At 38.9% G+C, this 72089-nt stretch overlaps 2 protein-coding genes across 10 annotated transcripts in view; one reads left to right on the forward strand and one right to left on the reverse strand.

Moving 5' to 3' along the window:
* Positions 1 to 8685, forward strand: part of FN1 (fibronectin 1) — a 68925-nt gene extending 60240 nt beyond the window's left edge. For all 7 annotated transcript variants that reach the window (XM_060016151.2, XM_060016153.2, XM_060016156.2 and 4 more), the window contains 5 exons: positions 2116 to 2280; positions 4156 to 4281; positions 4805 to 4911; positions 7495 to 7605; positions 7926 to 8685. In XM_060016151.2, the coding sequence (XP_059872134.1) occupies positions 2116 to 2280; positions 4156 to 4281; positions 4805 to 4911; positions 7495 to 7605; positions 7926 to 7997 (581 nt within the window). In that variant the 3' untranslated portion in view covers positions 7998 to 8685. The remainder of the gene's footprint in view (positions 1 to 2115; positions 2281 to 4155; positions 4282 to 4804; positions 4912 to 7494; positions 7606 to 7925) is intronic.
* Positions 8686 to 18366: 9681 nt separating this feature from the next.
* ATIC (5-aminoimidazole-4-carboxamide ribonucleotide formyltransferase/IMP cyclohydrolase) lies at positions 18367 to 49247 on the reverse strand. Of its 3 annotated transcripts, none has more exons than XM_060016157.1 (16): positions 49152 to 49247; positions 48728 to 48854; positions 47494 to 47570; positions 46566 to 46632; positions 42877 to 42965; positions 42422 to 42573; positions 41933 to 42089; positions 33526 to 33651; positions 32578 to 32685; positions 31665 to 31750; positions 30567 to 30656; positions 27903 to 28031; positions 22349 to 22441; positions 20995 to 21177; positions 18924 to 19079; positions 18367 to 18598 (listed from the first exon to the last, which is right to left on the reverse strand). In XM_060016157.1, the coding sequence occupies exons 1-16, from the start codon at positions 49168 to 49170 to the stop codon at positions 18479 to 18481; spliced, it is 1779 nt and encodes a 592-aa protein (XP_059872140.1). In that variant the 5' UTR covers positions 49171 to 49247; the 3' UTR covers positions 18367 to 18478. The 3 variants fall into 3 exon arrangements, with proteins under 3 accessions (XP_059872140.1, XP_059872142.1, XP_059872141.1); XM_060016159.1 differs by lacking the exon at positions 49152 to 49247 and adding an exon at positions 48962 to 49069; XM_060016158.1 differs by lacking the exon at positions 49152 to 49247 and having other exon boundaries at positions 47494 to 47667; positions 48728 to 48833.
* Positions 49248 to 72089: the final 22842 nt, after the last annotated feature.

Below are 72089 nucleotides of genomic sequence, written 5' to 3' on the forward strand. Positions count from 1 at the left end.
TTGTCTTTTGACTTTAGGAAATAATTCCATGAAGTAACTGAGCAACTTTAAATTCAATTATTTTCCCCTCAGAGTATCGTAGTATCTTGTAAAACACATACATAAATAGAGTCTCAAACAGTGATATGATGATAGACCTGGAAAGGACTTCAAATATTGTTTGGTCCAACACTGTGAGTCCCGGCTAGGGAGTATCTGGGTTGATATAGGACACAAGTCTCCTGATCTCTGTTCCCAGACCCTCTTCATCTTACCAGGTTGCTGTCCTCCTAAGTTTTAAGTACTGAAAGTGATTACCTGTAAAGGAAATTCCTTATCTGCCGACATCAATGCCTGCTGGGTTTTGATCCTGATGTAAAATGCTACCAACATAGCCCATTTCTGTCCAAAGAGCTCCCTTATTCCCATGTTATTTCATGATTATATAGGCCTAAAACCACAATGAGGTTAAATGGTCATTGACGCTTTGTAGCACCTGGAAAGTTCTGTTAAACCGGTAGTGTATCACCCAGCTTTTCAAACTCCAGGAAGCTGCAGAGTCACCAAGAAACATGAGATAGGGAATAATCAAAATCATGAATCTCAAATTTTCCAACTGGAGGGTTCTCCATTCCCCATCAGCAGAGAGCGCTGAGTTCTGTCTGCTTTATTGCTCGGGCCAGTTACTTAACCTCAGGCTTCTTCCTCATTCGATAGGTGACTGTGTTCTTTCACATGTATAAAAGCCCGTGAATTAAGCAGTTTATTTTTGGGGGGGGGGTGGTATTATCTTGTGCTTATTGTGTTATATATCCATGGTAATGCACACTTTTTGCTTCGTGTGGTTTTGCTAGTAGAATGCCATGTGAAAGGAATTTTCAAGAGCACAAAAGTCTTTGTGCTTTTTCCACATCATTTTTTAAAAAAAGATTCCATCTCCAGATGGAATTTGGTCAGGTGGAATTTTAACTCCTGGCTATCTTTAGGAAGGTTATTGAAACCCCTCATAGCAGTTTAAGTTCCTTCCATTTTTCTTTCCGACTCCTTATTCCCAGCAGCAATATTCTGCATTCTAGCCAGGTTCTCCCAGCTTTGAGACATTTCAGACATCTTAGTTTCAACAAAACTCTATTTTCTTCCACTGTGATGCCTTTCAAAATATTAGACACTTCAAATATCTATTGCTTTTGAGCTTTTGATTTTTGCACTGTGAAAAAAAATATACACAGTGGGATTCAAAGTCACAGAAGTTAACTTGATTTTTAGAGAATAATTTGAAGCATGCTTTGTTTGCATAGATTATTTTAAAATAAGCTTTCCCAAAACATAAAGACCAGATCTAAGCAACATGAAGAGATTCCATTACTTAATTTCTAAGCCATCGATATCCCATTGCTTTCTCTTATTTGGAACAGTTGGTTTTATTGATAGAGTAAAGCAGTCTGACCCTTATGAAAAGACTGTACAAAATCTAGGCTTTTTGCACTATTATACAAAAAAAATGCAATAAAATAAATGCGATCACATTTTAATGGTATATAAAACTGTGACACCTTTTGCATTAAAAGCAAAAGATGCCCTCTAATAATTATTCTTTATTTGGCGAGCACTTTCTAAGTGTTGGTAATAGGCCAGTGCTTTGAATTCATGATCTCATGTAATCTTCACAAGATCCTGAGTAGGTAGAGATATTTTTATTTTTATCCCCACATTACAGAGGAGGGAAATAAGGCAGAGAAATGTTAAATAACTAGCTTAGGGTCACTCAGGTACTGATGGAGAGGAATTTCCAGCCTTCGCATACCACTGAAATTCTTAATTGCCTCATGATCTGTTCCATGTTATATAGACTAGATTTACTAGAAATGATTTTTTTTTAGAACTGAGGGCAAAAGTGAAAGATGGGCTCCTTTTAAGAGGCTTGTGGCAAGTGTTCACTAGCAAAATCTAAGCATTGTTTATTAGAGCAGTTGATGCACTGATAGAACAGATGAGTGCTTTTTAGTGCTACCGGGATTTTTGTTTTCGAATAAGTCATTATATACAATAATTCAGTTCTCTTCTTATGGTCCAAAACCATAATAAGATGTCTTTTTCTTTTTTTTTTTTTGCCTTTTTCTCCTTTTCTTCATGTAGTTGACCAAGGCCTAAACCAACCCACGGATGACTCGTGCTTCGACCCCTACACGGTTTCCCATTATGCCATTGGAGAGGAGTGGGAGCGATTGTCTGAATCTGGCTTTAAACTCTCATGCCAGTGCTTAGGCTTTGGCAGTGGTCATTTCAGATGTGATTCATCTAGTGAGTAGCTTGCTTTGTCCACCTCTTGCAGTTCCATGCACTCTCACAATGCGCCAAAGGAGGAAGCATGTTTGGCAGATGCGACCTCTTCCAAACATGAAGCAAACGAGTAGAGACTGCTTGACTCAAAGTAACATTTTGCATCATATAAAAATGATGGGAAATTTTACTTGTTGAGTATTGCTTCATCTCAAGGGTTGTATTTCAATATGACTATTAATTAAAAATAAATTTGCGACGGTGATACGATTTAAAAAATTTTTTTGTGAAATGAATAAAGTCAAACTCTTTGGAGCCAGGTCTGATGAAGGGTATCAGAGACACAACGGAACCTCAAGTCTCTTTTAATCTGTAGTGTTGAGTGAGCTCAGAGGTGAACATTTATACTTACAAATATTCTACCTCTTTCAACACAAACCAAATATACATATATCATAGTATATATACACACTCACACCCCCACACACATACTCTTTCATATCTCACATACACACTCATATCACACATACACACATTGGGTAGCTTGAATCTTGCCAAGTAATGTGGAGAGTACAGATAATCCATTTGTAGATAATTAAGAATCAACTTCAATTGAAAAATATTTGATTTTCGAAGTATAAAAGGATTTTATTATTTAAAATTATTTTTTAGTTAAAATAACCCTAGGAATGACTTATCATGCTTTGAGGTTTAGTATTAGAATTTTTAAATCCTTTGGTTCTGCTTTGTTTTTAGAGGATGTGATTATTATTGAAAATTGGTTCATTTTCATAGGTGTTAATCATTATGCCTTCTAACAAGCCTCCTATAGACATATCCAGGAATTGTACTGGGTGAAATATGACATAATGATTTTTAAACGATCTTAAGAGTACTTTACTTAACTTGTATACACGAATTGGTTTAATTCAGACTGAAATATAAACACATCTAATTTTTTCAATGCAGACTACTGTGCTTGACCATCTGAAAATAGGAAGAAGTGTCCTATGCTGTTTAGGAGTTGGAAGTTTTAACATTTGGCATCAATTAGGGGTTTTAAATTTCTGAAACTGAGCTATTTTTAAGTCTGTATATTTATTACCTATGTATGTACTTAGGCGCAACTGTGGGAGCAGAGCTGTAAGTTGATTTATGTGATTCTTCCGCTCAACTTACATATTCTTCACTTAGATGTCATAATGATTGACTAACTTTTTCAAAGTTTTAGGAATGACTGACTTGTTGACAAAACAGAAGTTGTGTGTATTATATAAACTTCCAAAGTTTGTTTTGTTTTAGTATAAACTTTGAAGATTAAAAAGTCATCTTTTATGTATGGTAGTTAAAGATATATAACTGTGAATCTTAGATATTCCTTAGAACCAGTCTTATTTGTAGGAATGATAACCATTGATTTATCATTTTGTTTTTGTTTTGATACATAGGTTTATTCTTTCACTTTCCGCATTTACAAGAAACAGGTCGTAGTGTGTAGAAACCAGCTGATCTTTGCTTTTTGGTTAATTGAACTTTGTATCCAGGATCTCTGCAAATCCAAAAGTGACTTTTCATCTATTAACTATTTTTAGCCTTCCCAATTTTAAACCTTAATAGGGAGAATTCAAATGAAGGTCATTGACTATTCTTGTGAAACGATTATGATGGAATAGACTGGATCTTAAAATATCTGAGAAAATGTTAAGTGGTAAAGATAATATTTTCAAATCCAACCAAAAAAGTGGTTTGTCAGAGGGATCATGACCTTCATCTTTCCTTGCCACTCCTTCCAGATACCTGGCTTTGAAAATCTGGTGACATGTCCCAGTACGCTCACCATCTTGTGAGTCAGAACACGCCAATAACTCCTTGCCTCTGATCTTCCCCACCCCCCAGAATGGTGCCATGATAATGGTGTGAACTACAAGATTGGAGAGAAGTGGGATCGTCAGGGAGAAAGTGGCCAGATGATGAGCTGCACGTGTCTTGGAAATGGAAAAGGAGAATTCAAGTGCGATCCCCGTACGTTGCCACAAATCACTTTTAGTGCCTTTTTGAGCGCTCCCACCTTCATTACTGAGCTGTAACTCTCATCCCCAGAAGTGATTGGAGACTTTAGGTCTTCTTGAGGAGTGAACGGTGGGTTTGTTAATCTTTTGATTTGGGACAGCAGAGACAAGCTTCAAAAACGAGCCATAATTTAATGTTGTTATAGGGCACTTTAGCACTTTTCCGACCTGAGTATTTTGACCATAATCTGCAGTGAAATGTAACAAGAAAGCCTTATGGGTCTTTAGATTCAACTTTTAAAATATGATCTCTATCTTTGCACTGAACCGTTTCCAGTTTATTAGATCTAGTCTTTGGAAATGCTGCCCTAAGACCTATACAGCAGTACCTCTCTTACGGATGATTCCCATTAACACGTGGCACGTGGGCTGTGATGACAAATTTAGGAGAGAAACAAACCCACCCCCGTAGAGGGGTCAAGTCTGTATTATTGTTCTCAGTCTTACACGCGCTTATGATTTGTGTGTCCACGTAGATGAGGCAACGTGTTACGACGATGGGAAGACGTACCACGTGGGAGAACAGTGGCAGAAAGAATATCTTGGTGCCATTTGCTCCTGCACGTGCTTTGGAGGCCAGCGGGTAAGACCAGATAGGCCAGGCTCTGTGCAATTTAGACAACGGGGGGAGGTTCCTGTACGGACGATTAAGAGTTATGCTTCCTGTGGGCTGTGCACACAGGTGTGGTAGTGCACCTTATGAAATGGGGAAATACTTCAGCTCCTGTTGGAACATAACGCTACTGACTACCCCTTTCCAGTTCTCCCCCTTTGTGGCAGCCTTAGCCCCCTCCCCCATACCTACTATTCTCAGACTGCCTCCGTTCTTCAGCAACTGAAGTGTTAAACGCTGGGTAGCACTGGGCTTCTTGCTCCATTCTGTTGGGCAGGTGCCCCTGTGATACTGCTGTTAAATATTTTGAATACCCAGATCTAAGAAAATACCACTTCTTTGTACCCTCTCTCAATCCCCAAATAGATTCCTGCCATAGGTCTAGTGCTATGCTCAGGAATATGGGACACACAGAGGGAGTGAGAAATGGTCCTGGCTCTTAATGATATAGCTGGAGACATTAAATTAGCATACACTGAAAGTCCAGCTAATTAAGTCAGGTTCTGAGTGGATCTGACAAACCCAGTTCCCATGTAGGCTGATGTCAGCAGGAAAGGTTTGGTGGAAAAGAGAAGAATGAACTGGCTGGGTTTTGGGGTTTCTTTTTTGTAAAAATTATTTATTTATTTATTTTTGGCTGCGTTGGGTCTTCGTTGCTGCGTGTGGACTTTCTCTAGTTGTGGCGAGCGGGGGCTACTCTTCATTGCGGTGCGGCTTCTCACTGCAGTGGCTTCTCTTGTTGCAGAGCACGGGCTCTAGGTGCACGAGCTTCAGTAGTTGTGGCACTTGGGCTCAGTAGTTGTGGCTTGTGGGCTCTAGAGTGCAGGCTCAGTAGTTGTGGCACAGGGGCTTAGTTGCTCCGTGGCATGTGGGACTTCCCAGACCAGGGCTCGAACCCATGTCCCCTGCATTGGCAGGTGGATTCTTAACCACTGCGCCACCAGCATAGTCCGCTGGCTGGGGTTTAGGATGGTTACAATCTGGTTGAGGGATGGGGGAAGCAGAGAGAGCAGGGCGAGCACAGCCCCTTGGAATGGGAAGGAGCTGGCACATGTGGGCTCCAGTGAAACAACCTTCTGCCTGCTGTCTAGTGGGAAGACATTAAATGGGAAGAAGTGGGGGCCACTTATGGAGGGCCTCGGAAGTCCATTATTCATGCCAGTACTTCTCAACCATTTCTAATCTGTGTCCTACTTCAATATAACAGAAAAGTGCTGTGCTTTCCTCTAATCTTTGAAATTACAAAATAAAATGCCTTATAACTCAGATGAAAGCAATGAAACATAACATTCCTTTGTTTTCAATGAAAACATACCCTCCCCAACAGCTTTTCAAATTCTGGTCCTTGAAGAGCATGCTCCCTACTCCCGGGTAAGGCTCACTGGTTGATGCCTTTGGCATTAGCCAGTTGCAGGTGCCCAAGAGAAAGGGAACATGATGGAAGACGGTTTTTAGGAAGATTAAACTGGCAGCAGAGAAGGGTCTTCAGGGGTCTGGCTGAGGGCAGCCCCTGGAAGCTACTCTGAGCTTATTCCACCACTTGTGGTTGGGTGGGGAAAGTCTCTCTCTCTCTGTCTCTCTTTAACACATATAAAGACCGTGATCACAGAACTCAGTCATCTCTGGTCATGTGCTCAGTGTAGAAAAGTGTGATGGAAAGTGAATTTGTTGAGAAGTCGGTTTTGGTCTCACTTCAGCCTCTCTGCCTCATGATTTACGTACATGAAACCTTTAACGTGTGACACCTGTTCTGTTCTAAAGCGAAGTGCGAAATGAAACACTTTAGACAGGAGTGGGAACTGTTACGTGTTTATATGAAAGCAAGATTTACTGATTCTTATAAATAAAAGTAGGTATTTACCCGTACTGTCTTAGGTATTATGGGGAATATGCTTTTAAATGGACAAAATGTCTGAAATATTTCACTGACAATATAAGAAAGAAAGTGATTGTATTACTTTGGGTTCTTCTGGCTATAAGAGAAAAGCCCAACTCAGGTTAATTTAGGCAAAAGAAGGCTCACATGACTGGAAAGTCCCAGGATCTCTCAGTAGAAAGGACATGACCAGGAGTCACCCAGCTGGGTGGCAGTCCCACTCCACTCACAGGTCACTGTGTGACTTCCCCGCCCCCCCAGTCAGTCATTCCTCTGGGTCTCCTTTCCCTTACCTATAAAATGAGGGTGTCTGTCTATGTGATCTCACGTTCCTTTTAAAAGCTCTAGGATTCCAGGAAAACCTCCTCCATCATGTAGTGTGGAAATCTTATTAAGGAAGTCAGGACTGGAATCAGCCTTAGCAGATGGGTGGGGTTTGTAAGACATTTCAGGAAAAAGGAAAAGCATCAATAGAGGCAGCTATAAAACATGCGTTATCAGCCAACATGTATTCTGCAAGCTATAAGTGCATGAAATCATCCTCAAAGCTTCCTCTGTGACTAACTGCGTATATTTTGCCGACTCGTAAGAGGTGAAATTCTTCGACACAAGCTCTAAGTTGCGATGTTCTTGTGTTGTCATAAACCCCATCCGACTTCATGCCTCTGCTCTCTCAGGGCTGGCGCTGTGACAACTGCCGCAGACCAGGGGCTGAACCTGGTCACGAAGGCTCAACTGGCCACTCCTACAACCAGTATTCGCAGAGATACCATCAGAGAACAAATACTGTAAGTGCATTTGCACCCTGCGTGTTTCTCCCCTAAATGCAATTAGGCACATAGCAGGGAGCCTCTTTCTGTAGGTACCTTTCTTCTGAATGAACCAATTTTACAAAACTTTTAAAAGACTTAAGAGTAGAAAGAATATTGTATCCTGTAACATAATTTGGGTTCTCTTGAGCATCTCCCACTGCCCAATATATAGCTAAGCTCTTAAAGCTAGACATATTTTCCTATGCATAAGTAATTATCAGAGTAGCCACCCTCCCCTTTTTTCCTCTGTAGCCTTTACAGCATTGCTGTTAATTTTTCTTCTTCTTTTTTAACAGAATGTCAACTGCCCAATTGAGTGCTTCATGCCTTTAGATGTACAGGCTGACAGAGAAGATTCCCGAGAGTAATATTTCCAACCCAGAGAAACAAGCACGGATCTCTGTCAAGGTCCATCCAAACTGGAGTGATGCTAGCAGACCCCAGCTTAGCTTGTTTCTTTCTTAAGCCCTCTGCTCTGGAGTAACTTCTCCAGCTTCAGCTCAATTCACAGCTTCTCCAACCATCACCCTGGGAGTGTTTTTAGACTTTTCTCATAAATGGGGCAGTATGTTGCCAGCTCTCCAAAGTATTCAATACTGCTCAGTATTTTAAATGAAATGTTTCTAACTTGTGATTTGGATTGGGATCAATAGGGAAGCACATGCACCAACCAAGATACAAAATGTCTTGAAATGATATTACCAAAATTTTCAATAGGGAAGTTACCCAAACACTTCTGCTTCCACTTAACTATCTGGCCCACAATACTGTAGGAAGAGCATGTCCCTGTTGCTGTGATATTTGAAATATCCACAGTACTCACTATTTCCAAATGATTCTAGTATTGCCTAGAAATCTTTCTCTTACCTGTTATTTATCAACTTTTCCCTGTATTTTTATATGGAAAAAATTGTATTGAAGACACTTAGTATGCAGTTAATAAGAGGAATTTGGTCTAATTATGGTTGGTGATTATTTTTTATACTGTACATGCCAAAGCTTTACTACTGTGGAAAGACAACTGTTTAATAAAAGATCTACATTCCACAACTTGAACATCATGGCTTCTTTTTTACATACAGAAATTTGGGGGGAAATAAGAATCTTCCTGAATGTTTTTTCTTTGCTATTCAGCAAACATTTGAAAAACCATGATGGGCACAGCTCTCTAAATTTTGGTGACTTATGTACAAGCTTTTCTAAGTCTGTCACTCCCCAAACCCAGATTCAGTCTTGTCATTTTATCTCTTCAGTAATGGAGATAACTTTATATTTTCCGCTTTACCAGATTTAGGTGGATTCAGATACTTAACTTGCTAGCTAGCTCTTCAGAAGTATAATCGAAACAACCTTTTCATTGTTCTTTTCTAACCATTATAATTCTTTCCTCCCTCCCACTTCCTTTCCGTCCTTCATTAAATAAACATCTATTCGAAGCGATTACCTGCAAGGAAAATAAAAAGATGACTGAGATGTTAAAACTACTTAAATCGGGAATCCCCTGGCGGTCCAGTGGTTAGGACTCCTCGCTTCCACTTCACGGAGAGCAGGTTTGATCCCTGGTCGGGGAACTAAGATCCTGCATGCTGCACAGTAAAGCCAAACAAAACAAAACAAAACAAAAAACCACCAAAAAACTACTTAAATCGCATGGCATAGAGGGGTTCTGTCTTAAGGAAACGCTGCGGTATAACGTCAATCCAACTTGTTTAAATGCCAGCTGACCCTGGAGTGCCCCAGATGAACAAACTGTGTGCAGTCCCGGTCTACAAAGGCCCTTTTATTTTTCAATTTAACTTCGGGGAACCAACAAATCTAAAACTTTGAGATTAAATCTGGCATATCCAAAATAGTAGAATAGCAGCACTGGAAACAGTCAATTATTAATTAGTAAAAGATTAGTCATTCATAATATACAAGGCATGGAAAACACTTTTTTATACCCCACTGTAACAGAATATAAATAAATACCTGGCAATAAATATTAAGACTAAATACAGAAAGAGATTTCCTCAGGGTTCATTGGTTTTTTTAAAAAAAAACAAAAAACAAAACTCATGTTGGAATGGATTTAGTTTATAAAATTCCTTGCCATTTAGCATCTCATTAGGGAGAGGTGTTTTTTTTTTAACATTTTTATTGGAGTATAATTGCTTTACAATGGTGTATTAGTTTCTGCTGTATAACAAAGTGAATCAGCCATACATATACATATATCCCCATATCCCCTTGCTCTTGCGTCTCCCTCCCACCGTCCCTATCCCACCCCGGGAGAGGTTCCACAGTCTAATTTGACGGGACTCCAGCTCAGAGGAGTTTTCCTTAGCGGGACACAGACTCACAGCCCGGACTTCTGTTAACATCACTAAACTTTCAGCTTTGTCAAGCCAGTAGTTACCAAGAGAGCTGCTCTGTACATGTGGAAAATAGGATCACAGGAAGAATATTAAATGACTGTTCCACATACATGGGTCATCATTGTTCATGGAGAGAGAATATGACCCAATACAAATTCACACACGGTGTAAGGGGAAGCCCCACTGCAGACACACACCAAAGAGAAAGCGGGCTCCTGCCTCCATCTTTAATGTGAAGAGGAAGCCCAGGTACTGAACTTGTGAAAGTCTGCACCTCAGCTCCATCCTATTGAAAGGTCTTTACATTTAAAAACATAATGAAAGAACACCTTTGGGTTGAGACTGACTTTGCTTCAAACCACTTATCTAGAGACAAACCTAAAACGATTTTCCCCAACGTGAGTTTAAGTAAATCCAGTTGGACTATATTAATTAAATGGACAGTGAGCCCATCAAAAACTTGCACACTGAAATGTAAAATCTGCAAGTTCCACATTTAAGACTTTAAAAAGCACCACTTTTTCCAGAATGTCTGCTAGATTCTCAAAAGCAATATATTAAATTTACAAATGAAACTCTTTCAATAGTGAGTCAGTAACTACATGTAGATAATCAGAACAAATTAAATTTCAATGGTCTTTTATGTTTTGGCATCACAAGGCAAAACGGTAAAACTTTCTTTTTTACTATTTCTCAGCAAAATCATTCAAACACAAGGATTTCCAAAGATCTTTTACAGTTTTTACTGACTCATGTTACTGTTGTTCCTGAGAATTGTCTTAAGCAGGCCAGACTGAAAAGGCATAATTAAAAGACCAATCTGGATTCAGGCAAGAAACTGGCAATTCAAGCAAAGTCAGATAAAAGTAGTAAATATATGAGTTTAAAAAGAAAAATCATAATTTTGAAGCTATACCTTGTCTTGCTGGACGTGATTTGTAATAAAATTTATTGTTGAGTATTTTTGTTGTTTTCAGCTCTAATGACCAGAGTGAATTATGCAAGTTAGTCAGTATACTATCACTATAAGCCTGTAAGGCACACGTTCTGAATTATGCAAGTTAGTCAGTATACTCTCACTATAAGCCTGTAAGGCACACGTTCTGCGGAGGTGAATAAAGAAATGCTCAGGTGGAAATTACAAGTATAGGAAATGACTTTTCCATTTAATTATATTTCCATTGAAAATTCTATTCCATTTCTAGTTGTATGAAACTCATTAAAGTGATTAAGAAACACACATCAGCACATTTAAGTGCTGAAATTGCTTCCTATTCAGTAAGTTCCCATTACTGCGACAGGGAAAGTGGCAGGCTCCAATTAAAAAATCCCATTTTCAGGAGATACATTTCAACCATTAAAAAGAAGATCACTCTTGGGACTTCTCACGTTTGGGGACATTTAAAGATCACCACAAAGGCAGATGCAGCACAAAGCAGGGCAGCACCTTGCCCTGCCCTGGATTTTTCAGACTAAGAAAGTTTTAGAGTATATATGGCAGTCATATTTGAGATGCAAGTTATTTATCATTGCCACATCATCCCATTTCATAGTCTCGTTAAAATAAGAGATTCAATTTGAATTGCAAACAAAAATCTATATAAATTACAACGGAAGAGAAGAAAATACTGTAAGTAATAAAAGAGCAAGAGAAATGATGCTTCAGCTGAAAGCCCCAAACGGGAAATTCCTTTCTTAACATTCCTCAGCAGAGTTAGGTATGAAGGTATGAGATATTAAAGCATGTTTTACATTTCCTTAAATTCCTCTTTAGAGACGTAAAAGTTCTAACGATCTGAGGAGCCAGATTTATCCTATTAATGGCTCCTGTGTGGAGCCTCCAAAGGCTTGAAGTTATTAGCTTTGCTTGGAGGTGGCCAGCATGGGGTGATTGTCAGCACCCAGTGCTGGCTAGGGCTGGATCACCCATCCTGCAGGCAGCCCATCCCCCAGCAGACTGCCCTTAAGGAAAATACACTGCAGGCCCAGGATGCTCCCAGGGAGCTCTTTGCATCACGGTACCTCAGAAACCACCATTTCATTCCAGAAGGAAACCTTGCCTCTGCCAGGAGGTTGCCGGTCAGGACCGTACAGTGAAACCTGCTGATCCGTAAAATTCAGCATTAGTTGTAAGATGCCGAGTCAAGCACTGAACATGCCACTTTGGTGGAGAAACTGGAACCCTTTCATACACCGCTGGTGGAAAAGTAAAATAGTGCAGCTGCTGTGGAAAACAGTTTGGTGGTTCCACAAAAAGTTAACCATTGAGTTACCATATGACCCAACAATTCCACTCCTAGGTATATACCCAAGAGAACTGGAAACATATGCTCACATAAAAACTTGTACACAAATGTTCACAGCACCATTTTTCGTTAACAGCCAAAAAGTGGAAACAACCCAAATGTCCATCAGCTGATGAATGAATAAACAACATGTGGTCTGTTCATACAATGGAATATTATTTGATCATAAAAAGGAATCAAGTATTCATACATGCTACACCATGAACCTTGAAAACACACTAAGTGAAAGAAGTCAGGTACAAAAGGTCACATAATGTATGGTTCCATTTATACACAATGTCCAGAATAGGCAAACTAATAGAGACAGAAAGTAGATTAATGGTTACCAGAGGGAGAGAAGAATAGAGAATAACTGCTAATCAGAATGTGGCTTCTTTTTGGGGTGATGGAAATGTTCTGGAACTAAACAGTGGTGACGGCTCTACAACTTTGTGAATATACTAAAAAATCACTGACTTGCCTTTTATATGTGTATTTTATTTCAACTGAAAAAAATGGCACTTTAGTTACAAAAGACCTCAATATCCTTTTGCTTCCTGGTAATGTTACCAAGGCTGTTGCCCCAGCATCACACCCCTGCCCCTCCCTCGAATGGAAACCAGTTACTCTTATCTAAGTTTCAGGAGGAAACTGCAGAGAAAAAAACAAGAACTGGTTAGAATCAACTAGACCCAAGATGGTGGAAGATCTGATTTCCAGTACACTTTGAGCCTCATTCTATGCTCCTTGTAATACATTAGCATGCTAAGTGACACACCCACCAGCGCGTGACAGCAACTGTAAAAGCCCATACAAAGACTGAAAAGGAGTGTTGCATCAGTCTGCAGGTCCAAACCACACCCCTATTCTCAGATAACTGTGGATATTCCTTCCCCTCTTTCCAATTCCCTCCCTTTTACCCTGACCCTCCTATATATTTGGTGTCTCTGCTCTAACTGGGTTAGGAAGTTGATTTGTGAACTAGGTTCCTGCTTTTCCATTCTTTGACCATTAAATAAAGTTTGTGCTGTTCCAGTCGCAACATCGGTTTTGCTATTGGCAAAAATGGAAAAAATAGGAAAAAGAACCTCCCTGGCCGAGACAAGGGGTCCCGGCCTGGGCTAGGACCCTGGGACGGGTCTAGTCGACCAATTCGGTAGCAGTAAGAAGCGGTTTGGGAAAACAGAGTAGATGAAAGATTGAAGAGAGACTTCCCTGGTGGTCCAGTGGGTAAGACCGCGAGCTCTCAATGCAGGGGGCCTGGGGGCCTGGGTTTGATCTCTCATCAGGGAACCAGATCCCACATGCAGCCTCAACTAAGACCCGGCACAGCCCACAAAAAAAAAAAAAAAAAAAGATTGAAGGAACTCAAACTTTCTGGCTACCTATTCAAAAACTAAGGCAAAATCCAACTTCCACACATTAGTATCATCTTCCACTACCTTCCATGCCCCATATACACAAAAGCATTATGAAAATAATAAGTAGCATTTTTTTTTTTATGAGCAGTATTTATCATGTCTGAGGTGGTGTTAAATATTTTGTTTCATTTACTCCTCAGAGCAAAGTGAAGAGGTAGGTACTGCAACATCGGTTTATAAGTAGAAAGTGAGGAAAGGCTAAGTGAATCACCTACCATCACACAGTTTGTTAGTAGCAGACCTGGAACTTGAACCTGACAAACTGGCCCTGGGTTGTGTGCTTTTAACCAGGAGCTATTCAGCCTCCTTGGGAGCAAATGCATCTCCATCTTATAGATGAGAAAACAAATTCCAAGAGGTTAAGGCATGTGCCCAAGATCAACAAACTGGTGAGTGGCAAAACAAGGGAGAGATGATCATGAACAGCCCAAACGTGGTTTCCTAGAAGGAAAGAGGGGGCCATAATCAAGAACAGGTATGGGGGGACATGGCAGGGGAGCTGCTGGCAAAATCCTTTTTCTTTACCCGGTGGGTGGTGATATATGTTTATTTAAAAATTATTCGTGGGAATTCCCTGGTTGTCCAGTGGTTAGGATTCGGTGCTTTCACTATCGAGAGCTGGGTTCAGTCCCTGCTCGGGGAACTAATATCTGGCAAGCTGCGTGGCATGGACCAAAAAAAAAAGATTCTTCAAGCTGTAGATGCTTTAAGCACTTTCCATAGGCATGGTTTATTACAATTTATTTTTTAAAATAAATCTGTGCCTGTCACAGTGTTTAGCAAAAGTGAGCTTTAAGAGTGTCCAAGAATGGAAGGCACTGGGAGCTTGAAGACCTGCAGGGACTTGTGCTCTCAGGAAGGGACGAGGGACTGGGCTTCAGAAAGAAGGTGCCTCTGGAGGCAACAGGATGGGTTCAGGGTGCCCTTGGTGGACTATTTACAAATGAGTGAGGGCTCATGCTTTTCTTCCTGGGCCCCAGATGCTCCCCCAATTCAAATCACTCTTTACGGATCCAGATGTTTTGTTACGGGTTTTCTGCTCAGTCTAGAGTAACCCATTTCTCCAAGGAGTCCTGGATCCTTTTATTAGATAATGGTATTAGAAACCAAGATCTTAGCATTAGGTACGCTCATTGCCACTGGGGTGTCACACTTCTTGGCCCTTTCAGTTGATAGACATAGTCATGCATTTTAAAGTGTAAGAATATTCATTAAAAAATTTTTTTAAGTTACTTTTAGATTAACTGATTGAAATATTTACAGATGAAATATCTATAGACTTTGCTTCAAAATAATCTGTGTTGAGGCATGAGAAGTGGAGAAACAGATAAAACTAAAGTAGTCATAAGCTATTATAGTTGGATGATAGATACATAGAATTTTACTTTTCTTGTGTTTATCCCAAAATATCCATAATAAAGACCTTTTAAGAAATGAGAAAACTACTTGTAACTACATACTAACAATTTTGAAAACTTAGAAAAAATGGTCAAATTCCTAGGGGGAAAAATATACCTTGCTAGAACTGACTTAGAAATGAAAAAATTATTTAAGAAGCTAAAGCAATTATTAGAAAACATCCTATGATATTTATTGGTGTTTTTTTATTTTCTTAATGGCAGAGTAGATTATATTGGACTACTCCTCCTGCAGATAATTAGGAACACTTGACGAAAATATTAAAAAATCTATTTAAAGCCCCTGAAGGCAACCAAAAACTGGTGGAAACCAGAGGGGCTCAACCTTCAAAGGGGATCAACATCAATTCTCCACAAACTGATCTACAGATTCAATGCAATTCCAATTAAAATCTCAGGAGGCTTTTTTGCAAAAATGGACTAGTTGATTCTAAAATTTACATAGAAATGCCAAGGAGCTGGAATAGCCAAGAAATCTTTAAAAAGACTATTATGAAGGACTCACACTACCCAATTTCAAAATTTACTCTTAAGCTACAATAATCAAGACAGTGTGGTGTTGGTATTAGGACAAACATAACGGTAGAACAGAAGAGAGTCCAGAAATGACACACAAATATGGTTGAGGCAACAAGGCAATCCAACAGGAAGAGTTGTCTCAACAAACGATGTTAGAACAACTGGATAAATGTATGGAAAGAAATGAAACTTGACCCATGCATCACTTTAACACTGGAATAGATAAAAGACCTAACTGTAAGAGTGAAAACTACAATTGCCTAAAGGAAAACATATGAGAAAAATCTTCACAGTCTTTGGATACGTAAGTGAAGGTCTCTAGTTTTTAGATGCATAAAGATGCAAAGATGAAGATGGGATACAGGATGAGATTTTCCTGGAGGAGACCCTGAGATGGGATGGGGTAGGGAAGTTGAGGGCACCAAATGTTTAGAATAAGTTACTGCTCAGATTCTAGCTTCTGTTTTGGGAGAATGAGGTCACATTACTATTACATTACTAAAAATATACACATAGACCAGTCTGTCATGAACTATGGACTATGATTATTCCAATTCTTTATGTCTGAGGTCCAAAATTTAAAAATTACCTCAGGAAGTATTAAAAGGAAATACTCTAAAGAGCATTTTGAGGGAATTCCCTGGTGACACAGTGGTTAAGGATCCACCTGCCAATGCAGGGGACACGGGTTCGAGCCCTGGTCTAGGAGGATCCCACATGCTGTGGGGCAACTAAGCCCGTGCACCACAACTACTGAGCCTGTGTTCTAGAGCCCGTGAGCCACAACTACTGAGCCCATACACCACAACTATTGTGCCTGCGCTCTAGAGCCTGCGAGTCATAACTACTGAGCCCATGCACCACAACTACTGAGCCCACGCTCTAGAGCCTGTGAGTCACAACTACCGAGCCCATGCACCACAACCACTGAGCCTGTGCTCTAGAGCCTGCGAGCCACAACTACTGATCCCATGCACCACAACCACTGAGCCTGCGCTCTAGAGCCTGCGAGTCACAACTACTGAGCCCACGAGCCACAACTACTGAAGTCCACGCACGTAGAGCTCATACTCCACAAGACAAGTCACTGCAATGAGAAGCCCGTACACCGCAAGAAAGAGTAGCCCCCGCTCACCGCAACTAGAGAAAGCCCGCATGCAGCAACTAGGACCCAATGCAGCCAAAAATAAATAAATAAAATAAATAAAATTTAAAAATATTTTTAGAAAAAAGCATTTTGAGTCTTTAAAAATTAATATTGTGCCTGCATATCTGGGCAGTAATGGTGGGTGGAATTTCAGCTCTCACACGGTCCTCTTTTCTGCACATGTAAAACAGTGATTAGAGAATGAATTATTTTGATAAATCTGGACATAAGTATTTATATCTAATTGAGATAGTTTGTAGTGCCATTCTTTAAAATATTTATGTAAACGTATTCAAACCATACAGTGTTAAATGGAGAAACAATTCTTCCAATGATTATACCCTCAGTGTTAACCTTTGGTCAAGGGGAGATAGAATGCACACTTAACAAGTTATAAGCCAAAATATGTATCAGCTGTTTATTGCTACCTAACAAAGCACCCCAAAACTTCATGGCTTAAAGCAATACATAATCTGTTTCTGTGTACCAGGAATTCATGAGAAGCTCCTTTGAGCAGTTCTGGCTCAGGTCTCTCAAGAGGTGGCAGCAAGATGTCGCCTTGAGACTGGAGCTCCACTTCCAAGGCAGGTCACGCACATGGTGGGCGGGTAGTGTTGGCAAGACAGTTTCTCCTTCAGCAGGGCTGCTTAAAGGTACCTACAGCATGGCACTAGCTAACTCCAAGAAACTAAGGCTGAAGTTGTAATGCCTTTTACAGCCTAGCCTCAGCAGTCACACATCTTTCCTAAAGTATTTTGTTGGTCACACAAGTCAGCCTTGTCTTCAGTGTGGGAGGGTACTAACTATACAAGGGCCGGAAGATTAGTCAATATATTAATGACTAGAAGGATAACCTTAAAAAAACCCGTCAGAAATCTTTTAATTTAGGGAAAGTGGGTTAAGGACATGGGAAGAGGGCAGGACTCAACTTTTAAGGTGAAAGATGACAAAAGGTTTCAGTTGGCCTTCGGTGTAATATGTGAACAATCAGGACCACATGGGCAGGGCACATAAACGCACAATTATGTCCTGATGTAGGAAGGCACTGCCATCCACTGTGCCCTACTTCTGGTAGTAAACCTGGGAGAATACCAGGTCCATTTCTGAGCACCAAACATTGAATACATTTTTTAGGTAGCTCCAGAGGGGACATCAAGGACTGGTTTAAATTATGGGAAACATTTCACTTAACACAGGAAAAAGGAAGTACTGGCAGTATCCTAATGTCGGGCCAATAGAAGCTTTAATCCCCCCTAAGTTTCTAGCCCACGGGTTACAATCTGCTGTTTGTTTAGAAGGTAGTCAACCACACTCTTTAGAACTATGATTAGAGGTAACTCACGAGCAGAATCCCCCATGAGTAAACTAGTGGGACTTTAAGATGCCTGTGCCACCTGCTATGGCGGCTGCTCAGTTTCTTTGGTTTACCTAATGATTTACAGATATTCACACAGGTAACATTTTGGGATGAGCTGAGCCCCAGGAGGCAGGGATGCTCCTGTATTTCTTACAAATAACCATGTGTAATGTTTGTCAAACTAAAGAGCCTATAACTAAGACAAATTAAATACAACTACCAGACACTATGGCTCCAAGATTATTAAAATTTAACACTTTATTTTTTAAAAAAGGTTATTTTCAAAATTCCATATGTGATTTTTCACCTACACATAGGCAGGGTATAAAATAATGCGTGAAGAAGTCAGTGATGGAAGAGCCGGAGATTCGTGTGAGCGAGGATTATTCCCAGCTCATCGCAAGCCTCGATCACAACTTTGTCAGCAGTGGAACCGGAAGGGGCAGCGATGTAGGCCACGCCACTCTGAGGGGGAGACAGAGACAGACTCTCAAAACACAGCCTCATGCCAAAACACGTCCAGAACCAACCCCTCACACCCAATAACAAGTGCAAGCTAACGACGATTCATGCTGCAGACTTATTCGGTCAAGAGGCAAAATAACGGGATTTGGGTTGTCCATACAACAAAAGGAGAAGTCAAACTAATACTCTAGATGTTACTGATATATCACATCATCATAGCCTGGATATATAATCTAACTCACAGAACTGAAAAATCAGAAGCAGCATCTCTGAAATGGTTGCTGCATAATGACCAAATCCATCCACACACCAATTCCATACTTACCCTTTTAGCTCTGTCTACATTGTCCCGGAAAGGAAAGAAGGCATCAGAGCTGATGGAAACTTCACTAAGTTTGTCAACCCATTCCCTCTTCTCTGCCTCGGTTAATAACTCGGGGACCTGCTCAAACAGTGCCTTCCACTTGATCAAATCTTCACCCTATGAGTGGGGGCAGAGGGGAAAGACAGGTTTTACACCATCTTCAGTACTATCTGATACAAATCAGAATGCCAGAAAAACACTTGGGCATTTTTCCTAGGACTTAATTATAAATAATGACTCATTTATATCCAAGTCCATATTTCTAGAACCTTTTTTTGGATGTTGTATAACATTTCATTAAGGAAGAAAATTAATCTTAAGTGTACCAAATAAAGACTGAACCATTTACAAGCCAGTTTATTCCAAATATATTTTGTTCTTTAATCTCTAAGTTAAATCTACTGCTTTATATCCCTGTATCAAAGCAAGCAAGGAAACAGATAATTTCTAGAAGTACATTTCTACAATAATTAGTCTTAAGTACAGAGTCAGTCTAATAGACCAACCAGAACATGACGCAACAGTGTTCATTTTTAAAAAGTACTTCTATTTAGGGTTTAAACCAAAAGGCTTAAACAACATACTTTTATTCTTATTCACATATATAAGTTCTCTTCCAGGACTTACAGCACAATTTGTTGTGTAATAATCAAGCAGAAAAAGGAAATATTAAAGTAATTTTTAAAAAAAGCTATTTGAAGCGTTTCCTGGTTACAAAGCACACTCTGCAACGACACCTGTTGATCATGTCATGGATTCCTATCCCTGAATGGACAGCCCAGTGGAGTTGACTCGCCCCCTCAGAAGACCACTGAGTTTTTGATTACCAAGCTTCTCTTTGTGTTTTGCATCCAGTACCTGTTAAGCATTTCTATTTCCAGAAACTGGGCTAAATCCTATTCTTTTAGCAGGCTACCTAATACTTGCAATTTTAATGCTCCCATATACCTGCTTCAAAGTAGAAAACATTAAAGAACATGAAATATAACACAAGTACACTGAGTTGTTAATGGAGCTTGTAGAAAATGTAGAGGGACATTTGTTACCTGCTATCAAGTAATTTGTGTGCAATGTTAAGTACACACCTATCACATAGTAAGCATCATGACTGGCACTGTGACAGACACCCAAGATGGGTGAAAAACAGCCCCTGTCATCAAAACTTATAATCAGGGACTTCCCTCGTGGTCCAGTAGTTAAGAATCCGCCTTCCAATGCAGGGGACGCGGCTTCGATCCCTGGTCAGGGAACTAAGAACCCACATGCCACGGGGCAACTAAGCTCGCATGCCACAAGTACTGAGCCTGCGCACTCTAGAGCCCGCACACCACACCTAGAGAGTCCACGCGCCACAGCTAGAGAGAAGCCTGCATGCTGCAACTAAGACCCGACACAGCCAAATAAATAAACAAACAAACAAATAAATCTTTAAAAAAAAAAAAAGCTTATAGGGACTTCCCTGGTGGCGCAGTGGTTACAAATCCGCCTGCCAATGCAGGGGACACGGGTTCGAGCCCTGGTCCAGGAAGATCCCACATGCCACGGAGCAACTAAGCCCATGCACCAACAACTAGTGAGCCTGCGTGCTACAACTACTGAAGCCTGTGCACCTAGAGCCCACACACTGCAACAAGAGAAGCCACTGCAATGAGAAGCCTGCACACCTCAATGAAGAGCAGCCCCTGCCTGTCACAACTAGAAAAAGCCCACGCGCAGCAATGAAGACCCAATGCAGCCAAAAATGAATAAATTTATAGGAAAATAAAAAGCTTACAATCAACAGGGGAGGTACAAACATACAAAACTAAACCAGTGGTTATAATCTAAAAAGACATACTATCTGTAGCGTCAGAAAGGGATAAAGAACGCCAAAGAAAGGTAAACGAGACAGAAGAAGTTTAGATTAGCAAATTTAGATAATACAGAACTTCAAGAAAAATATCTTTTATCTTTGTAGTGATGAAGATAGTCTGCTACACAGAAAGGGTAAACATACTAATACACTCCACCCACACTCAACGACAGCCCTTACCTCTCCGATGGTTCCAGTAACATACTGATCGATGGCGTTGGAGATTTCTGCTCTCTTCACTCCAGTTTTAAACTTCATGGAAAGCACTTGTGGGTGATGTCTAAGCCACCAATAGTTTGCCTTATCCCCGGCAAGGCGTGTGCAGTGTATCCGAGACTGCTGTCCAGCTCCAATGCCAATAACCTGAAGAATGAAGAACACAGACGTTAAAATGAATAACAACACGCTTCTCAATGGATCTTTTGTGCATATTCCCCCAAATCCATCAATTTTGTGGGGGGAAAAGAAAATCAGGCTGAAATAAGAGAAATACCAATAATTTTAAAGTCATTAAAAAGGTTAAGTGTAACATGTTTTAACTATTATTTATATGTTTTACCTCTTCAGTGAAATTTGAGGTATGGCTATTAATTAATATCTGGAAGTTTCTAGAGCTCCTGGACATCAGTAGTGAAGCGTGGTCTTGCTGGAACTTATCAGACAAGTAGCCACAGTCTCCCAGGTTTTTGGTATTACAGATTAGCAATCTTGCAACAGTAGGCAATCACCTAAATTCCGAATTTGAAAGGGTCTTCCAGGTCACATGCCAATTAACATCCATCCTCCCCTCCTACTTATGGGCCAAATAATTTAACAAAGGGCTAGAGAGGAGCTCAAGACACTATGAGAAGAAACAGTGCTGAAGCCACAGCAAAACCAGGTTTATCCTAGAGCTAGGAGAGGCCCAGTGATGAGCCAGCTCAGTCCTGCATCCTATGGCTTTTAACTAGGAAAAGTTAAATACCTAGCTTAACATCAGATAGTAAAAGATGTTCAATATTTTGACTGTGGTAGTGGTCACGGTCAAACAACTACATAAACTGTGCAAACTGGTCAAACTCTACACTTAAAAAGGGTGAATTTTACTGTATATAAATTATGCCTCAGTAAACCAGATTTTTCATGTTAACTCTTAGTCTACAGATTCTTGGTAAAATAACATTAAAAGTATAAATAAAAATACCCTTTATGCTGCAAAACGATGGGCTAGTGGGTGGCAGTATGTTCTACTCCCTCTTCAATGGAAATGCTACCGATAGGGACGAGGGGAGCAAAAAAACTAGTTCCCTAGCAACCATTGTCCCCTAACCCAAAACGTGCCAACTCGTTCCAGGCAAGAAGCAATAAGAACAATTTTAACACTTAGTTCCAAAGATACTTTGTATTCATTACTGAGTAAATACTGACAAACCGAGAAGAGAAAAACTTGGCAAATTTTCCTTTTCAAGCAGTCTAGTTCCCAAGACGGATGGATTTTTGAACATCATCTTGCAAAACAACAGTCCTCCCAAGGTGAGTCTGACAGCTTGGTTACCTGCCCATCCCTGGCATAGCACACGGAGTTAGACTGAGTATACTTGACAGCAATGGTGGCCACAGTGAGGTCTCTGAGCGCAGATTCCGGCAACTAAAAAAACACAGAATGGTAAATGGGGCTTTTTTTTTTTTTTAAACCTTCATTTAACTTTTAGCATCTTATGTGTCCCTTATAACAGACCTATAATATATAGTTCTATCCCTCAAATGAGGGAGTGAAATTAACTGTTCATAGGAGACACTATCATGTTTTACTGAAAGAATCATATTTAACGTATTTGTCATGGAACTCTGTGCGACGCCTAATGCGTCACAAACTCAGACTGATGCCATTTTGCAAAAAACTTTGGCTTAAGCCTCTTTACGTATCACACTAGATATGAAATACTATAACCACTCCAAAACTGACAAACAGTATTTTCTCTATCACAGTAGCACCGAATAACTGGGGATGTGATAAAATTTATGTTAAAAAAAACACATTCCCTGGTGGCGCAGTGGTTGAGAGTCTGCCTGCCGATGCGGGGGACACGGGTTTGTGCCCCCGTCCGGGGAGAACCCACATGCCGCAGAGCGGCTGGGACTGTGAGCCATGGCCGCTGAGCCTGCGCATCCGGAGCCTGTGCTCCGCGATGGGAGAGGCCACAACAGTGAGAGGCCCGCGTACCGCAAAACGAAACAAAACAAAAAAACACTGAGAGTAATTTTCACAGACTCTACAAATAACTGTGATGCACATACAGCCAAGACTGCTCAGGAAAAACCAAATTAGGATCATTTTTTGGTTTGCCTAGAATATTCTACATAGAAAGTATTCAAAAATGTATTATGTACTACCGGTTCAAACAGAATGAAACAACTACTATAACTAAAAATGTCACTATCTTTAATATAAAGAGCAAATACAAATTGAAAAGAATAATAATGATCTATGTTGGTATGCTAAGCGGACAAAAAATATAAGCACAGCTAATTGATAAATTATCTAACTGAAAAACTGTTAAGTCAGACTTCATCAAAACTAAAGCTTCTGCTCTTAGAAAAGATCCTATATTAAGAGGATAAAAAGACAAGTTACAGACCATGAGAAAATATTTTGCAAACCACATATCCAACAAAGAACTAGTATTCACAATATATAAAGACCTCTCAAAATTCAGCTACAAGAATAAAAATATAATTAGAAAATGGGCAAAAGACATGAAGAGACATTTGAAGAAAAAGGATATACAGATGGCAAATAAACACATGAAAAAATGTCCATCACTAGGCATTAGGGAAGGCAAATTAAAATTATGAGGTATTGCTACACACCTATCTAATAAGAAAGCGACAACACCGAAACCTGGTAAGGATGCAGAGAAACTGGGATCGTGCGTATGTTGCTGGTGTAACATATAAAATGATGCAGCCTCTTTGGAAAACAGTTTGGCAGTTTCTTAAACTAAATATGCAACTATGATGCCAGCCAGCAAATACACTCCTGTGTCTTTAGAACAGAGAAATGAAAACTATGTTCATACAAAAACCTGTTCATGAATGTACAATGAATGAAAGTTACAGAAAGGGGAACAGATTAGTAGTTGCCCGAGGTTACAGAGGAGGCAGAGGCAGGAGAGAAGTGAGTGTGGCTATAAAAGGCAACAGAAGCCTCCTTGCAGTGAGGGGCATGTTCTGTGTCTTGACTGCATCAATGTCAATTATCAAGGTTGTGATGCTGTATTAACAGTTTTGCAAGACACTGTCCATTAGGGGAAATGGAGTAAAAGATACATGGGAACTCTTAAAACTGCATGTGTATCTATAATTTTTACTTTTTAAACTCAAAATTAAAAGCTTAAAAACCACTGTTAGAATTTTTTAAGAATTTATTATACTAAGGTACTACTGATGCATTGATAGTATATCCTTTTCTATCTGTATTTGCTCTTTGCCAACTATACATTTTATTCCTTTGGTTCTAAGAAAGATTAAAAACAAAAGCCAGCCTTCTTAGCTGCCTACCTTCAAATATAACCCTAGTATCCCGAGTTAGGATCAAGGACTATGAGACATGTCAAGGGGTGGGAGTGAGAGAATCCAGTGTAATAAACATGGCACATATAGTTAAAACAAATTGAAGCATTATTCAAGAAAAATGGGAGAAGACAGAAAAATTCAAGCATGTTTGTTAATATTTAACACACACTCATTACACTTCTCCGGCTTCCTCAGGACTGAAACCAGTCTAGACCTGATAGTATAATCTGATGATTTTGAGGCTGGAATATTAATAAAACCCTGTTTTAAAAGAAGGGAGAGGAATATAAAGGAGGATAATACCATCATTCTCATTCTTCGTTAGGTTTCCAAATTTCCATTAAAAATACATAGGAACAAATACAAAAGAATGTAGATAAAAGATTTAAAATCAAACCCTTGTAAAAATATCCAAGCTAGCACAGCCAGAGGCACAAAACCTATCAAGTGCTACTAAATTAATCAGTCCAATACCTATAAAACTACAAGGAAAACTTACAAAAGTAAGAGTCTCAATAGGTAGACACAGTTGTCAGCATGGGTACCATGGAATCTAGCTCAATACCCTTTTGGTATTTTAAAAAATACATTAACCAGCCAGATTAATAAAGTTTAAAAAAAAAAAAAAGTCTCATTTTACTGTGAGCTGCTTAAAAACATTGCTACCCCAGTACCTCAGGGCCTTGACCAAAGGAGTGGATTCCAAAGGACTGAAAGATCTTTCTGTATATGATTCCTACATGTTCCTTCACTTCAGGGCACCATTAAGTTTCAAAGATAAAAATGAAAGAATAACCAGTAAACCAACAAAGATCATGTCTTAATCACTATATGTTTATTAACAGAACTATCCTGATAAAGATTTTAAAGCCTATTTTCAGCATTCTACTTAAAGTCGCAGGATTCAGACCGGGAAACAATAGCCAACTCGTCCACTTGTTACAAAATGACTTCTTAAGAGACTAATCCTTTTCTAAGAACAAATAGAAAACCTGAATACAGAGCTCATAAAATATCAAGTACTGAGAGGCAAGAGGCAAAGACCCCAGAGATAAAGGAAGCTGGAAGAAATGAATGTGATGATGCTTTTCCCCTCAAGGCATTTTCCAAGTTGCAAGGCAGTAACTAAGAGGTAAATGAGCTAAGCCCCGCATTAAGTCAACTCTATGAAGGGAAAAAAACACCATCCAGACCCTCAAAATATCTATATGGTTCTTTCATATTGCAGACCAAAAAACTGATCCAATAGTCAACCTACAAAAGATATGGAAAATTTTATTTGAGGCAACCTGAGGAACCCAGGAGACAGTCTCTCAGAAAGATCTGAGAACTGTTCCAAATAGGTAAGGGGGGTGGCCAGTATATACGTGATTTCGATGAAGGGGCACGTGCAATCAACCACACTTCTCGGCAGAAGGTTACTGCTATTCTCGAGGAACAGACATCCTAATTAATGGTTGTAAGTGCTTTCCTAAGTACGGGAAGATACAAGAAACTGGGTTCACAAAATCTCCTGAAAATATATAACTATCTGAGGGCCGGTTTTGTCAGTTTTCCCAGAGCACAGTAAGCACCTCACCCTGAATGCCTTTCAGTGACTGCAGTGGCTAAAGACTTGATTCTTGCAAAACTGGATGGTGGGCGACATTCTTTATTTTACGATCCCCTCCCTTTTGGTCTTAATTTCAACCAAAGTTTGGGAGGCATTTTGTGACTAATTTGTCCCATGGTGCTAGGAATGCTCATTCAGTTCAGGCAAGGATTTCGCTGATAAGCCACTCGATGGGCCATTACTGGACTCGATGGGCCATTACAGGACTAGGCCCTCTTGGCAGTAACCGAAAGCCTCTGGACCACCTGATTTACTAGTCTATTATGGTCCAGGAAATGGTTCCCTCTTGTTGCTTCTTCCCATATCTATAGTTACACTATTATAATCACTGATCTTATAGAAAGATGTATTTGGTCAATCATTTCAACTCCCCTAGTCATCGTTATTTTTATCAAACGCTCAGTCACATATTTGGAAGAAACAATAATCTTGTAAAATAGGCAGAATAGAAATAAAATAGCTAGTAATATTAATAAGGTCATAAGTATTTAAGCTAAGAACTTCCACTAGGTGCAGCCCAGAATCTCCCCACGTTGTCTGACCAGTGTGCTCTGTACCAATCACTATCTTTAAGGGAACTGATATATTGGCACTGTACATAAAGTTCACCAAAGATGTCTGCATACACAAGGCAGAGTGGTGGCTCATCGTGACCCCTCACAGGATTGAGAAAGGAATGTTATCTTCTAAGGAGTTATGTGGCTGGCACCAGAAGAAGAAAAATTGAGCTTTATGGTCGAGCAGGTATTTCTGCCACTGGGGAAGCCTGGTTAACACATAATGCAGATGCACAGTGCACGCTAGAGGGGAAGGAGGAGGCCAAAGAAAAAGTTTCATGTTTAAATTTTTCTTGCCTTGCCTTAAAATATGAATTTTTATTTCATCAATATCCAATGCCCAGCATGCAATCAAAAACACCAGCCACACCAGCAGGTAAGACCAGAAAACAAAGAAGTCAGTTACACATCTGAAGTACTGAAAGGAAAGTACAGCCAACATTAGACCCAGCAAAAATATCCTTTAAAACTGAAGGCCCAATTAAGGGATTTCAGAAAAACAAGTACTACTAGCTCATCCACTTCCTTATAGCATAACCTTGGGCAAATGTCTTAACTGTCCTCTCTGTCAGAATTTTGTAACCTTTACAATAGAGTTGACAGTAGTCACACCCCACCCAGAGGGAGCTGTGCATATTAATTGATATAATACATGTAAATACAAAAAGAAAACCATTTTTATCCTAGGAATATGTCCTTCTAAAAGATGACAACAGGACAATAGCAAAATCGTGACTATGTGAAAACACCCATCACATCACTGAAAATGGAAACAACTTAAATATCCATCATAGTACGTGGATTGCCACATGGCCTTTCAGATGAAGATGTGGATCGATCTTTCTTGATATATAAACACATTTGTAGCTCAGTGCATAGAAAAAAAGGCAAGTTACAGAACAGATTTATAAAAGACATGATCCCATATATGTAGAATTGAAGGCAGATAACTACATATATACATATGCACAGAAGTTTCTAATATGGCCTTCTGTTCATCTTTTGAGTTCTCAAACTTACTTGACAACTCAGAGATGAGCTAGCTCTTTGCATATCGACCAGTTTTAAATATGGGCCTTAATAAATGCATAAGCATATAAATATTAAAAACAGATCTACTGGGCTTCCCTGGTGGCACAGTGGTTGAGAGTCTGCCTGCCGATGCAGGGGACACGGGTTCCTGCCCCGGTCTGGGAGGATCCCACATGCTGTGGAGCGGCTGAGCCTGCATGTCCAGAGCCTGTGCTCCGCAACGGGAGAGGCCGCCACAGTGAGAGACCCACGTACCGCAAACAAACAAACAAACAAACAAAAAACAGATCTACTGAATTACTAGTATTCAGTTCAGATATTTTCAGACTTACATCTTTATTCTTGGTAACAATGTTGCTAAATAATGACCTGTCGATGACACTATTATTTCTCTTCTGGCTTAAACGAAGACCAAAGAGAGTTCGAATTTCGTTTTCATCTGGACTGTAAGACTGGTCCATCTAAATAAAACAAAGTTAAGGAGTTAAAAGAGTAAAAAATATGTCTACATCCCTCAAAATTTTTCACTTAATTTATGTTCAAGATATTTCATTATAAGCAAGGCTATATTCATTTTTTCTAACTTAGGCAGGTACAAGATCATTTCAGGATGGGTGTAATAGAATGGTCAGGCACCAATATTTTGCTCCAAAATTTTTTATAGGTTTTATAATCTTATAGGGTTTTGTAACTTATACCAAACATTAGAACCAATGGTTCCAACAGAGCATTTCTGGTTTCAGTAACTGAAAGCACTATACATATGGTTTTTTCTTAAAAAAAAAAAAAAACTAAAACAGATATGCTAACAAATAGGCAGTGGCACAAAAACTAACCTCTAATTTTTTTCTAAGAATCTATTACAAATACTTAATTAAGACTTAGATTAAAAGTTAAAAGAGTGGGCTTCCCTGGTGGCGCAGTGGTTAAGAATCCGCCTGCCAATGCAGGGGACAAGGGTTCAAGCCCTAGTCCGGGAAGTTTCCACATGCCGCGGAGCAACGAAGCCCGTGCGCCACAACTACTAAGTCTGCGCTCTAGAGCCCGCGAGCCACAACTATGGAAGCCCGCGTGCCTAGAGGCCATGCTCTGCAACAAGAAAAGCCAACGCAATGAGAAGCCCACGCACGGCAACAAAGAGTAGCCCCCGCTCGCCGCAACTAGAGAATGCACGCATGCAGCAAGGAAGACCCAACACAGCCAAAACTAAAACAAAACAAAAAAAAGTTAAAAGAGAGAGAACAGCATTTGTAGTCTGTGTCTTTGTTATTTGAAAAGGAATATGTCATTCATTGCTTTCTTCCTCTCCCAAATTTTTAACTGAAATGATAATAAGACATGGGAATAACCTGCATAAGACCACTCTCTCCCTAGACATTTTTCCAAATTTGACAGTATTTCTTCATTTAACCTTTGCATGATCTTTGATTTAGAAAGCACTGATATCTGTAACTTATAAGCAAGACCTCATACTAATTCTGCTTAAACTGCATTTTCCTGAATTCTAAAATGGTCCTTTTCCCTTTATATTATAAAATTTCTAAAACTGAGATGTGCCCGCCTATTAACTGATGTCATAAAAAAACCTCTCAAATAAACAGAATATTGAGGAAGCCCTGGTGTTCTTTTGACACCCTGAAACATGATACTGTCCGGTGCTAAAGAGGTCGTGAACAGGGTCAGGCTCAGCATTTGGAAAACATTCTTCATGATGCTACAAGTAACTGCTAATAGCCAGAAGTACTTACTACTCTTAATGACAACAACAACAAAAAACAGTTAAGAGTGAAAATACAGTGGCAGCTAACTGAATGATTAAGTACCTTTTAAAAAAGCTACTTCTGTCAAGTAGCTTTTTAAAAAGTATTACATTTAATGTGGTATTTTTGTTTTCTTTCCTTGAAAAGCTTACATGGAGTCTATGGTGAACCAGGTAATTATTGGTTTCTTAAAACGAAGAATAATAACTTTCAATATATGGAATTTGGATTCCACAAATTTTTTTTTACATTAATACCTTCTGAAAAACAGTATTATGAATTTTAACTTTCAATTCAAATAACTTTTTGCTTTATCCATTTATGATCAGACTGTGGGCTAATTTCCCTAATGTATAAGAACTTGTAAAAATCAGTAAGGAAAAAACTCAACAATCTATTAGAAAGACAGGCAAAGAACACGGGCAGACAGTTCATAAAAGGGAAGTAAAAACACTTAAATGTGAAAAGATGTTCACCCACACACAATGAGAAACTAAAACTGCAATGAGATGCCATCTTCATCTGTCTAACTGCTAAGATAAAAATGTTTAAAAACTTGATGCTAGCAAAGGTGTTAGGAAACAGGCACCCTTACACATTCCCATTAAGACATAAAATTGGTTGTACAACCTTAAAATGAGCAGCATCTATCAAAGTCACCAATACAGACAGTCTGCAACCCAGTCCTAATTTTATTCTCAGGACTTTCCCTCTAGCTTATTTCACTGCAGGGTATGTGTAATAGCTAAAGACTGGTGACTGGCTAGATAAGATACACAGATACAGGACAAACTTCCAAGATGATGAAGCAGTGTGCATTTGTGTCAGTGGGGAGAAAAAGAAGAAATGCAAACGCAAATATTTGCTGAGTATGTACAGACTACATATTTCAGGGAAGGTGAGCAAGAAATTGAGACTATTACTTTTAAAAAAGGTAACAGAGCGGCAGAAGGGAAGGATGAGGAGACTTCATCAAATAACCTTCAATACCTTTTGAATAGGAAACCACATTAAATATATTATTTTTAAAGAAATGAAAAGTAAGAGCGGGAAAGCTATCTTAATCTTAAACCCAAAAAATTAATAGGAAGAAAAAATTTGCAGGGTTAAGGATAAAAAAACCATAGTAAAGAAGGATAAATCAGAAGGGTGCCAGTATAAAGGAAAGATTAAATATGGGGAAAAAGAGAGAAAAGAGAAGAGCAAATTACTGTTTCAAACATGAATTGCACTAACCTGAAGAACACAGTAGTTCCCATTTTTCTTCTTAGAAAGTAATTTCAAAGCTTCATCTTCATATCCCGGGGCAATAATACCATCAGATACCTATATGTGTATTAAATATTAATTTCTATTTTAAAAAATTAGAGAACACCTCTTAAACAATCTAGAGATAATTATCTGTTGTAAATAATGCAGTAGCAGTTTCTGGTTTCTGCCTCCACCAGATAATACAAATACTATACTTGGAAAAGGTAAGTCTATGTTAGAATTCAACTTTCTACAGCTGATCTTATCTCATTGGCTGTCCTTCTGGTTGTCTGTTTCAATTTTAACCAAGAATATATGAGTGATTCGCTGTAATACACATATCTTAGGAAGAAAAATGATTTTTTACTCTTCTGTTCACAGGGAGGTTTTGTACTAGAAAGAGCATGTTCTTCTAATTCTGGCTCTGCCAAAACCTGGCTAAATGACCCGAGGCAAGGCAGGCTCCTCAACAGCAAGAAAAGAGGTCAGAGGAAATCACATTTAACACATCATAAAGATACGAAAGTCATAGATCACGCCCCAAAGCCTCGTGCTGTAACCTGTAACGCAGCACACCAGCTCCACGGCAGCTGGGGATGGCAGGGGTGATGGTAAGGATCCCTAAAGCAACTAAATATTGTCAAGTCACAGGCCCTGTTAGCCTTAACTGCTAACTGTTTGTTTCCCTCCGAGGCATCTGATCTCCTTCATCTTCTTCTCTATCTCCCCAGCCCCACCCCCACCTTTCCGGAATGCCTGTTTGGTACTCAATTGATGGGGGTTAGTTTTTTAGAGTAGTTTATAATTCCCCTCACTATACAGTCTCTTTCATTACAGACCGAATGAAAGTTTACAGCCAGGTTCACTATTACGTCACCATCCAAGATAGCATCCTCTATTCTTCAGAAACAGTAACTCTGGCATTAAGACAATGACTACTAGAAAATTTTAAAGAATTAAATACATAAAACTTGATCACAATAGCCAAATACCAATATTACAGGTTATGGTTTCAATAAACACTATGAACAAATTAAGCTCTACTTAGTTATGCATGGGACAAGATGCAGAATGTCCACTAACCTCTCTAGAGATAATTTTGGCAGTAGGGACATCACAAATATCAGATAATGCAACAAAATCACCAAAGGAAGACATCCTATCAGCCCCTGTAAATAAAAATTAAAACGCAGTATTTAAAACAGATTATCCATCCTTATACAGAAAAAGGTAATGTTCAACAAACCCCAATGTGATCATATAAAATCTAACTTCACTAAGATTTAAACAATAGATTAATAAGTCATTTAACTGAAATAATCAATAAGAAATATTCTTTCATTTTACCTCCTAGAGCAACATTCAGCAAACTTTTTCTGTAAAGGGCCTGAAAGTAAATATTTTTTAAGCTTTGCGGCCACGTGACCCTGTTCCACCTCCAAGACTGTGGTTAGCAATCAGCCACCGACAATACTATGTGGCCCTATTCCAACCAGACTATATTTACAAAGCTAGGTGGTGGGCTGGATTTAGCCAATGAGCCACTCTTTGCCAACCCCTGTGGTAGAAAGTAAACCATGAGAAAGTGTCTCAATCATCTCCCATTAATTTTACAATAATATTCACAGGTTATTAAGCTCATGCATTAGATACTTGTGAATTATATAAAATATAACTTTAACAAAGTTCAGTGTACTTAAATAACCATACAACTTAAATTTAGCAATACAAATACATTCAATAGCCTCATCTGAAACTTCACGCACCAAATTCCAATTGTGCTTCCCTTTATTACATTAAATACTAAAACTAACACACACTTTTATAAACAAATTTATTCCAAGGCTCTCATATAGTCATTCTGAAGTATTAATGAAAAACAGATTAAGGTAATTTGAAATCCTATAACGAAACAAAGGATATTACTACTTTAAGATAAAATATTGCTTTTCCTCTCAAAAAAAAACAACAGAAAAAGCGCTATTATTCTTCTGACCTCTTGCTCTTGCATATGCAGTGGATATGGGTGTGAGCGTTTCGTACATATCATACACCATGCAGACTTTAGCTTCATCTTCACTGAGTGGAACTCCAACAGCAGCGCCTGGTATAGAAAACCATAAATAAGCCAAAAATCTCAAGTGACTACTTATTAATTCCTAAATCAGGACATTTTTCTAAACATCATCTAGTCTATACAGCATAATTTCTAGTGCTTGGGCCAAATTAAACAAAAACCTGTTTGGCCAGATAATTAAATGCCAAAAATATAACTGCAGGGGAGGGTGAGGCGGGGGGAATCTCTTCTCCAGCCTCTGAAAACAGAGCCACTGTCTTGAGTCTGCCAACACTAGGCGTGTATGAAGCTACTTTAATTCATTGCTGACTCTCTGTCCTGCTTGATATCACACACCGTTTATTTCTCTGCCACTCCCATTGTTTTCATATCCAAAAACTATCTGAGAACTAATTATGTGTTGAATTGTCAGTAGGTGACACAAATAACTAAGCTGTACAGCTGACTTAAACACAGAAGAACAAAGGTCTCTCATACAATGGCCATAAAAAGTTAGAGTGCCGTAAGAACAACTTGTGTCTCCACTCAGTTAACTTCTCAACCATGTGGAAAAATGTTTGGTTTAGTCATACTGCATTCAGCAACATCACTTTTATTTTCTAAAACATGTTTCCACTACAAATACAACTATTATCTGACCTTCCTATCTCATAATAGTGTTACATATTATATATATGTAAAAGACATGTGCGCATGGTATTGTTATCAGATTTTATCCAGTTACTACACTGATACTGTTATTAACAAAAGTGGTTTCGGACTTCACAGAGTATCTATATTTGCTTTTGAGTCTTGTCAAACTTCCAAAAATTTTTTAAAAAGTGTACTTTGAACAGTTCCAGAGAATCCCAGAGGGCAGTGCTTTACCTGCCGGGCTGACATGTTTGAAAGAGGCAGCGGCTGGAATGCCTAAAGCTTCTTTGAGTTCCTTCACCAGCTGCCAGGCATTCAAAGCATCACACAAGTTGATAAATCCAGGGGCTCCATTCAAAACTACATATAAAAATATAAATACACATTAACAAGCCAGGTCAATAAGATCAGATATGTGTACATTTCCTAGAAAAATTTTAAAAACACATATATAAAGATTGCACAAATATGTTGCAAATAAAGTATAACGAAGAGGCAAACAGATATACATGAACATACAAGAACTTGCTGAGACTGAATAAAGCACCCGAGTCTGAGCCCATCTCAACAAACACACACACACCACAGAGGTGCATGAACACATACGTGTGCCCACACCACTGGTGGACCAAAGCCAGCCAATCCACAAATAAATCAACAAAGAATTCAGGAACAGGAAAAAAGTACGACTAGACTAGTGATCATCAGGGATCCACTTCAGTACAGAAATAAGATCAAACAACTGTGGCAACTTTACTGTACAATTTATAGTATAAAATTTCAATTGTAAGTCCTGTCAGTTTAACAAATAATGTTACAAACTAAAGCAAGAGTTTAGTGGGTGGGAGAGATGGAGGGAAAAGCGTGTGTTGGGTTTCTCCTCTTTTATACCAGACTCGGTACACTCAGTCTAAAGTTGAAATGCAGTTCAAAAGGAGACTACAACTTTTTTCACTGCCTATTCTCTTAACAGTGGCAGGATTTTTAAAAGCCAAAATCTTGTGAATAAACATTTATAAGAAGTTCAGTGCACGCACAAAACTAGTGGGCCACTAATTAAAAACAACTTTATAATTTCACTTCCTTTGTGTTATTTTGGATAGCACATACTTTTAAAAGCAAAACCTTGCCAAACATCTACTGAGTGCCTACTACAATGTTAAGCACTGTTCTAGGAACTTGGGATACTATCAGTGAATAAAACAGTCCCTCCCAAATTACTGTCATCGACAACCTGCTTAGATAGACTCATCCAAGAGGGCAGACAGCAGAAGCAAGAGGAACTAAACTTCTGCAGCCGGTGGAACGAAAAACACATTCACAGAAAGACAAACAAAATGAAAAGTCAGAGGACTTGTACCAGATGAAGGAACAACATCAAACCCCAGAAAAACAACTAAATTAAGTGGAGATAGGCAACCTTCCAGAAAAAGAATTCAGAATAATGATCGTGAAGATGATCCAGGACCTTGGAAAAAGAATGGAGGCAAAGATCGAGAAGACGCAAGAAATGCTTAACAAAGACCCAGAAGAATTAAAGAACAAACAAACAAAGATGAACAATACAATAACTGAAATGAAAAATACATTAGAAGGAATCAATAGCAGAATAACTGAGGCAGAGGAACAGAATACTGACCTGAAAGACCAAATGGTGGAATTCACTATCACGGAATGAAGAAAGAAGATTGAAAAGAAATGAAGACAGCCTAAGAGACCTCTGGGACAACATTAAACGCAACAAAATTCGCATTATAGGGGTTCCAGAAGGAGAAGAGAGAGAGAAAGGACCCGAGAGACTACCTGAAGAGATTATAGTCAAAAACTTCCCTAACATGGGAAAGGCAATAGCCACCCAAGTCCAGGAAGCGCAGAGAGTCCCAGGCAGGATAAACCCAAGGAGAAACACACGGAGACACACAGTTATCAAATTGATAAAAATTAAAGACAAAGAAAAATTATTGAAAGCAACAGGGAAAAAAGACAAATAACATACAAGGGAACTCCCATAAGGTTAACAGCTGATTTCTCAGCAGAAACTCTACAAGCCAGAAGGCAGTTGCATGATATACTTAAAGTGATGAAAGGGAAGAACCTACAACCAAGAATACTCTACCCAGCAAAGATCTCATTCAGATTTGACAGAGAAATCAAAAACTTTACAGACAAGCAAAAGCTAAGACAATTCAGCACCACCAAACCAGTTCTTCAACAAGTGCTAAAGGAACTTCTCTAAGCAGGAAACAGAAAAGGACCTATAAAAACAAACTCAAACAATTAAGAAAAAGGTCATAGGAACATACATATCGATAATTACCTTAAATGTGAATGGATTAAATGCTCCAACCAAAAGACACAGGCTCGCTGAATGGATACAAAAACAAGACCCACATATATGCTGTCTACAAGAGATCCACTTCAGACCTAGGGACACATACAGACTGAAAGTGAGGGGATGGAAAAAGATACTCCACACAAATGGAAATCAAAAGAAAGATGGAGTAGCAACTCTCATATCAGACAAAATAGACTTTAAAATAAAGACTATTACAAGAGACAAAGAAGGACACTACAGAATGATCAAGGGATCGATCCAAGAAGAAGATGTAACAACTGTAAATATTTATGCATCCAACATAGGAGCACCTCAATACATAAGGCAAATGCTAACAGCCATAAAAAGGGAAACTGACAGTAACACAATAATAGTAGGGGACCTTAACACCCACTTTCACCAATGGACAGATCATCCAAAATGAAAATAAATAAGGAAATGCAAGCTTTAATGACACATTAAACAAGATGGACTTAATTGATGTTTACAGCACATTCCATCCAAAAACAACAGAATACACTTTTTTCTCAAGTGCACACGGAACATTCTCCAGGATAGATCACATCTTGGGTCACAAATCAAGACTCAGTAAATTTAAGAAAATTGAAAACACATCAAGCATCTTTTCTGACCATAATGCTATGAGATTAGAAATCAATTACAGGGGGAAAAAACGTAAAAAACACAAACACATGGAGGCTAAACAATACATTACTAAATAGCCAAGAGATCACTGAAGAAATGAAAGAGGAAATCAAAGAATACCTAGAGACAAATTACAACGAAAACACGAACGATCCAAAACCTATGGGATGCAGCAAAAGCATTTCTAAGAGGGAAGTTTAGAGCAATACAAGCCTACTTCAAGAAACAAGAAAAATCTCAAACAATGTACCTAACACCTAAAGGAACTAGAGAAAGAAGAACAAATAAAACCCAAAGTTAGTAGAAGGAAAGAAATCATAAAGATCGGAGAAGAAATAAATGAAATAGAAACAAAGAAAACAAGAGCAAAGATCAATAAAACTAAATGCTGGTTCTTTTTGGGGTTTTTTGCATTTTAAAAAATCTGTATTCTACAAACATACCAGTGAATGCTATAAATAAGGTAATTTGACATAAAACAAAAAACGCTGGCTCTTTGAGAAGATAAACAAAATTGATAAACCATTAGCCAGACTCATCAAGAAAAAGAGGGAGAGGACGCAAATCAATAAAATTAGAAATGAAAAAGAAGTGACATACTGCAGAAATACAAAGCATCCTAAGAGACTACCAGAAGCAACTCTATGCCAATAAAATGGACAATCTGGAAGAAATGGACAAATTCTTAGAAAGATATAACCTTCCAAGACTGAGCCAGGAAGAAATAGAAAATATGAACAGACCAATCACAAGCAATGAAATTGAAACTGTGATTAAAACTCTTCCAACAAACAAAAGTCCAAGACCAGATGGCTTCACAGGTGAATTCTATCAAACATTTAGAGAAGAGCTAACACCCATCCTTCTCAAACTCTTCCAAAAAATTGTGGAAGAAGGGACACTCCCAAACTCACCACCATCCATCATCACCCTGATACCAAAACCAGACAAATATACTACAGAAAAAGAAAACTACAGACCAAATAACATTGATGAATATAGATGCAAAAATCCTCAGCAAAATACTAGCAAACAGAATCCAACAACACATTAAAAGGATCCTACACCATGATCAAGTGGGATTTATCCCAGGGATGCATTTCTTCAATATACGCACATCAATCAATGTGATACACCATATTAACAAATTGAAGAATAAAAACCATATGCTCATCTCAACAGATGCAGAAAGAGCTTTTGACAAATTTCAACACCCATTTATAATAAAAACTCTCCAGAAAGTGGGCATAGAGGGAACCTACCTCAACATAATAAAAGCCATATATGACAAACCCACAGCAGACATCATTCTCAATGGTGAAAAACTGAAAGCATTTCCTCTAAGATCAGGAACAAGACAAGGATATCCACTCTCGCCACTATTATTCAACATAGTTTTGGAAGTCCTAGCCACGGCAATCACAAAAGAAAAAGAAATAAAAGGCACACAAATTGGAAAAGAAGTAGTAAAACTGTCACGGTTTCCAGATAACATAAAACTACGTATAGAGAATCCTAAAGATGCCACCAGAAAACTACTAGAGCTTATCAATGAATGTGGTAAAGTGGCAGGATACACAATTAATGCACAGAAATCTCTTGCATTCCTACACACTAATGATGAAAAATCTGAAAGAGAAATTAAGGAAACACTCCCATTTACCACTGCAACAAAAAGAATAAAATACCTAGGAATAAACCTACCTAGGGAGACAAAAGACCTGTATGCAGAAAACTATAAGACACTGATAAGAGAAATTAAAGATGATACCAACAGATGGAGAGATATACCATGTTCTTGGACTGGAAGAATCAATATTGTGAAAATGACTATACTACCCAAAGCAATCTACAGATTCAGTGCAATCCCTACCAAACTACCACTGGCATTTTTTACAGAACTAGAACAAACAAATCTTAAAATTTGTATGGAGACACAAAAAAACCCCAAATAGCCAAAGCATTCCTGAAGGAAAAAAACAGCTGGAGGAATCAGACTCCCTGACTTTGGACTATACTACAAAGCTACAGTAATCAAGACAATACGGTACTGGCACAAAAACAGAAATATAGACCAATGGAACAGGATAGAAAGCCCAGCCATAAACCCACGCACCTATGGTCAACTAATCTAAGACAAAGAAGGCAAGGATATATGATGGAGAAAAGACAGTCTCTTCAATAAGTGTTGCTGGGAAAACTGGACAGCTACATGTAAAAGAATGAAATTAGAACACTCCCTAACACCATACACAAAAATAAACTCAAAATGGATTCGAGACCTAAATGTAAGACCAGACACTATTAAACTCTTAGAGGAAAACATAGGAAGAACACTCTTTGACATAAATCACAGCAAGACCTTTTTTGATCCACCTCCTAGAGTAATGGAAATAAAAATAAACAAATGGGACCTAATGAAACTTCAAAGCTTTTGCACAGCAAAGGAAACCATAAACAAGACGAAAAGACAACCCTCAGAATGGGAGAAAATATTTGCAAACGAATCAACGGACAAAGGATTAATCTCCAAAATATATAAACAGCTCATGCAGCTCAATAATAAAAAAACAAAAAACCCTATCCAAAAATGGGCAGAAGACCTAAATAGACATTTCTCCAAAGAAGACATACAGATGGACAAGAAGCACATTAAAAGCTGCTCAACATCACTAATTATTAGAGAAATGCAAATCAAAACTACAATGAGGTATCACCTCACACCAGTTAGAATGGGCATCATCAGAAAATCTACGAACAACAAATGCTGGAGAGGGTGTGGAGAAAAGGGAACCCTCTTGTACTGTTGGTGGGAATGTAAACTGATACAGCCACTATGGAGAACAGTATGGACTTTCCTTAAAAAACTGAAAATAGAATTACCATATGACCCAGTAATCCCACTACTGGACATATACCTAAAGAAAACCACAATTCAAAAAGACACATGCACCCCAATGTTCACTGCAGCACTATTTACAATAGTCAGGTCATGGAAGGAACCTAAATGCCCAGATGAATGGATAAAGAAGATGTGGTACATATATACAATTATTACTCAGCCATAAAAAGGAATGAAATTGGGTCATCTGTAGAGACCTGGATCGATCTAGAGACTGTCACACAGAGTGAAGTAAGTCAGAAAGAGAAAAACAAATATCGTATATTAACGCATGTATGTGGAACCTAGAAAAATGGTACAGATGAACTGGTTTTCAGGACAGAAATAGAGACACAGATGTAGAGAACAAATGTATGGACACCAAGAGGGAAAAGCGAGCTGCAGGGGATGAAATGGGAGACTGGGATTGACATATATACACTAATATGTATAAAATGGATAACTAATAAGAACCTGCTGTATAAAAAAATTTAAAAAAAATTCAAACATTAATCTGTTTCTCTATACTTCTTCCAAACAATAAAATGCTCTTTGAATTTAAAAAAAAAAAACAAAAAAAACCCAAGTTACTGTCATCATGGAGCTTACGGGTGGAGTTAGAAAGGAAACAAAATGCACAACAGAATTATACAATAGAAAATATTAGGTATTTACCCAAATGAGTTGAAAACTTGTGTCTATACAAAAACATGCACACAAGTGTTTATAACAGCTTTATTCATAAACTGCCAAACAGCATCCTGAGATTCTTGATGTCTTCAAAAGGTGAATGGATAAACTGCGGTACAGCCACACACAAGGAAATATTATTCAGCAATAAGAGGTAATAAGCTACCAGAAGACACAGGAGGAAACTTAAATGCATATTGCTAAGTTAAAGAATCAGTCTGAAAAGGCTACATACTGTATGTTTCCAACTATATGATACTGGAACACAGCAAACGTATAGAGACAGTGGTTGCTAGGGGTTAGGGGGGCGGAAGGGGAGGAGTTTTTAGGGTGGTAAAACTATTATGTAGGAAAATTTCACAGCGAATACATTATACATTTGCCCACACCTGTAGAATGTACAACATATTCTGAATCTAAACTATCGATCTTAGTTAATGATAATGAACCAATATTGATTAACTGTAACAAACGTACCACACTAATGCAAAGTTGTTAACAGGGGAAACTGGGGGAAGGTGGACATATGAGAATTCTTTGTACTTCTGGGAAATGTTTCTGTAAATCTGAAACTGCTCTTTTAGGGGACCTCCCTGATGGTCCAGTGGTTAAGCCTCTGCACTTCCACTGCAGGGGCATGGGTTCAATCCCTGGTTGGAGAACCAAGATCCCACATGCCGTGCGGTGTGGCCAAAAAAATTACTGTTCTCATGGAGCTTATGCAAGAGGCATAGAAGAAACAAAATAGGCAATAAACAGTAAACAACAAAAGTAAAATATCCTATAAGACATACAACATGCAAAAATTAAACGAGACATCTTTTATAAAACTCCCCCATCTCCCTTTTTTTATACTTTAGACTAATTGTGGTAAGTGGGAGAAAACTTGGCTTCTGAAACATTTCAGTTAGTTAGAATAACCCCTTCAAATTATCAAATTTCCAAAGACACTCACAACTCTTTAGACACAAGAGAAAATGCTATAGAGAAATGTTTAAAGTTGTTTAATTTATTAAACAGTTGAAACAAAACAGAACTCTTCTCGTTTCCAATCACAAGAAAACCAGTCATCAACATCACTCTCTCTCACACACACACACACACACACACACACACACACACACACACACAACTCTAGGGCTGAGCACACGGGCTTGGGCAGCATTAGAAAAGATTCAAAATATACCTGAGGCAAAGTAGTAATAGAATTTACCGACTGTCAAGAGCAAAGAAAAGAGTATTTTAAATGCTCCTTAAACTTCCTGCACCGCTTCTCTCTCCTCCCCTCTCTCCGCTGGTAACAGGGAGTAAACAGCACCAATCTACCAATGTGCGCTCTGAGCTTGCCTTCTCAGTGCCTGAAGGAAGCTGTCCGTGCTCTCACCCAGGGCAGCCCCCCACCAACTTCAACCCTCCGAAGTCTTCACACCTACAAGTCTCTCCTCTGCCCACTGGACCCACTCTTCCCTTCTACCAGGGAGTAGGACGTGCTTGCTCATTAAATGGTCCACCTTAACAACAAAACAGAACCAAAAACTGTAAAATCCCTCTTATAACTCTACAAATCCTTAAGCCCTGACTAATTTCTCTGTTCAAAGAATTATCTTTATCATTCTTCTTTCCTAACCTCACATTCCTATTTTGGCCCATTGTAACTGGGCTTCCAGATCCATCATTCCAAGGAAACTGTGTTTGTAACATTCCCAAATCAAATAGCTACTGCTCTCAGCAGCATTCCGACTGGTTGAAACTCTATAGGTTCTCTGATGGTTCTCCACTGCCACGTCAAGGTTTGGTCTTGACCGTCTTCTCCAAAATTCAGCCACCCCATCCTGTACTACATCTTCAAAACCATCTACACACCAGACATTCGAATCTGTATCTTCAACTTGACTTCTCTCCAGAACCCTTGATTATCTCAATATTTTTTGTTCACAAGTCCCACTGACAGCTCAAACTTCAAGCAACTATAAGAGGTACTATGTAATTTACTTTATCTTCTAAAAAGTGAATCACACCTGATACAATAGAGAGAAAGACACACACATCCAGACACGGCAAACTGTGCCACGTTAACGCTCAGCTTTTACCTGTGATTGGGAGCTTGGGCTTCAGGGTATATAACTGGGCAGGAGTTTGATGAGGGTTCATTCCATACCTCAAGGGCATCTGAGATATTCCTTTACTATACTCTTTCCTGAAGTAATCTGAAATTGCTTCATCATATCGTGCCGTATGAGTGAAAGCCTAGAATAAGAGTTAAGATTTGTGAAAATAGCTGCAGTATTTCTGAAAGTGAGGTAAAAATGGTTATAAGTAGTATATATCAAACTACAACCCACAGCCCGCACACATGCCTGTGCAGGAAAGACACCAAATAATAATAAATAGCACAAAGAATTATTCCCTTTCCATTTCTCTTTCAATCTTTTGACAGACTACCTCTCTCATAGTTGGTCTTTGCATTTACAGCAAAAGGACAGCAGCTCCAAGCAGAACCCTGGAGGGTGATGTAATCTGGTGAGAACTGAGTACTGTTGGTCTTGCAAGCACTGAACTAGATAAAAGCATGTCCGCACCTTCAAGGCTAACTGGCGTCTTGTCTCCAAAGATGTGTCTTTGCTGTCGGAGCCCTGCATCTCTGAGGACACAGCCGCGTAGTCCTCTGGTTCACACACTACTGTCACTCGAGTGTGGTTTTTGGCTGCCGCTCTCAGCAGGGTTACTCCCCCTTTGAAGAACAAAAGACGATTTGCATTTTCTTATCAGTTTCACCTCTTTCAAATCAAGTCACTGTACGCATAGGTACTTTCTACTATAATTCTTGCCTTAAAAATAAGAGAAAAATAAGCCAGATGAATCTCTAAACAGAGAAAGAGCTCAGAAAATATCGATGAATCGGTCATCCCAGAACACAATCTGGGGGGGCGACTATCTGCTAGGCCCTCAATAGGGAACGTCCAAGAGTCATCTTGTTTACAGTGTAAAGAAGTGTCTCCTCCAGCAGTCTTCAAATATGGTTTTTCTGACTTACCAATATCAATTTGCTCAACCGCCACTTCAACAGTTACAGCCGGAGAAGCCACCGTCTTTGCAAAGGGATACAGATTACAAACGACAACTCTAAAAACAAAGAGGAATTCAGCTGTCACTAAAAACTCAAACTTCCGTGGTTTACACACCTCAGTCAGTAGCTGTTAACATGACCAAACCCCTTAAGACCTAAAATATCAACTGTGAGCCTGACGTTTTAAAGTTCTAAAGTTACTCTGAAACATCAGGACCTCCCACATTTGCAAGAGCATAGGTATACAGAAGGGGCTGTAGTCAGCAAATGCTCTCAATACACATTATTCCCTCCAAATCATATTGCAATGTTGCTGCTTGGGTCACCTTAGCTTCCCACTGTCCTAGCAAGCCATCAAAATTTAAAAACAAAATTTTAACTGAAATAAAATACAAAGCTACCGATAATATCCTCAATTTGGAATGTGATCACCATTATCTACGACATTGGATTTTACACTCTATTTCCAGTGGATTGTGTAAAATGATGAAAAATGATAGGTCATTCTAAAGGGGAAATATTTGTTTTGTCTTCAGAAAGGTCATACACAATAATGGTAAAAGGACAAAAGAGTAATTTAAAGGACAGACCTGATCTAAAATTCACCACCAGTGAAACAGAGATCCACCCCTAGGGCTGCAATGTGAGGAGATATGTGGGCAGGTTCCCCAGTGAAATAAGCACAACTGGTAAAAACTAACAAAAAAAGAAAAACAGAAGGGGGGGTGGTGGGCAACACTTCCCAATGCCTGATACTAAAACCAGACAAAATGTCACACACACATAAAAAAACAACCAGAACAGTATCTTATGAATACGGACCAAAAAGTCCTTAACATACTACCAAATTGAATCCAGTAAAATATAAAAAGAAGTACACACCACAGCAAAGTATGGTTTATCCCACGACTGTAAGGTTGGTTTAATATCTAAAAGTCAATTATTGTAATAGCTATGTCAATAAAATAAAGGACAAAAACCACCTGATTATCTCAATAGATGCACAGAAAGCATCTGATAAAACTGAACTCATTCATGATGAAAACAGTCAAAAATTAAGAATAGAACTTGCTCAACACGATACAGGATATTTAAAAACAACAACCCACAGCTAACATCATACTTCAAGGTGAAAGACTGAAAGGTCTACCTTAAGATCTGGAACAAGACAAGGATGTCCACTCTCACCATTTCTACTCAACCCTGTACTGGAGGTTCTAGCCTGGTCAATTAGCAAAGAAAATGAAATAAAAGGCACCAAGATTGGAAAAAAGTGATGCTATCTCTATTAGCAGGTGACATGATCTTGTATCTAGAAAATCCTAAGGAATTCACACAGAAAAATCATTAGCACTAATCAGTAAATAAGTTCAGCAGAGTTGTAGGATATAATCAATTGAACTTATACACACTAGCGAGGAACAATCCAAAAGTAAAATTAAGAAAACAGTTCTACGTACAATAGCGTCAAAAACAAAAACAAACAAACAAATTTATGAGTAAATTTAAAAAAAGAATATGACTTGTATCTTAAAAAGTACAAAACAATGTTGAAAGAAATTTTTAAAAAATCTTTAGGGGCTTCCCTGGTGGCGCAGTGGTTGAGAGTCTGCCTGCCGATGCAGGGGACGCGGGTTCGTGCCCCGGTCCGGGAAGATCCCACATGCCACGGAGTGGCTGGGCCTGTGAGCCATGGCCGCTGAGCCTGCACGTCCAGAGCCTGTGCTCCGCAGCGGGAGAGGCCACAACAGTGAGAGGCCCACGTACAGCAAAAAAATAAAAATAAACAAATAAATAAATAAAATAAATAAATAAATAAATAAATAAATAAATCTTTAGAAAGAGATGCCATGTTTATGGACTGGAAGACTTAATATTGTTAGGATGGCAATATTCCCCAAATTGATCTACAGACTCAAGATAATTCCTACAAAAATTCCAATGCCCCTTTTTGCAGAAATGGGCAAGCTGACCCTAAAATTCATATGGAAATGCAAGGGACCCTGAATACCCAGAACAATCTTGAAAAAGAAGAACAAAGCTAAAAGACTCACACTTATCACTTTCACAATTTACCGCAAAGATAATGGCGTGGTGCTGGCATAAAGGAGGTATAGATCAAGTGTACCAAGATCATTCAATGGGGAAAGAATAGTCTCTCCCACAATTGATGCTGAGACAACTGGATAGCCACATACTAAATAAAGCTGGACCGCTACCTCACACCCACATATAAAAAAAGTAGCTTAAAAGGAATCAAAGACCTAAGCATAAAAGCTGAAACTAAAACTCTTAAAAGAAAACATAGGCATGAATCTTCATTATTTTGAATTATGAAATGGTTTCTTAGAAATAACACCAAAGGCACAGGCAACAAAAGAAAAAGTATAGGTAAGTTGGATATTACCAAAATTTAAAACTTTTATGATGGTCAAAGGATACCATTAAGAAAGTGAAAACAATCCACAGAATGGGATAAAATGAATTCTTACAACTCAATAATAAAAAATAAGTAACTCAATTAAAATGGGCATCTGAACAGACATTTCTCCAAAGGTATACAAATGGCTTATGCTCGTGAAAAGATGCTCAACCTCATTAGGACATGCAAATCATAATCACAATGAGATACCACATCATAGGATGGTTAGAATCAAAAAAAATCAATAACAAATGTTGCTGAGTATGTAGAAGTGAGAACTTCTGTACACTGCCGGTGGGAATGTACACTGATGAAGCACTTTGGAAAATAGTCTGGCAGCTCCTCAAAAGTTTAAACAGTTACCAGATGACCAAGAAATTCCATTCCCAGGTCTATACCCAAGAGAAATGAAAATATATGTGCACACAAAAATTTGTACGTGAATGTCCATAGCTGCATTATTCACAACATCCAAAAGTGCAAACAATCCAAATGTCCATCAACGGATGAACTGGTAAATGGGAGCATATCCATACGATAAATTACTTTTCAGCAATAAAAAAGTGGATTGATATATGCTGTAACATGGATGAACACCGAAAACATGCTAAGAAGCTAGTCACAGAGGACCATGTATTATACAATTACACTGATATGCAATGTTCGTGTAAATCCAGAATAGAAAATACACTGGTGGTTGCCTAGGTTGTTGGAGGAAATGAAGAATGAAAGTTAATGGGTAGAGTTGTTTTGGGGGGGAGGGTCAGGGTGGGAGGTGGGGTGATGAATATATTCTGACATTAACTGTGGTAATAATTGTACAACTCTAAATATACTAAATCACTAAACTACTGGATTATCTACTTTAAACTGGGGAATTGTATGGTACATGAATTAAGCTGAATAAAGCCATTATACATATGTATTAAAAAGAAAGACTGAATATCATTATGCAAATAACTAAGTTACTTATATGTATGACAATTTAGATCACAACTTCCTAAAAAAGCAAAGGTTGTTTAAGCATAATTATTTATTTTAGTAATATAAATTTGGCAAAATCAAAATGCTTATTTACCCACATACAATGTCACAAATGTCCTCAATAAATGTTTATAGTAAGTGATCAGGAAACTAAACCTAATGCTAACCTTGATCTTTAAAAAGAGACACCAGATTTGGCTTCTTTGTCTTTGATCCCTAATGTATTAAAAGTTCAACTTTGAATTTTTACCTTATAAGACTGAAATCAAGTCTGGCCATGTCAGCATTATCTTCTGGGATATTACGAGCCAAGATGCCTAATTTAACAAAGTTAGAGTATTAGGTTCAAAAAACAAGTCAGAATAAGGTACTTCTTTCCAACACAATCCCATCAATCAAGTTAAAGCCCCTAGCATTGCCTAATTAAGAATACCAGACAGTACAAATCTCAGATTAGTGGGTATACTTAAAAAACTGTTTGCATCAGTTCCTGATTCCCTTTCTCTTGAGCAACAAAACATAAAAGGAATTTTCATATAACTGTTGTCAGTTCCATCACTCCATGTACTCCCATAAATACTGAAGCATTTTGAAAGAATTCCTTTGAAAGTCAGTTACACTGTGATGCTTTATTCTAAGTTTGGAATCATCATAAAAGTTTTTTCACACTCTAAAATCTAAGTATTTTCATTAACTCCAGCAGGAAATATCATACTCTAACTTATTTATCAGGCCAGGACTAATAGCAAGCAGAGGGATCCATCAAGCAATAAAGCAAACCAGATTTTAAACAGGTTCTAATGTATTATGAACTTTAGCAGCACATGTGACAAAACCAGCATAACCTCACAGATAATTTTTTTTTAAGCTATGACCTGCCTTTTTCCTTATTCCTTTGCTTGTTCTACAAAGTAACTGATTGTTTTAAACTGAAAGTATCGGGGCTTCCCTGGTGGCACAGTGGTTGAGAGTCCACCTGCCGATGCAGGGGACGTGGGTTCGTGCCCCAGTCCGGGAAGATCCCACATGCCGTGGAGCGGCTGGGCCCGTGAGCCATGGCCGCTGGGCCTGCGCGTCCGGAGCGTGTGCTCCGCAACGGGAGAGGCCACAACAGTGAGAGGCCCGTGTACTGCAAAAAAAAAAAAAAAAAAAAAATACTGAAGGTATAAACCACTTACCAGCATGGACTGCAGGATGCAAGGTTTTCACACGCCCCCCTAACATTTCAGGAAATCCAGTTACCTCAGAGACATCTCTGAAAACAGATAAACAGAATATTGCTGGTGCTTCTGCTGAGTTGTCATTTTACATTTTACACCATTCCAAAGCATCTGCCAACATTTTTTCAGAGCCTGGATTTTCAGAATTCAGAAAATGAATCATAAGCCATACCAATGAAATATTAAGAAATAAATCCAACTCACAAGTAATTTGGTAATATACAACAAAGTATTAATATTCTTATCTCAGAAACAGACTAAAGAGAAAGCAAGGATTTATTTTTACGATTAAACTTTAAGCATAAAGACAGCAAAGTAAATGAGTGGGGCAATAAAAGATTGTTTAGTAAAGTGGTGTTGGTATTAGAATAACTGGTTAACACTATGCAAATACAGATTCCGAATCAAAAGTTTGAGCTCTTTAATAAAAGTACCAAAATTAAGTATGTGAGGAATGCTTTCAAAACATTGAACAAAGGACTGAGCTATGTAAATTTAAAAAGTTTTTACTCAATACATGAAAAGAAAAAGCTGGAAAAAGATAATCACAAAACATGACAAAGGGACACATAAAAGACAGCATTTCAATATCAATCCATAACACCAAACTGACCTGAACCCTCTCTGCCTGAATTTACAAGCAAATTTTTAAAAACCCACAATATGTGAAAAAAGCAACAAGCAAGACCATCTATCTTCTGTATGAGCCATGAAATTTAAAAAAATAAGCTTATAAAAACACTGGAAGGAAACACATCAACATGTTGAACATGGTTACCAGAAATGCTAAGGGAAGAGAGACTGAATCTTCAGAGTTGAATTTTAATGATGTCAACAGTTTCACTAACGAGCCAGTCAAAACAGATCATATGCATCCTGCAAATCACAACTTCCTTCTTGCCCAACAGACACTCCACCTAAATTAATCTGTTGTGGCTGAGGAGGGCTCTGAAATGAGGACTCTGGGGGTCCCAACTCCTTACTCTGTAAATATGAACAGAAGTTACTAAATTTCTCTGGGCCTCATCTCCCTCTTCCACAAAGGTCGTTAAGTAGTTTACCAATCTCACAGCCTGGCTAGGAGGAGTAAATAACGTTATTTTACTCAGTGCTTGGAATACAATACATTCTGGTCAACGTCATCACACTAGGTTCTGATTGGACTTAACTTAGAAAGCAAGTTGTGCCTTACCTGACTGCCAGACCAGCATCTCTGAGAGCTTTTGCAGTCCCTCCAGAAGCGATCAGACGCAAACCCACAGAAGCTAGGTTCCTGGCAAATTCCACAAGGCCGGTTTTGTCAGAGACACTCAATAAGGCTGAAACAGAAAACATTTCTCATCACTCGCTGTACACATTACATTCCTCAAGGCCGGGGAGGGGGCGGGTGGGCAGTCGGGAATCTCAAGGCCCTCACTACCCAGACCTTGACCCGGGGCCGGGCCTGCCGCCAGCGAACCGCACTTCCGCGGGCCGGGGCCTAGCAGACCGCAGCGCCGCCTCCCACCCTGCCGGGCTCCCGCAGCTCCCGCCCGGCCGCCGCCATTGCCGGGGTGAGGGTGCCGCGGAGCACGGATGCCGATGGCGCGGCACCTCCAGGGCGCCAAGGGGCTCACCGAGCTGGCCGGGTGCCATGGCTGCAGGCGGCAAGGCCCCGGGGAGCGCGGGGCACAAAAGCGGAGACGCCACGTGCGGAAGGAGGGGCGGTGCGGCCAGAATTTACGCCGGAAGGAGGCGGGGCGGACCCGGTGGGCGCCTGATCCGTCACGTGACCCAACCCGCCCCCTGTTCAATTTCAGACGCGAAATTGGAGCCTCAGGGTTGTAAGGGAATGCGGGGTGGGGTGCGGTGCAGCTGGCTTCCTAAATCCAGAACTGGAAGGGATCACCGCCTACAGTCTCACACTCCGAGAGTGATTTGTCCCTGCCCTCAAAATGTGGTCGCCCCAAGCCTCAGGAGCTAACTCCTGTTGCCCAGGGCAGCCTGTCCCGGAGGCTGATCAAAGCGTCAGAAGCCCTGACGGAGGAATCAAGAAAAACACAAGGAAAAGTTCTTAGAGCAGCAAAGCTGGAAAGCATCTTGGCAATCATCTGCTTTCCTCCCGTTTCAATATATTAAAAAAAGTAAAACGAAGGCCTAAAGATTAAGTGACTCCACAGTTCCCAGAGGCAAAATGAAGTGAAATTGACATTCATTTGAGATTCCACCTTATACAATAGCCTGAAATCTGCTTATGAAAGGTGGTGTCTTCTGGCAAATCGGTAAATATTTAACTCAAGCCTGGATGAGAGGAATGATAATGGTTGGGGTGGGGGCGAGGGGAATGCCATTTTTTATTTTGGCCGTGCCTTGAGGCTGGAGGGATCTTAGTTCCCCAACGGGAAGACAAAAGTTCATAGCTTGTAATAAAGGAAATTTCCCTGGCCAGTCACTGTAGGTTTTTATAGGATACAAAAAGCAGAAAATAATGCAGAGATTTAGTGATAAGAGGAAAATAAACAGCACTTAGGCACTGGGCATTTTTCCTGCATGTGAATTTCAAGTATTCAATGTAATAAATATTTATTGATCCCTGTCTTCCTGAATGGCAGAAATACAGTGTCAGAAAGACAAAGATGAATATCAATTAATCACTGTTCTCAAGGAGCTCATGATGGAATGTAAGTGTAGCAACATAGTTAGGTACAACTAGAAAATACTAATAGAAAGAGAAAACATGGGATTAAACTGAATTTTGTAGAGGTCCTTTGGAATGCTGCCATATATACTAAAAAAGAATGAACTGTGGGTTCCAGACCAAGACACAACTCTTCATTTAATGATGTTTGCTAAGATTAGTTCTAACTAATCCTGCCATAGTATTAAAGTTCAGACTTGATAACTATCTCATATGTTAATGGCAAGAGGAGTAAATGAATTTACTAGCTTTGTGATCCTGACCACATCACTACATCTTTGAGGACCTTAGTTGCCTTGTGTGTAATAAAGGCATAATATTTGTTCTGTAAGCTTTAGATTGTAAGATGCAAATTAATTTATTGAAAGTACAAAGTGACTTTATAGTGAAACTATAAAGTGACTAATAAGGGTAACAAAGAAGCATATTTCCTTCTTGGTTCATTCCCTTGATATAGTTGACTAAGTGTGTATCTCTCTGGATTTCATAGTATGCCCTCCTTAAAAATGCTAGTCGCAAGCAAGCTAGTGTGTCAGAAATGAAACGACAGATATTTTCATAAAGATGTGGACTCACCTTCTAAGGGTCTATCACTAGCATTCCTGTTCCAGACAGACAGAAAAGAACATGCGTGCACTATAATGATTATATTTTCATTTCTTCTCTTCTTACTTCACAACCCTCCCAAAGGAAGCTTAAAGAATCTGAAATCATCTTTATATATCTAAAAACATTTGATATGTTTATAAGTAATTTCAATTTCTCAAGTGTGCTATTATCTGTTTTTCTTCTATGTTGTTTATTCTTTGTGTAAACTTATCATTTCCTCCAAAAAGCCTCCATTCTACTCCCAAATCTGTGAACTCCTACTAGACTCTAAGGATTAGTAAGGCTGCTCATTTGGGGCCAACTTGCTCTAAGGGTTTACCACTCACATGGATATAGTCTGCCATATAAAGTGATTCCCAGGAGCTTGGATAATCGGATTAATGCATTAAGGATTATAAATAAAATTTCTCTCTAATCTAGAGGTTAAACTATCTTATGACATATTAATGAATTTGAACATTTTCCTTGAAGGTTCTAGTGAAACAGGAGGGAAGCGGGGGCAGGGCACAACCTTTAAAAGAATGACATAGCTTGAGGACATGACATAAACTGATTAGAACCAAATAGATCCAAGATGGCTAGACCTTGAGCCTCAGTCTAGATGGCTAGAGCTTGAGCTCATTGTAACACATCAGGAAGCAAAATGACACACCCATAGGTGCCATGACAGTTCCAAGGCAGACCATAAAGGTCAAAAAGTGGGCGGTGGCCTAATTCCTAGAAATCCCCACTCCTTTCCCAAAATAGATGGAATACTCCTCCCACTCAGCCTGTGAAATTACCCACCCCTATAAAAGCTGACAACCCCCATGCCCTGGTGCCATCTCTCACCTTCTGACATGGCCCACACTCTGTCTATGGAGTGTGTTTCTCTCTAAACAAATCCACTTCTTACCTATTACTTTGTGTCTCACTGAATTCCTTCTGGGACAAGACATCAAGAACCTGAGCTTCATTAAGTCCTGAGACCAGGTGTGTGATCTCAGTTAAAAGACCGTGGGTTCAAGTCCCAATCTGAGTTGCACGGTTTCACTAGGGGTGTTCTGAAATGTAAAGCTGGCAAACATACAAAGAATGAATTAGAAGAGCTGTAATCAGAAAAACCACTTAAGAAATCACACAAACCCTAATCAAAGACTTGAAAGCATGGAAAAGGAGAGATTGATTGGAGAGAAAATCAGGGGTAAAACCTACAGCGCATGGAGATGAACTGCATAAGGGAAACATGAAGTGGAAAGAAATAAGGGAGGCTCCACTGTTTCTAGCTTGGCCATCTGAGTTGCTGGTGAAGCAAATCACTAACATTAAAAGACAGAGAGAGAGAAAGAACAGTTTGGGTGTGTGTCTATTTTTATTTGAGGTCAACGTGAGCATTTGGGTAAATCTGCGTTTCTGTTACCAAGGCTGTTGCGCCAGATCCTACCGCAGCCCCTCCCTCGAATGGAAACCAATTATTCATATATTCTTATATAATTATATTCAATTATATTCTAAGTTTCAGGAGGAAGCTGAAAAGAGAAGAAAAACAAGAACTAGTTAGAACCATCTACACCGCAGATGGTGGAAGATTTGACTTCCAGTAGACCTTGAGCCTCATTATACGACCATTGTAACACATTAGTATGCTAAGTGACACATCCACCATTGCCATGACAACAACCCCAAAAGCCCATACAAAGACTGAAAAGGAGTGTTGCATCATTCCAAACCACACCCCTGTTCTTGGATAACTCATGAATATTCCTCCCATTTTTTTCCAATTCCCTTGCTTTTACCTCAACCTTCCTACATATTTGGTGTCTCCGCCCGAATTGGGTTGAGAAGTTGATTTGTGAACTAGGTTCCTGCTTCTCTATTCTTTGGCTATTGAATAAAAGCTTGTACTGTTCCAGTCTCAGCATTTGCTGTTGGCTGCGTGAATTGGAAAAACAACTTCCCTGGCCGAGACAAGGGGTCTTGGCTTGGGGCTAGGACCCTGGCATGTGTCTAGTTGACCAATTTGGTAACATATCTAGATGTTGATTTTGAAGTATAAATAACAAAATGAAAATATACAGTAAGTTTTTGGGAATACAAATGCAAATCAGGAATGGACCTGAGGCTAAAGATAAATAGATTTGGAAATTTAATGCCACTGAAGTAGCAGTTGAAGTCTGAAAGATGATAAACTGGCTTACTTAGGCCCAGCAAATAGCTTAAGTCAGAAGGCCAAAGAAAGAAAATAAGCAAACACTTAATGCCCTAGAGCGCATGTGGATTTTAACCATTTAGCCTTCGTATAATTAATACAATGGCTGATAGAGTAATACAAAATTGGTATTACGGCAAGTGTTCATCTGGTGAATACTTATTGAAGATGATAGTCATTCACTCACAAATTCATTCAAAAAATATTTACTGGTGGCTTACTATGCAAGGAGGATGCAAAGGTGGACCAAACAGATTAAAAAAAAGAAATCTCTGCCATCACAGAGTTTATATCTCAGAGGAGGAGATGATAGTCAATAAACAACAGAAATGCATAAAATGTACAGTGTGTTGGATACGGAGACACTTCATCCCTGCGGGAAAAAATAAAGCAGGGAAGAGGGTAGGACAGAAGAGACCTGCAATGTTAAGTGGTCTCATCAGAGAATTTCATACTGAGAAGGTACATTTGACTAAAGAACTGATGATGGGGGAGGGGTAGGAAGTCATAAGGTATTTGGCAGAGACTATTCCAGGCAGAGAGAATAGCAAGTGCAGCGGCCCTGCGTAAGGGTGGGCCTGTCAGGTTTAAGGAATGGCAGGGAGGGCAGTGTGGCTGCAACAGAGGGAGCAATACTAAGAAAGAAGGAGCAATGTCAGCAGTCAGATTGTACAGGGCTTTCTGGGCCACTGTAAAGACTTTGGCTTTTACAACGAGACGGGAAGCTGCTGGAGAGCTTTGAGCAGGAGTGAGGTCTAGCTTGTGTTTTAACATGTTCACTCTAGTTGTGCAAGAGTGAAGGTGAAAGCAAGGAGTTCCCTAGAGAGACTCCCTGTGCTATGCGGCTGTTTCCCACTAGCTAACTATTCTACATTTGGTAGTGTATATATGTCGATGCTACTCTCACTTTGCCCCAGCTTCCCCCTCCCCTCGTGTCCTTAAGTCCATTCTCTATGTCTACGTCTTTATTCCTGACCTGCCTCTAGGTTCATCAGTACCATTTTTTTTTTTTGAGATTCCATACATATGTGTTAGCATATGGTATTTGTTTTTCTCTTTCTGACTTACTTCACTCTGTATGATTGACTCTAGGTCCATCCACCTCACCACAAATAACTCAGTTACATTTCTTTTTATGGCTGAATAATATTTCATTGTATATATGTGCCACATCTTCTTTATCTATTCATCTGTCGATGAACTAATACCTTTTAAATAAGTAAGTGTTTGCTAGAAGAAGAGATAGGGGAGTAGAGACTGTATTCAAGAGAGGAGAAACCAGTATGTGCAAAGGTCAAGAAGGGAAGATTACCATCTACGGACAAAAGTGGAAGAAGCCTTGTATATCTCAAATGTAGAAAGTAAGGGGCAGAGGTATAGCTGGGGTATTGGAATGGGTCTATTGGAATAGTGAATTTTAGTCTTATTTCTAAGGGTAATGATAATAAGCAACTGAAGAGTTTTAAGTAAGGAATCAACTCAACAGATTTGAATTTAAAAAAAAAACCTTCTGTTTGCTGTGTGGAAAATAGTTTGGAAGGAAACTGGAGGGGATGTAGGCAATGACAAAGAGAAATTGATAGTAATTTAGATTAAGGTAGTGACAATAGTGATGGAGAAAAGTGAATAGACTCAAGTAATGTTTAGGAGGTAGAATCAATAGCATCAGTGAATGACAGGATGTGGCAAATGAGAGAAGAAAGAATCTTAGATAACTACAGTTTTCTCTTTTGAGTAACTGCCATTAACTGAGATGGGGACACTGATAAAAGGACAGGTGACAGTGGGGGGGTGGTTGTGGTGGGAGAGGGTGGGAGATAAGGAATTCTGTTTAGGACATATTACATTGGAGGTTTCTGACAAAGTTAATGGAAATGACAAAGAGAAGTCTGGCTTGGAGATGTCAGTCTGGCCCCTCAGCATATCAATGGTAGTGAAATTTCCCTGGATGAGGAAATTTGGGGAAGGGGATTGCTGAGTGAAAAGAGGACTTTGGACAAAGTGTTCAGGACAAAGCTTAAGATGTCATGAAAGCCAAGGACAGAAAGTAAAAAAAGCTGTCAAATATTTTAACTATTGTTGGAAAGCAACACGAAGACCTAAAAGTGACTGTTGCGATTAGCATTGTTGTCATAGTCAAGGTCAATCGTGGTGTTGGTAAGATCAGCTTCAGTGGAGTGGTGGTAGCAGAAGCCAGGCAGGAGGAAGAATGCCAGGCAATACTGAAATGCGTCCGATGTTGATGATGGTGAATTTATAGAGATTGTTGAAATACGTGATTTTCCTCTAGCAGCTTGGTAGTCCTCATACAGACACAAAGAAGGCAGATGGTTCATTTCATCCAGGATTGGGGTTTTGACAGGAGGATGAGAAAAGAACAGGAGTCAATGGACTTTGGCATTTTGGTAAGTGTGACTGACTTGATGGGCCATGAAATATAAGCTGGGTAGGGAGAGAAGTAAAAGCCAAGAGGAAGGCTGTAGCATGTGAAGATGAAGAACAGTTAGGGGTCATGGAAACCTGGAAGGATGGAAGCACTGTTTTAGAGAGTGGAGTTATAGGGTGGAGCAGTCTTGGGTATTGACAATATTCAGAGTGTTACCATGGGAGTGGGAAGTTAAAGTGGAGTGTGGGGAAGGTCATTGGGATGCCCAGGACTGTGCCAGTTTATGTCTCTTCTCCTAGGGTACTTGTTAATACCACCAACTTTTACTTTCAAAAGCATGCCTATTTGGACAGTAAATTGTATGGTCCAAATGAAGTTTTATCATTTTGATAATAACTGAATAATATGTAACTCTATAAGAAATAGCAATTCTAGTATTAGGTAGGAATTTCTTAAAGGCAGTTATAATCGATTATGTTCATAAATTCGTATTACATTTAACATTTTCAGGTATCTTTTATCATTTTGGCAGTTACTTTAGCTCCTCTAGATATTTAAGGAATTTAAAATTGAAGTCAAATTATTATTTTCAATATTGATACTAAGAATTGATTCAGACAAGAATCAACAGCAAAAACGGGGCTCCAGCTACTATGCAGTGCCTTTTTAGATAATGGACATTCTGGGCTAAGATTTACAAAAAAGCCCTTTAGTTTTTATTTAGTTTTGATGCTCGAAGTTCCTTTTCCAATCACCTGCTGAGTAGACCAGTCCACAGTTGGAATTGGCCTTTTCCTTGTCAGTCTTCCTATCTTATTCCTCCCAGATATAACTGCCTGGATTTTCAAGTGTCTGCTAATGCCCTGGGTCTTTCTGGTCATCCCATCCAACTACTGAGTTCCTCTGCCACTTATCTTTGATTACTGGTGTCACACATTTGTCAGAACTGGGGCTGAAGATTACCACTTAACCTCAGCCTCCATGATATTTTACCCTTGGCTAAATAGTCACCATCAGTTTTTGTAGATTTTATACAGTTTTCTCAGTACCTGAACTGCTGCTATCCTATGTTTTCAAAAATAAGATATCAATAATGAATTAATCCCAAGATAAAACAAATAGTTTTTATGTTATTTTTTTCTTCTAAAGGCTTTCTTGATCACTCCCTTTCCCACGTAGTTTAATTCTTTCTTCTCTGATCCTGGAGCTTACTTTAATTATAACACCTTTAACATTATACTGCATTAATTTCTTTGTAAAACTGTCTACCTCATTACATTTGATAGACAGGGACTATGTTTTATTTTTCTGTCTTTACCTGAATGCCTAATAAAATAACTAGTAAACAATAGGCATTAACCATCGAGCTTAAAAGATGGGGCTCTACGACCCTCTATGCTTAATCTTTGTCATCTCAAATTCATAGACACCATCACTCATTCACAGAGATCTTGGCACCAGGCTTACAGTCTTTCTACCTCAACTCCTATGATTATCTTGGTGACATCAATATCCCCATCAATGACCCATTCAATGTCTTGGTCTTTGAGGTCCTTGACTCTAAGTATAAAAAAGATATCTTGGGCTTCCCTGGTGGCTCAGTGGTTAAGAATCCGCCTGCCAATGCAGGGGACACAGGTTTGACCCCGGTCCAGGAAGATCCCACATGCCATGGAGCAACTAAGCCTGTGTGCCACAACTACTGAGCCTGTGAGCTACTGAGTCCCCTTGCCACAGCTACTGAAGCCTGTGCACCTAGGGGCCATGCTCTGCAACAAGAGAAGCCACAACGAGAAGCCTGCACACTGCAAGAAAGAGTAGCCCCCCGCTCGCTGCAACTAGAGAAAGCCTTCATGCAGCAACGAAGACCCAATGCAGCCAAAAATAAAAATAAATTAAAAAAAAGATATTTTAAAAACTCTAAATCAATACTAATTTTGTGGGCAAAATTTTCTGGGTAAAATTCCTTGGAATTTTCCTGGATTAACTCCTAACAAGATATTATTAAAACTGGTATTCCAACGTGAATTCTACTTACTAATGGCATTGGAGCCAAGTGAAAAATATTCTTAGGTGAATCATAGCTTACTGCCCAAATCAGCACAGACCTGACAATCTCTGCCTTTTGAATTGGATTGTTTAGCCCATTCACATTTAATGTTATTATTGATATGTTTGAATTTATGTCTGCCATTTTGATATTTGTTTTCTATGTCTCATGTCTTGTTTTGTTCCTCTGCTCTTTCATTACTGTGTTCTTTTGGATTAAGTGGATATTTTCTAATGTACAATTTTAATTCCTTTATTGACTTTTAGTTATATTTTAAAGTCATTTTCCTCAGTGCTTGCTCTAGGGATTATGACGCACCTCTTAATTTATCAGAAATTACTTCAGATTTATACTAACTTAATTCCAATGAGATATAGAAGACTTGCTCCATTATAGTTCCTTTTCTTGTTACAAATCCAACAATGCAGTGTAATAATCATGGTTTTATGTAATCATATGACCTTTGAAGAAATTAAGAAAAAATATATTTACCAAGTTTTTATGTTAACAATCTTATTAGCCATTTCCAGTACTTTTATTTCTTTTTGTGGATTTGAGTCACTGTCTGATTTCACCTCCTTTCCTCACTATAGCTTCCTTCTTCCTCACTTCTTTGTCTTGTTATTGTTAAATATACTATATCTTTATATGCTATCAGCCCCCAAATTCAATTTTTTAGGAATTATTTTATGCTATTTAAAAAAAAAATCAATTAGGAGAAGACAAATTAAATTATACTATCTTTTGTAGTTACTACATAATTGCTTTTACTGGTACTCTTTGTTTTTTCATGTGCATTCGGATTACACTCTGATGTTACTTCCTTTCTGTCTAAAGAAATTCATTTCGTATTTTTTGCAAGGCGGGTCTGCTAGCAGCAAATTTTTTCAGTCTGTTTATCTGGGAATATCTTTCTTTCTGTCTTCATTTTCAGATGGTAGTTTTCCTACATGTAGGATTCTTGCTTGGCAACTTTTTTTTTTTCTTTAAGTACTTTGAATATGTCCTAACTGTCCTCTGGTCCCCCTTGTTTTTGATAAATCAACTACTAATCCTATTGGAATTCTCTTGTACATGATGAATCATTTTCTTTTGCTGCCTTTAAGATTTTTCTCATTGTCTTTGGATTTTAACATTTGACTATGATATGCCTAGCTGTGGATGCCTTTGGTTTTACCCTACTTAGAGTTCATGTGTAAATTAACGTTTTCATCAAATTTGGGAAGTTTTCAGACATTATTTCTTCAGATATTTATTTCTGTACCCATCTCTCTCTCCCCTTCCTCTAGTATGTCCATTATACACATGTTGGCATGTATAATGGTGCCCCATATTTTCTAAGGTTCTGTTTATTTTTTTCATTCTCTTTTCTTTCTGTTCTTCAGATTGTATAATCTGTATGGATCTATCTTTAAGTGCACTCATTGTTTCTCTGCCAGCTCTTATCTACTGTTGAATGCCTCTAGTGAATATATCATTTCCATTATTGTATTTTTCAACTCTAGAATTTTCATTTCATTCTTTTTAAAATAATTTCTATCTTTTTATTAATATTATTATTTCAATGAATTTTCATCATACTTTAATTCTTTAAACATGATTTCTTTTAGTTCTTTGAACATATTTACAATAACTACTTTAAAGTTTTGCCTGCTATCCCAAATTTGGGCTTCCTCAAAGGTAATTTCTGTTGTCTGTTTTGTTTTGTTTTTTAAACTAGGACACTTTTGTGAGTGAAAGTCATTGTTATTTAATAAATACACTGGGGCAAAATGAATAAACTCTCATGGTCCTGGTAAAACTGGGATGTAAGGTTACACTTAAAATGCAATGTGACACTTGATAAACTTGACAAATTGAGATTACCAATATTTCCTTCTGGATTTCTATATCCAGAAATGATGTATTTCTGAGACACATAAATCTTTGTTCAGAAAGGAATATATAAGTTTAGGAACTTGACTTGATATAGATAAATACCTTGATACTTTCTATTGGGGAAAATCCTAAAAGTCAAAAATTAGAAAGCGTGCTTACAGTTACTGCGTGTGGCACATCCTTGGTTTCCTACTCAAAATTTCACTTCCCCCTACTTCTTATTGGCAGAACCTCAATTTTATTCCAGTTTACCCCTTTAAGAAGATCATATACTTATGGAAGGAGCTTTTAATTATAATCACATTTCCCTTGGCAGTGATGGGTTTATGGGTGCATATATGATCAATTTTGGGGATAATAAGACATGCAGAAGATCTATTGGAGGGTCTTTTTAAAAATCTCTTAGAGGCTCAAGGAAGACGTAACCCCTTTTCTTCTGTGGGATAGGACTCTTAGAGCATGGCAACAACCTTTTAACTACCTCTTTTAACTATAAGATCTACCTTGAGGCCAAAGAAAGATGAGAGTAGTCTGCGCTTTTGATGCCATCATGACGCCTCTGAATTAAGCAAATCTTGAGCCACTCCCACATTCAAACTTCTTATTGAGTAAGTCAATGTCTTTTTTTTTTAAGCCAGTTGATTTCAAGTCTTCTATACAAGTATTTTAAAATGTTCTAAGAGATTTTTAAAAATTAAAAATTTGTTTCAGAAAGAGACTAGCAAAGGATAGGACTCATTCACACTTAACACAGTGTGTGGTTGACTTGAACTGTCTCATCCTGGTCTGTCCAATATGGTAGCCACTAGCTACATATGACTATTGAGCACTTGAAATGTGCCTAGTCTGAACTAAGAGGTCTGTAAGTGTAAAATAAACACCATCATTTGAAGACTTAGAACAAAAATAATAAGACATATAAAATATGTCTAATAATTTTAATAGATTACATGTTTAAATGACAATATTTAGGACATATTGGGTTAAATAAAATATATTATTTAAATTAATTTTACTTTTTTTCCTTTTTACTTTATTTTCAGGATACTTTTTGATGTGGACCATTTTTAAACTGTTTATTGAATTCGTTAAAATATTGCTTCTGTATTATGTTTTGGTTTTTTGGCCACGAGGCATATGGGATCTTAGCTCCCCCACCAGGGATGGAACCCACGCCTCCTGCATTGGAAGGCAAAGTCTTAACCACTGGACCACCAGGGAAGTCCCTCTTTTTCCTGTTTTTAATGTGACTATTAGAAAATTGAAAAAACTTATGTAGTTTCCATTATATTTCTACTGAACAGCACTGATCTAGACAAAATCAAAGAATTGTCACATCACTTGCCAATTGGGGTAAGGTACAGAATTCCTTGACATGCATTATACTTGAAGCTTTATATACAATTTATATAGCAACATTCAAACATAAATTGCAAATTTTAGGAATTATCTGAAATTAGAAATGTGGTATACTTGATTTTGTCAGAATTCTTAGAATTTCCAGAGACTTAGGATTGATTATAGAAAATCTAGTCTACCTAAATTCAGGATTTAGGTACCATATCTTTCAGATGTATTCTTCATATCTTCCTCCTGTCTCTGAGATATTAAATAATGTTCAGGGAAAATGTATGTTGTATTACTTCAATTCTCTAGATCAGAAATCTAAGTTCCTCTGAGTCTAAAATCCTAGATTTTGAGTTCTGTGATAAGGAATGTTTCTAACAACAGAAAAAGCTAAATTAAAATTTGACTTTAAAAACCTAGTCTTCATTAGAAAAAAATAGAAATAGAACACAGCTTGATAGAGACTCTCCTTATGTTCCTATAGGACTTAAAGGAAGTGCCTTTTTTTCTCATGCTGAAAAGTGATCATCATGTGAAAGTGTTGTTTCCTTTCAGGGTTGCTTGCCAACATGCCAGTTTTTAAATTTGGAAATAAAATAGTTGAATATATGTTACTGAACACAAGTTTGTGTGTCTGATGCACAGTGAGGCCAAACAAACTGAAATGTTGGAGTTTGGAGCAGAGAAAGGTTTATTGCAGGGCCAAGCAAGGAAAACGGATGGCTCATGCTCAAAAAGCCCGAACTCAGGGCTTCCCTAGTGGTGCAGTGGTTGAGAGTCCGCCTGCCGATGCAGGGGACACAGGTTTGTGTCCCTGTCTGGGAAGATCCCACATGCCACGGAGCGGCTGGGCCCGTGAGCAATGGCTGCTGAGCCTGCGCGTCCGGAGCCTGTGCTCCGCAACGGGAGAGGCCACCACAGTGAGAGGCCCACGTACCGCAAAAAAAAAAAAAAAAAAAAAAAGACACAGGCTTGCTGAATGGATACAAAAACAAGACCCATATGTATGCTGTCTACAAGAGAACCACATTAGACCTAGGGACACATACAGACTGAAAGTGAGGGGATGGAAAAAGACATTCCATGCAAATGGAAATCAAAAGAAAGATGGAGTAGCAATACTCATATAAGATAAAATAGACTTTAAAATAAAGAATGTTACAAGAGACAAGGAAGGACACTACATAATGATCAAGGGATCAATCCTAGAAGAAGATATAACAATTATAAATATATATGCACCCTACATGGAGCACCCCAATACATAAGGCAACTGCTAACAGCTATAAAAGAGGAAATCAACAGTAACACAGTAATAGTGGGGGAGTTTTAACACCTCACTTACACCAATGGACAGATCATCCAAAATGAAAATAAATAAGGAAACAGAAGCTTTAAATGACATAATAGACCAGGTAGATTTAATTGATATTTATAGGTTATTCATTCTATCCAAAAACAGCAGATTACACATTCTTCTCAAGTGTGCATGGAACATTCTCCAGGATAGATCACATCTTGGGTCACAAATCAAGCCTCAGTAATTTGAAGAAAATTGAAATCATATCAAGCATCTTTTCTGACCACAATGCTATGAGATTACAAATGAATTATATGGAAAAAAATGTAAAAAACACAAACACATGGAGGCTAAACAACACGTTACTAAATAACCAAGAGATCACTGAAGAAATCAAAGAGGAAATCAAAAAATACCTAGAGACAAATGACAAAGAAAACACAACGATCCAAAACCTATGGGATGCAGCAAAAGCAGTTCTAAGAGGGAAGTTTATAGCTATAAAGGCCTACCTCAAGAAACAAGAAAAATCTCAAATAAACAATCTAAACTTACACCTAAAGGAACTAGAGAAAGAAGAACAAACAAAACCCAAAGTTAGCAGAGGGAAAGAAATCATAAAGATCAGAGCAGAAATAAATGAAATAGAAACAAAGAAAACAATAGCAAAGATCAATAAAACTAAAACCTGGTTCTTTGAGAAGATAAACAAAATTGATAAACCATTAGCCAGACTCATCAAGAAAAAGAGGGAGAGGACACAAATTAATAAAATTAGAAATGAAAAAGGAGAAGTTACAACAGACACCGCAGAAATCCAAAGCATCCTAAGAGACTACTACAAGCAACTCTATGCCAATAAAATGGACAACCTGGAAGAAATGGACAAATTCTTAGAAAGGTATAACCTTCCAAGACTAAACCAGGAAGAAATAGAAAATATGAACCCACCAATCACAAGTAATGAAATTGAAACTGTGATTAAAAATCTTCCAACAAACAAAAGTCCAGGACCAGATGGCTTCACAGCTGAATTCTTTAAAACATTTAGAGAAGAGCTAACACCCATACTTCTCAAATTCTTCCAAAAAATTGCAGAGGAAGGAACACTCCAAAACTCATTCTATGAGGCCACCATCACCCTGATACCAAAACCAAAGATGTCACAAAGAGAGAAAACTGCAGGCCAATATCACTGATGAACATAGATGCAAAAATCCTCAACAAAATACTAGCAAAGAGAATCCAACAACACATTAAAAGGATCATACACCATGATCAAGTGGGATTTATCCCAGGGATGCAAGGATTCTTCAATATATGCAAATCAATCAATGTGCTACACCATATTAACAAACTGAAGAATAAAAACCATATGATCATCTCAATAGATGCAGAAAAACCTTCTGACAAAATTCAACACATATTTATGATAAAAACTCTCCAGAAAGTGGGCATAGAGGGAACCTACCTCAACATAATAAAGGGCATATACGACAAACCCACAGCAAACATCATTCTCAATGGTGAAAAACTGAAAGCATTTCCTCTAAGATCAGGAACAAGACAAGGATGTCCAATCTCACCACTATTATTCAACATAGTTTTGAAAGTCCTAGCCACGGCAATCACAAAAGAAAAAGAAATAAAAGGAATACAAATTGGAAAAGAAGAAGTAAAACTGTCACTGTTGCAGATGATGTGATACTATACATAGAGAATGCTAAAGATGCCACCAGAAAACTACTAGAGCTAATCAATGAATGTGGTAAAGTGGCAGGATACACAATTAATGCACAGAAATCTCTTGCAGTCCTACACACTAATGATGAAAAATCTGAAAGAGAAATTAAGGAAACACTCCCATTTACCACTGCAACAAAAAGAATAAAATACCTAGGAATAAACCTACCTAGGGAGACAAAAGACCTGTATGCAGAAAACTATAAGACACTGATGAAAAAAATTAAAGATGATACCAACAGATGGAGAGATGTACTATGTTCTTGGATTGGAAGAATCAATATTGTGAAAATGACTATACTACCCAAAGCAATCTACAGATTCAATGCAATCCCTATCAAATTAACAATGGCATTTTTTACAGAACTAGAACAAATCATTTTAAAATTTGTATGGAGACACAAAAGACACCGAATAGCCAAAGCAGTCTTGAGGGAAAATAACAGAGCGGAAGGAATCAGACTCTCTGACTTCAGACTATACTACAAATCTACAGTAATCAAGACAATATGGCACTGGCACAAAAACAGAAACATAGATCAATGGAACAAGATAGAAAGCCCAGACATAAACCCATGCACCTATGGTCACCTAATCTATGGCAAAGGAGGCAAGGATATACAATGGAGAAAAGACAGTCTCTTCAATAAGTGGTGCTAGGAAAACTGGACAGCTACATGTAAAAGAATGAAACTAGAACACTCCCTAACACCATATACAAAAATAAACTCAAAATGCATTTGACCGGACACTATAAAACTCTTAAAGGAAACGATAGGAAGAACACTCTTTGACATAAATCACAGCAAGATCTTTTTTGATCCACCTCCTAGAGTAATGGAAATAAAAACAAAAATAAACAAATGGGACCTAATGAAACTTCAAAGTTTTTGCACAGCAAAGGAAACCATAAACAAGATGAAAAGACAACCCTCAGAATGGGAGAAAATATTTGCAAATGAGTCAACGGACAAAGGATTAATCTACGAAATATATAAACAGCTCATGCAGCTCAATAATAAAGAAACAAACAACCCAATCCAAAAATGGGCAGAAGACCTAAATAGACATTTCTCCAAAGAAGACATACAGATGGACAAGAAGCAAATTAAAAGCTGCTCAATGTCACTAATTATTAGAGAAATGCAAGTCAAAACTACAATGAGGTATCACCTCACACCAGTTAGAATGGGCATCATCAGAAAATCTACGAACAACAAATGCTGGAGAGGGTGTGGAGAAAAGGGAACCCTCTTGTACTGTTGGTGGGAATGCAAATTGATACAGCCACTATGGAGGACAGTATGGAGGTTCCTTAAAAAACTAAAAATAGAATTACCATATGATCCAGCAATCCCACTTCTGGGCATATAGCCAGAGAAAACCATAATTCAAAAAGACACATGCACCCCAATGTTCATTGCAGCACTGTTTACAATAGCCAGGTCATGGAAGCAACCTACATGCCGATCGACAGACGAATGCATAAAGAAGATGTGGTACATATATACAATGGAATATTACTCAGCCATAAAAAGGAACAAAATTGAGTCATTTGTTGAGACGTGGATGGATCTAGAGACTGTCATACAGAGTGAAGTAAGTCAGAAAGAGAAAAAGAAATATAGTACGTTAACCCATGTGTATGGAACCTAGAAAAATGGTACAGATGAACCGGTTTGCAGGGCAGAAGTTGAGACACAGATGTATAGAACAAACATATGGACACCAAGGGGGGAAAGTCGCGTGGGGGTGGGGATGGTGGTGTGCTGAATTGGGCGATTGGGATTGACATGTGCACACTGATGTGTTTAAAATTGATGACTAATAAGAACCTGCTGTATAAAAAAATAAATAAAATAAAATTAAAAAATTAAAAAAAAAAACAGTAGAGAAAAGACTCCATGTGCTCAATTATAAGGTGAAACACAATTGTCATCTGTCTCCTTTCCCCACCAAAGCATCTAGTTTAGGATTAAGATTAAATATCAGACCCAAGAGATCCAACAGTGCCTCTATTTATTATTGAATCTGAATGTCAAAAGAACTTCCAAGCAGAAGAATTACTTCAGCATAGCATCAATATAATTTATTTTCACTTTTTTGTCATTAAATATTAAGGGATGTCAACTGTAAATTAATATAATTTTTAAGTTTGTTTTGCTTAATCCAAACATAATCTACTTGGGCTCTTTGATAGCAAGTTTTCGATAAGCATTTAGGAACGTATCTCCTTTATTTGTTTTTTGGATGGATATAATAGCAGGAGAGCAGAGGGCAAGGACTAGGTCCTTGAAGCAACATAATAAAGAATAAGTATGATTTTTGTCTTCAGAAAAAATTTTTAACTTGTTTTGGCCAAAAATGAAAGGAATCTAGAAAAAGCTATGTTTAAATAAAATGATCAGTTTTCATTTTGAAGGATAATGCAAACTAGAAAGGGGCCAGAAGACCTACGGTTAACAGAGCACAAATGTAAGTGGACAAAGTACTCATGGTGCAAATTCATTTACAGGCTTCCTCCTTCCCACTAAAAATTCATGTTTGCTAAAATGTTAAGGACAAGGAGATGGGAATGGATAAAAGAAGGGCATTTAAGACATTTAAGCTTAACAAGCGCAGAGAAATGGAGAAATCTAAGAAAGTGCAATCACAGAAGAATAATTAAAACATTCTCTGCTCAGATTATTTTCTACATAATATTTATGCAATGAGTTCACGCAGTTCTACACAGAATATTAAGCATATCAAAAGAAAAGCATCACCTCAAAGAGTAATGAAAGCAAAGATGATTTATTTCTAGAACAGTGCTCCCAGGAGAACATGCCACCACTAGTGAGCAGCAAAGGTTGTTCCCTGGGACATCAACATCAACTTGCAATCTCAAAGTCAAAGATAATCAACTATATTTGCATAATGTTTTCAGGTTTAAAAAGTGCTCCTATAGCTCATTTTCCTTATAACACAATGAGGGGCATTCTATTCTTATCCCCATTTTTCAGATGTAGAGTGTGAAGGCCTCAAGGTCAGAAGCTCAAGGTCACGGTGCTAGAAAGTGATAGAGTTGAAACTATGTTTTCTACTCTAAAGTCTGTGCTTGGGCTAATAGTACAGAGAGTTAATGATAAAAGACACCCTCGTGGGAGCATGAATTATAGCCAAAAAGGAGCAACCACTGAATTTTTCAGGTGTACCATTGATTTTATATGTTTTTTTTTTTTTTTTTTGCTGTTAGGTAGGAGGAGAGGTATAACACTCCACATTAATTTTAAGTTGCATTCCAATTTTAGAAAATTAAAATAAAGTGTGTCATAAACTCATGTTTGTGTGTGTGCATGTGTGCACATGTATGTTGATAACCTCTTAAAGAAAGTGGTACAGCACATGAAAAAATGCTCAATATCACTAATTATTAGAGAAATGCAAATCAAAACTACAATGAGGTATCACCTCACAGCAGTCAGAATGGCTAGCATCCAAAAATCTACAAATAATAAATGCTGGAGAGGGTGTGGAGAAAAGGGAACCCTCCTACACTGTTGGTGGAAATGTAAATTGGTACAGCTACTATGGAGAACAGTATGGAGATTCCTTAAAAAACTAAAAATAGAGCTACCATATGATCCAGCAATCCCACTCCTGGGCATATACCCAGAGAAAATCATAATTCGAAAAGATACATGCACCGCAATGTTCATTGCAGCACTATTTATAACAGCCAGGACATGGAAGCAACCTAAATGTCCGTCAACAGAGAAATGGATAAAGAAGATGTGGTATATATATACCATAGAATATTACTCAGCCATAAAAAATAACGAAGTAGGGACTTCCCTGGTGGCGCAGTGGTTAAGAATCCGCCTGCCGGTGCAAGGGGCCATGGGTTCGATTCTTGGCCAGGGAAGATCCCACATGCCGTGGAGCAACTAAGCCTGTGTACCACAACTACTGAGCCTGCACTCTAGAGCCCACATGCCACAAATACTGAGCCCACGTGCTGCAACTACTGAAGCCTGTGTGCCTAGAGTCTGTGGTCTGAAGTAAGAGAAGCCACTGCAATGAGAAGCCCGTGCAACACAACAAAGAGTAGCTCCCACTCACCGCAGGTAGAGAAAGCCTGTGAGCAGCAATGAAGACCCAATACAGCCAAAAATAAATAAATAAAATAAATAAATTTATTTAAAAAAAAAAGAATGAAATAATGCCATTTGCAATAACATGGTTGGCCCTAGAGATTGTCATGTTGAGTGAAGTAAGTCAGACAAAGACAAATATGATATGATACCCCTTATACGTGGAATCCAAAAAAAAATGATACAAATGAACTTATTTACAAAACAGAAATAGGGTCACAGGTGTAGAAAACAAACTTATGGTTACCAAGGAGGAGAGGGGGGAGGGATAAATTGGGATTAACATATACACACTACTATAAATAAAATAGATAACTAGGAAGGACCTACCGTAAAGCACAGGGAATGCTATTCAGTGTTCTGTAATGGCCTATATGAGAAAAGAATATAGAAAAAGAGTGGATATATGTATATGTATAACTGATTCACTTTGCTGTACAGCAGAAACTAACACAACATTGTAAATCAACTATACTCTAATAAAAATTAATTAAAAAAATAAAGTGGTACAATGAGTCTGTACTCTTCTTATTCTTGGTCATGTCTTCCTAATTCTCTCTCCTCTTGTTTCATACTAAAGTGTGTTAATACTGTATGTCATTGCTATAGGGCTAGTTCTCACTGAAATTTCAAAGTGATGCATACCAGATGATTCCTGACTCATTAGCAAAGTTAGAGAAGGATCCTAAGGTTTCCTTCCCTTCTCAAAAGCATTGACTCCTTTAAAAAAAAAAAAGCAACGCCCAATTTCAGGCGGGGTAGTAGTAGTGGTTGGTGTCAAAAGAGAAAATATTTTGCTTAAGTGGAATTTGCAGCACGGTTCATTAACACTGCGGGAGTGGATGTATTCTCCACCCTTATTTTGCATTCTTAAGAAGGCCCACCTCTTTCTTGCCTTCCACGTTATTTCCGTCTGCTAACGTTGACCAATTTTCAGTATGCAGCAAATATGGCTGCTTTGTCACCAGGATTTTTGAAAGATTGAGAGGCCGTGGGCTAATATTGAAATGAAGAAACTGGATTAGATCATTTGACAGGTTCATTGATGCGACAAACATGTAAAGAATACCTACTATGTGCCGTACTAGATTGCTACTGGGAGCATTAAGGTAAGGAAATAGTTTTCAGACAAAACAAACAAAAATCCAAAACTTTCCAGCGACACATGGTAAGATCCAGACAGTACCAACATCAAACGCAAAATGGGCGTCAGCGGCTCCGCAGAAAATCCTTTCTCCCAGCTTCCTTACGTAAGGAAATACCTTTGACCCTTGAACAACTCGGGTTTAAATTGCACGGGTCCACTTTCACCAAGACTTGTTGGCCCTCCATATTCTCCGGTTGGCATTCGCATCCGCAGATTCGAAATTTCCATCCACAGTGGGTTGAATCCGCGGATGCGAAACCCGTGAATAGAGAGACCGGCCTGTGGGCCCTGAACATGCGCAGATTTTGGTGCCCGGGCCTTCTGGAACCAATCCCCCGCCTTTACGCGAGGGTTGACTGTACTAGCAAAGCGCTGCTTTAACAAATAGTGCGTTATCCAGCCTCTCGACGATCCACAGCGTGTTGTGCCGAAAAACATGGGAACTGATCAGAGTGGGTTTGCAGTTGTCAGCCTCCCACGTAGTCCCAGAGGATGCCCACCACCCGCTCTCCTCACCTGTGTGGGGTCCCATCCCACACTAGCAGGGTTGGCCTGGCGACAGGACGCGGCAGAAGTGACGGGGCCGCTTCCATCCGGGACTGTCTGGCTTCTCCTCCCTCAGACGGCGAGCCGGCTGAGGCCGGCCCGTGCTGCGAGCGGCCCTGTGGAGAGGCCAGCGGCGAGGCGCTGAGCTGCGGCTCCTTCTCGGGCGGTGACCGCGCCTTCGGGGGACTGCGGCCTCCGCGAGGGACCCTGATCCTCAGCCCCCGCCGGATGTGGACCCACAAATGGTAATGAACGTCCGTTGTTTGAAGCTGCTAAAAATTGGGGAGTAGTTTGTTAACACACTAACAGAGCGGAAATAACTTTCTAGGCCCCCAAGAGAGCCGCTCCTGCCCGGGTGCCACGTGAGCAAACAGAAACTTAAAAGGGTCACTTTCAGGTCCCTGTCAGTGCCCGGCTTCACCAGAAACGCAGTCTAGGCGGTCAGCCAGTCCCCTCGAGCGGGCCACCGCTGGGCTCTGTTCTCGCGTCCTTGTTCCCACTCACCCCAAACCCGCTTGGCTCTGTGGCCCCAGCCAGTCAGGTATTTTCTGTTCGTCTCTTTCTGGTTCTTTATTCTTTGTCCTAGAAAAGCGTCCTGCCTTCCACTCCTTTTTTTTTTTTTTTTTTCGGGTACGTGGGCCTCTCACTGTTGCGGCCCCTCCCGCTGCGGAGCACAGGCTCCGGATGCGTAGGCTCAGCGGCCATGGCTCACGGGCCTAGCCGCTCCACGGCATGTGGGATCTTCCCGGACCGGGGCACGAACCCGTGTCCCCTGCGTCGGCAGGAGGACTCTCAATCACTGCGCCACCAGGGAAGCCCCTTCCACCCCATTTTGCAGTTCTCTGAGAGGAGACTGTCCGCCTCATGAAGTGTTAGATAAAGGTGTTGCTATCACCTCAGTTGTCTTCTTTGATCACTTCTTAACAGCTTTTGGCAACAAGGAATGAGATCCGAAGCTGACTGCTAACAGCCTATGGGACAGCGAGACACAAGCGAGGCGCCTGCTGTATACCCTTTGAGTTCTCTGCCCCTCTCATCCTTAACAGCTGTGGGTAAGTGACTCTCAAATTGGAGCTCCACTCCCTTGAGTGAAGTTCTACAACACAAACACTCTCTATATATATATATCTCTCTCTCCCAGAAAGTTCCTGGGTTTCTAGAAAGACTCCAGGGTAGTAGTATTGGGAGCCCCCAAAAGTGGTAGCCATTAAGGGACTCAATAACGCCTCAAGGTAAGTCCACAGTATAAACTGCTGGGGGACTTGGGAAAATAAATTAGGACAAGAAATTTGAACTGCTTTGAACATCAAAATCAAAATTTGGCAGAAAAGCATTGATTCCCAAAGCTTTTTTCCATCCCTGCACTTCCCCCCACCCCCAAGAATGCCTCACGTAGTCTTTACGTCTCATCAGTGCATCTGTATCTGACCACTTGTGGTCAAACACCTTGAAGTTGCCCTGAATTTCTTTTTTTCTTCTCATACCCCACAGTATGAGAAATCCCATCAACACAGTAAATCCCATCAACTCTATCTTCAAATGTGTACAGAATCTAACCACTTTTTACAACTACCTATGTGGCCAAGTTATTGTCATCTCCTTCCTGGATTATTGCAACATCCTTGTAACTGGTTTTCCCATTTTCTACCCTTCCCCCTGCAGCTTATTCTCAACAGTGTGACCAGGTGGAGAAATCCTTTCAAAAGCGTGTACAATCATCATTCATCTCTGCTCTAACCCTTCCAATGGCTTCCACTCTCACTTTGAGTAAAAGCAGAAGTATTTATAATGAGCCACAGACCTATACAATCTGGCCTCTTACTTTTCTTCCTCTTCCACTATTCACATTTTTGTCTGTTCCACTGCAACCACAGTGGAATCTCTGCTGCTGCTTCAACATTCCAGGCATGCATCCACTTTTAGGGCTCACTCCCTCTCCAGTCTCACATCTTTCCTCATTGTCAACTTTTCAGAGAGGCCATCCGTAACTGCACTTTTCATTCATTCCATATCTATTTACTGAGCACCTATTCTGTGTCATGCAATGTTCTAAAATCTTGGGGTACAATAGTGACTCAGATAGACAAAAATTCCTGCCTTCATGGAGTAAGAGAGGTTGCAGATAATAAGCAATGCACAAAATAAAGACGTAAATTCAACCTTAAATCTTATAGAAAAAGAAAGTATAGAATCCTTTACAGAGGATCAAAAATGACATGCTTCAGTGATCAAGGCAGGCCTCACTAAGAAAATGATGTTTAAGGAAAAACTTGAGGGAGAAGAGGGAGTTAGCTACTCAGGTATTTACAGAACCCTTCACATCCTTCTATACTTCCTTCCTCTTCCAGTTTTCTCTCTATGTAATATTACTGCCATCTAATATACTATAATTTTACAGATAAATGAGGTGATTTTATTAATGTATTATATCTTCCATAATTAAATAATGGGATAAAATTAGCTTCTGATAAGCCTCTGAGAGAAGCCTTCCTCATTTGAATATGTGTAAAATGTTGCTTGAAAAACTATGATCTTTTAGAGAGGACGGAC

This window comes from Delphinus delphis, chromosome 7 (genome assembly GCF_949987515.2).
Source record: "Delphinus delphis chromosome 7, mDelDel1.2, whole genome shotgun sequence".
Taxonomy (NCBI): Eukaryota; Metazoa; Chordata; class Mammalia; order Artiodactyla; family Delphinidae; genus Delphinus; species Delphinus delphis.

What these genes read in the sequence shown, in the direction of transcription:
- ATIC (XM_060016157.1), bottom strand. An exon ending in GCATCCTGCAGTCCATGCTG is followed by an intron (nt 46,633 to 47,493) that starts GTAAGTGGTTTA and finishes TTGTTAAATTAG; the next exon opens with GCATCTTGGCTCGTAATATC. An exon ending in GGTTGAGCAAATTGATATTG is followed by an intron (nt 42,574 to 42,876) that starts GTAAGTCAGAAA and finishes TGTTCTTCAAAG; the next exon opens with GGGGAGTAACCCTGCTGAGA.